This window comes from Aegilops tauschii, chromosome 7 (assembly GCF_002575655.3).
Source record: "Aegilops tauschii subsp. strangulata cultivar AL8/78 chromosome 7, Aet v6.0, whole genome shotgun sequence".
Classification (NCBI taxonomy): domain Eukaryota; kingdom Viridiplantae; phylum Streptophyta; class Magnoliopsida; order Poales; family Poaceae; genus Aegilops; species Aegilops tauschii.
In genome coordinates, this window is record NC_053041.3 from 430,765,890 (window position 1) to 430,837,978 (window position 72,089).

General features: G+C 47.0%; 1 protein-coding gene across 1 annotated transcript; it reads left to right on the plus strand.

Annotated features, from left to right (window-relative positions):
- The first annotated feature begins 43,629 nt into the window (after positions 1-43,629).
- On the plus strand, positions 43,630-45,418 carry LOC141028111 (RING-H2 finger protein ATL39-like). The gene has a single exon (XM_073505992.1). It carries the CDS (start codon positions 43,852-43,854, stop codon positions 44,317-44,319), a length of 468 nt encoding a protein of 155 aa, XP_073362093.1. The 5' UTR covers positions 43,630-43,851; the 3' UTR covers positions 44,320-45,418.
- Positions 45,419-72,089: the final 26,671 nt, after the last annotated feature.

Genomic DNA, 72,089 nt, shown 5'->3' on the forward strand with positions numbered 1-72,089 from the left:
GTCTGCCGGGTTATGACTGTCTGCCGGTTTATGATGATCTGCTGGGTTATGATTGTCTGCCGGGTTATGACTTCCTGCCAGTTTATGATTGTCTGACGGGTTATGATTGTCTACCGGGTTATGACTTAACACCTGCCGGGTTATCATCTGACTTAACACCTGCCGGGTTATCATCTAACTTAACACCTGCTGGGTTATCATCTGACTTAACACCTGTCGGGTTATCATCTGACTTAACACCTGTCGGGTTATCATCTAACTTAACACCTGCCGGTTTACCAAGTCCCAGCCGGGGTATAACTCCGGCCGGGTCGTACCGCGGGGTATATCCCCGACAGTACTCGAGTGCAGTACAACCACAGAGCAGGCGCTCCATGTCACCCTTTGAGAGGCAGATGGTGACGAGCTCGAGGTGCTTCAGTCGTGGTAGAATAAGAGCGGGCGCGTCATTAAGGGGCGGGAAATGGTAGTCCCTGAACTTGGTGACGCGCAGCGTGGGCGCGAGGCGGAGTGCGGACGTTGGCAGCGACCGCATATTCCCATCATCAAAAGTGAGCTCCTCGAGCTGATCTAGGGCGGGGGATCAGAACCAGTCGTCAAGCTTGGCTCGGTCGTTGCCGTTGGAATGCAACTTGCCCATTCTAAGGCCTTTGGTTGGGCCAAGGTGACTGTCGAGGATCTTGGAGAACGCATCCAAGCTTTTGCAAATGCCATGGCAGAGCTCGTGGGTGTTGATGAGGTCGAGAGGGCTGGAGTTCCATAGGGGGCGCCACCGCCGGGAAAGGAGGGTTGTCCGCGCCCCATATTTGATTGGGAGGAGGGAGATGATGACTCTCAACATATCATCGGGGAGGCTGCTGATTAAGTCTAGGTCTGCTGGAGTCGCTTGCGGTTCTAGCTCGCCCCGCCTCCGCTTGTTGGCAACCCCGTACTCCACCTCCGGAGTCTCCTTGTCAGCGGCGCTTTCTGATAGAAATGGGAGTACAGGGAATATTTAGTTAAAACAGGGCAATAGAAAAGTGTATTGGTAACTAGAAGTTATTAGGTAGGAAGATAGTAAGATAAGGGAATAACAATTGGTTGCTTAAATACTACACAATTCATTTGACATTGCTGGGTAAGTCAACATATGCAGATAGTTGAAAAGAAAACTTACTTCGAACAAATTCTGGACGGATGATTTTGTCAGGGAAGTTAGCATATATCTCATGACTAGGCCCTTCTATGTGCAGTGCAATTTTAGTGCCAGCTTTCAGTACATAAAACTTTGCAATTTCATTCCAAAAGTCAGTGCCAAAATAGGAGTCACCGCATTCATCAAGTCTTACAGTAGCAACGATTGTAAATCCATGGTTTGTGCGCAGTATGACATTCGTGGAGCCTTGATGTATGTAAAGGGAAAAATTGTGCACTACATAATTGTTGGGAATCGTAGCATAATTTTAAAATTTTCCTACGCAAACCAAGATGCATCTATGGAGTATACTAGCAACGATGGGAAAGGAGTGCATCTACATACCCTTGTAGATCGCGAGCGGAAGCGTTCCAATGAACGTGGATGACGGAGTCGTACTCGCCGTGATCCAAATCACCGATGACCGATGCCGAACGGACGACACCTCCGCGTTCAACACACGTACGGTGCAGCGACGTCTCCTCCTTCTTGATCCAGCAAGGGGGAAGGAGAAGTTGATGGCGATCCAGCAGCACGACGGCGTGTTGGTGGATGTAGCGGGATGCCGGCAGGGCTTCGCCGAGCTTATACGAGAGAGAGAGGTGTTGCAGGGGAGGAGGGAGGCGCCCAAGGCTGAGATATTGCTGCCCTCCCTCCCCCCTTTATATAGGCCCCCTTGGGAGGGGGGGGGGCGCCGGCGAAACCCATCTAGGGTGGGGCGGCGGCCAAGGGGGGTGCCTTGCCCCCCAAGGCAAGTCGGAAGCCCTCCCACCCTAGGGTTTGCAACCCTAGGCGCATGGGGGGAGGCCCATGGGGGGCGCCCAGCCCACTAGGGGCTGGTTCCCTTCCCACTTCAGCCCACGTGGCCCTCCGGGATAGGTGGCCCCACCCTGTGGACCCCCGGGACCCTTCCGGTGGTCCCGGTACAATACCGGTAACCCCCGAAACTTTCCCGGTGGCCGAAACTTGACTTCCTATATATAATTCTTCACCTTCGGACCATTCCGGAACCTCTCGTGACGTCCGGGATCTCATCCGGGACTCCGAACAACTTTCGGGTTTCCGCATACACATATCTCTACAACCCTAGCGTCACCGAACCTTAAGTGTGTAGACCCTACGGGTTCGGGAGACATGCAGACATGATCGAGATGCCTCTTCGGTCAATAACCAACAGCGGGATCTGGAAACCCATGTTGGCTCCCGCATGTCCACGATGATCTCATCGGATGAACCACGGTGTCGAGGATTCAATCAATCTCGTATGCAATTCCCTTTGTCAATCGGTATGTTACTTGCCCGAGATTCGATCGTCGGTATCCCAATACCTTGTTCAATCTCGTTACCGGCAAGTCTCTTTACTCGTACCGCAATGCATGATCCCGTGACTAACGCCTTAGTCACATAGAGCTCATTATGATGATGCATTACCGAGTGGGCCCAGAGATACCTCTCCGTCACACGGAGTGACAAATCCCAGTCTCGATCCGTGCCAACCCAACAGACACTTTCGGAGATACCCGTAGTGCACCTTTATAGTCACCCAGTTACGTTGTGACGTTTGGCACACCCAAAGCATTCCTACAGTATCCGGGAGTTGCACGATCTCATGGTCTAAGGAAAAGATACTTGACATTGGAAAAGCTCTAGCAAACGAAACTACATGATCTTTTATGCTATGCTTAGGATTGGGTCTTGTCCATCACATCATTCTCCTAATGATGTGATCCCGTTATCAATGACATCCAATGTCCATAGTCAGGAAACAATGACTATCTGTTGATCAACGAGCTAGTCAACTAGAGGCTTACTAGGGACACGTTGTGGTCTATGTATTCACACATGTATTACGATTTCCGGACAATACAATTATAGCATGAAAAATAGACAATTACCATGAACAAAGAAATATAATAATAACCATTTATTATTGCCCCTAGGGCATATTTCCAACAGTCTCCCACTTGCACTAGAGTCAATAATCTAGTTACATTGTGATGAATCGAACACCCATTGCGTCCTGGTGTTGATCATGTTTTGCTCTAGGGAGAGGTTTAGTCAACGGATCTGCTACATTTAGGTCCGTATGTACTTTACAAATATCTATGTCTCCATTTTGAACACTTTCACGAATGGAGTTGAAGCGACGCTTGATATGCCTGGTCTTCCTGTGAAACCTGGGCTCCTTCGCAAGGGCAATGGCTCCAGTGTTGTCACAGAAGAGAGTCATCGGGCCCGACGCATTGGGAATCACCCCTAGGTCGGTAATGAACTCCTTCATCCAGACTGCTTCCTGTGCTGCCTCCGAGGCTGCCATGTACTCCGCTTCACATGTAGATCCCGCCACGACGCTTTGCTTGCAACTGCACCAGCTTACTGCTCCTCCATTCAAAATCTACACGTATCCGGTCTGTGACTTCGAGTCATCCAGATCTGTGTCGAAGCTAGCGTCGACGTAACCCTTTACGACGAGCTCTTCGTCACCTCCATAAACGAGAAACATATCCTTAGTCCTCTTCAGGTACTTCAGGATATTCTTGACCGCTGTCCAGTGTTCCATGCCGGGATTACTTTGGTACCTTTCTACCAAACTTACGGCAAGGTTTACATCAGGTCTGGTACATAGCATGGCATACATAATAGACCCTATGGCCGAGGCATAGGGGATGACACTCATCTTTTCTCTATCTTCTGCCGTGGTTGGGCATTGAGCCGTGCTCAATTGCACACCTTGCAATACAGGCAAGAACCCCTTCTTGGACTGATCCATATTGAACTTCTTCAATATCTTGTCAAGGTATGTACTCTGTGAAAGACCAATGAGGCGTCTTGATCTATCTCTATAGATCTTGATGCCTAATATATAAGCAGCTTCTCCAAGGTCCTTCATTGAAAAACACTTATTCAAATAGGCCTTTATACTTTCCAAGAATTCTATATCATTTCCCATCAATAATATGTCATCCACATATAATATGAGAAATGCTACAGAGCTCCCACTCACTTTCTTGTAAACACAGGCTTCTCCATAAGTCTGTGTAAACCCAAACGCTTTGATCATCTCATCAAAGCGAATGTTCCAACTCCGAGATGCTTGCACCAGCCCATAGATTGAGCGCTGGAGCTTGCATACTTTGTTAGCATTCTTAGGATCGACAAAACCTTCCGGCTGCATCATATACAACTCTTCCTTAAGGAAGCCGTTAAGGAATGCCGTTTTGACGTCCATCTGCCATATCTCATAATCATAGTATGCGGCAATTGCTAACATGATTCGGACGGACTTCAGCTTCGCTATGGGTGAGAAAGTCTCATCGTAGTCAACCCCTTGAACTTGTCGATAACCCTTAGCGACAAGTCGAGCCTTATAGATGGTCACATTACCATCCGCGTCTGTCTTCTTCTTAAAGATCCATTTGTTTTCTATGGCTCGCCGATCATCGGGCAAGTCAGTCAAAGTCCATACTTCGTTTTCATACATGGATCCTATCTCGGATTTCATGGCTTCTAGCCATTTGTCGGAATCCGGGCCCGCCATCGCTTCTTCATAGTTCGAAGGTTCACCGTTGTCTAACAATATGATTTCCAGGACAGGGTTGCCGTACCACTCTGGTGCGGAACGTGTCCTTGTGGACCTACGAAGTTCAGTAAGTTGATCCGAAGCTTCATGATCATCATCATTAACTTCCTCCCCAGTCGGTGTAGGCACCACATGAACATTTTCCCGCGCTGCGCTACTTTCCGGTTCGGAAGGGGTGACTATCACCTCATCAAGTTCCACCTTCCTCCCACTCAATTCTTTCGAGAGAAACTCCTTCTCCAGAAAGGACCCGTTCTTGGCAACGAAGATCTTGCCTTCGTATCTGAGGTAGAAGGTATACCCAATGGTTTCCTTAGGGTATCGTATGAAGACGCATTTTTCTGATTTGGGTTCGAGCTTTTCAGGTTGAAGTTTCTTGACATAAGCATCGCATCCCCAAACTTTTAGAAATGACAGCTTAGGTTTCTTCCCAAACCATAATTCATACGGTGTCGTCTCAACGGATTTCGACGGAGCCCTATTTAAAGTGAATGCGGCAGTCTCTAAAGCATAACCCCAAAATGAGAGCGGTAAATCGGTAAGAGACATCATAGATCGCACCATATCCAATAGAGTGCGATTACGACGTTCGGACACACCATTTCTCTGAGGTGTTCCAGGCGGCGTGAGTTGTGAAACTATTCCACATTTCCTTAAGTGTGCACCAAACTCGTGACTTAAATATTCTCCACCACGATCTGATCGTAAGAATTTTATTCTCCTGTCACGTTGATTCTCAACCTCACTCTGAAATTCCTTGAACTTTTCAAAGGTTTCAGACTTGTGTTTCATTAGGTAGACATACCCATATCTACTTAAATCATCAGTGAGAGTGAGAACATAACGATATCCTCCGCGAGCCTCAACACTCATTGGACCGCACACATCGGTATGTATGATTTCCAATAAGTTGGTTGCTCGCTCCATTGTTCCGGAGAACGGAGTCTTGGTCATCTTACCCATGAGGCATGGTTCGCACGTGTCAAATGATTCGTAATCAAGAGACTCCAAAAGTCCATCTGTATGGAGCTTCTTCATGCGCTTGACACCAATGTGACCAAGGCGGCAGTGCCACAAGTATGTGGGACTATCGTTATCAACTTTACATCTTTTGGTATTCACACTATGAACATGTGTAACATCACGTTCGAGATTCATCAAAAATAAACCATTGACCAGCGGGGCATGACCATAAAACATATCTCTCAAATAAATAGAACAACCATTATTCTCGGATTTAAATGAGTAGCCATCTCGAATTAAACGAGATCCAGATACAATGTTCATGCTCAAAGCTGGCACTAAATAACAATTATTGAGGTTTAAAACTAATCCCGTGAGTAGATGCAGAGGTAGCGTGCCGACGGCGATCACATCGACCTTGGAACCATTCCCGACGTGCATCGTCACCTCGTCCTTCGCGAGTCTCCGTTTATTCCGTAGTTCCTGTTTTGAGTTACAAATATGAGCAACCGCACCGGTATCAAATACCCAGGAGCTACTACGAGTACTGGTAAGGTACACATCAATTACATGTATATCACATATACCTTTGGTGTTGCCGGCCTTCTTCTTGTCCGCTAAGTATTTGGGGCAGTTCCACTTCCAGTGACCACTTCCCTTGCAATAAAAGCACTCAGTCTCGGGCTTGGGTCCATTCTTTGACTTCTTCCCAGTAACTGGTTTACCGGGCGCGGCAACTCCCTTGCCGTCCTTCTTGAAGTTCTTCTTACCCTTGCCCTTCTTGAACTTAGTGGTTTTATTCACCATCAACACTTGATGTTCTTTTCTGATCTCTACCTCAGCTGATTTCAGCATTGAATATACCTCAGGAATGGTCTTTTCCATCCCCTGCATATTGAAGTTCATCACAAAGCTCTTGTAGCTTGGTGGAAGCGACTAGAGGATTCTGTCAATGACCGCGTCATCCGGGAGATTGACTCCCAGCTGAGACAAGCGGTTATGCAACCCAGACATTCTGAGTATGTGCTCACTAACAGAACTATTCTCCTCCATTTTACAGCTGAAGAACTTGTCGGAGACATCATATCTCTCGACCCGGGCATGAGCTTGGAAAACCAATTTCAGCTCCTCGAACATCTCATATGCTCCATGTTTCTCAAAACGCTTTTGGAGACCCGGTTCTAGGCTGTAAAGCATGCCGCACTGAACGAGGGAGTAATCATCAGCACGCTGCTGCCAAGCGTTCATAACGTCTTGGTTTTCTGGGATTGGTGCTTCACCTAGCGGTGCTTCTAAGACATAATCTTTCTTGGCTACTATGAGGATGATCCTCAAGTTCCGGACCCAGTCCGTATAGTTGCTGCCATCATCTTTCAGCTTGGTTTTCTCTAGGAACGCGTTGAAATTGAGGACAACGTTGGCCATTTGATCTACAAGACATAGTGTAAAGATTTTAGACTAAGTTCATGATAATTGAGTTCATATAATCGAATTATTTAATGAACTCCCACTCAGATAGACATCCCTCTAGTCATCTAAGTGAAACATGATCCGAGTTTAACTAGGCCGTGTCCGATCATCACGTGAGACGGACTAGTCAAGATCGGTGAACATCTCCATGTTGATCGTATCTTCTATACGACTCATGCTCGACCTTTCGGTCCTCCGTGTTCCGAGGCCATGTCTGTACATGCTAGGCTCGTCAAGTCAACCTAAGTGTATTGCGTGTGTTCCGAGGCCATGTCTGTACATGCTAGGCTCGTCAACACCCGTTGTATTTGAACGTTAGAATCTATCACACCCGATCATCACGTGGTGCTTCGAAGCAACGAACCTTCGCAACGGTGCACAGTTAGGGGGAACACTTTTCTTGAAATTATCATAAGGGATCATCTTACTTACTACCGTCGTTCTAAGCAAATAAGATGCAAAAACATGATAAACATCACATGCAATCAAATAGTGACATGATATGGCCAATATCATTATGCTCCTTTGATCTCCATCTTCGGGGCACCATGATCATCTTCGTCACCGGCATGACACCATGATCTCCATCATCATGATCTCCATCATTGTGTCTTCATGAAGTCGTCACGCCAACGATTACTTCTACTTCTATGGCTAACACGTTTAGCAACAAAGTAAAGTAAATTACATGGCGTTATTCAATGACACGCAGGTCATACAAAATAATAAAGACAACTCCTATGGCTCCTGCCGGTTGTCATACTCATCGACATGCAAGTCGTGATTCCTATTACAAGAATATGATCAATCTCATACATCACATATATCATTCATCACATCTTCTGGCCATATCATATCACATATATCACTTGCTGCAAAAACAAGTTAGACGTCCTCTAATTGTTGTTGCAAGTTTTTACGTGGTTTGTAGGTTTCTAGCAAGAACGTTTCTTACCTACGTATGACCACAACGTGATTTGCCAATTTCTATTTACCCTTCATAAGGACCCTTTTCATCGAATCCGTTCCGACTAAAGTAGGAGAGACAGACACCCGCTAGCCACCTTATGCAACTAGTGCATGTCAGTCGGTGGAACCTGTCTCACGTAAGCGTACGTGTAAGGTCGGTCCGGGCCGCTTCATCCTACAATACCGCCGAAACAAGAAAAGACTAGTAGCGGCAAGAAGAATTGGCAACATCAACGCCCACAACTGCTTTGTGTTCTACTCGTGCATAGTAACTACGCATAGGCCTGGCTCATGATGCCACTGTTGGGAATCGTAGCATAATTTTAAAATTTTCCTACGCTCACCAAGATGCATCTGTGGAGTATACTAGCAACGAGGGGAAAGGAGTGCATCTACATACCCTTGTAGATCGCGAGCGGAAGCGTTCCAATGAACGTGGATGACGGAGGCGTACTCGCCGTGATCCAAATCACCGATGACCGATGCCGAACGGACGGCACCTCCGCGTTCAACACACGTACGGTGCAGCAACGTCTCCTCCTTCTTGATCCAGCAAGGGGGAAGGAGAATTTGATGGAGATCCAGCAGCACGACGGCGTGTTGGTGGATGTAGCGGGATGCCGGCAGGGCTTCGCCGAGCTTATACGAGAGAGAGAGGTGTTGCAGGGGAGGAGGGAGGCGCCCAAGGCTGAGATATTGCTGCCCTCCCTCCCCCCTTTATATAGGCCCCCTTGGGAGGGGGGGGGCGCCGGCGAAACCCATCTAGGGTGGGGCGGCGGCCAAGGGGGGTGCCTTGCCCCCCAAGGCAAGTGGGAAGCACTCCCACCCTAGGGTTTGCAACCCTAGGCGCATGGGGGGAGGCCCATGGGGGGGCGCCCAGCCCACTAGGGGCTGGTTCCCTTCCCACTTCAGCCCACGGGGCCCTCCGGGATAGGTGGCCCCACCCTGTGGACCCCCGGGACCCTTCCGGTGGTCCCGGTACAATACCGGTAACCCCCGAAACTTTCCCGGTGGCCGAAACTTGACTTCCTATATATAATTCTTCACCTCCGGACCATTCCAGAACCTCTCGTGACGTCCGGGATCTCATCCAGGACTCCGAACAACTTTCAGGTTTCCGCATACACATATCTCTACAACCCTAGCGTCACCGAACCTTAAGTGTGTAGACCCTACGGGTTCGGGAGACATGCAGACATGACCGAGATGCCTCTCCGGTCAATAACCAACAGCGGGATCTGGAAACCCATGTTGGCTCCCACATGTTCCACGATGATCTCATCGGATGAACCACGGTGTCGAGGATTCAATCAATCCCGTATGCAATTCCCTTTGTCAATCGGCATGTTACTTGCCCGAGATTCGATCGTCGGTATCCCAATACCTTGTTCAATCTCGTTACCGGCAAGTCTCTTTACTCGTACCGCAATGCATGATCCCGTGACTAACGCCGTAGTCACATAGAGCTCATTATGATGATGCATTACCGAGTGGGCCCAGAGATACCTCTCCGTCACACGGAGTGACAAATCCCAGTCTCGATCCGTGCCAACCCAACAGACACTTTCGGAGATACCCGTAGTGCACCTTTATAGTCACCCAGTTACGTTGTGACGTTTGGCACACCCAAAGCACTCCTACAGTATCCGGGAGTTGCACGATCTCATGGTCTAAGGAAAAGATACTTGACATTGGAAAAGCTCTAGCAAACGAAACTACACGATCTTTTATGCTATGCTTAGGATTGGGTCTTGTCCATCACATCATTCTCCTAATGATGTGATCCCGTTATCAATGACATCCAATGTCCATAGTCAGGAAACCATGACTATCTGTTGATCAACGAGCTAGTCAACTAGAGGCTTACTAGGGACACGTTGTGGTCTATGTATTCACACATGTATTACGATTTCCAGACAATACAATTATAGCATGAAAAATAGACAATTACCATGAACAAAGAAATATAATAATAACCATTTATTATTGCCTCTAGGGCATATTTCCAACAATAATCTTTTGCATAGCGAGGGATGTCCTGCAGAAAATGGTAGGGTTGTTAAAGAAAATATGGTAACATGCAAATATGGTCCCAAATTGAAAGAACTGTACAGCAGTTGAAATCGAAGGACAAAAGTCTATAATTAAACAGATAGGGTAAACATGATGTCATGGAAATATGAGAGTAATCGAAAGAACAATACATCATTAATTTGCCTAATATAGAAAGAAGAGGGGGGAAATCCCCTTTGACGTATATGGTGCATGTGGCACCTTTTATCCAAATGTAGCAATATTTAGAATATGTTCCGGAAAGTAGGCCATGCCAACCGATTTAGGGTGAGATTGAACATACCGCGCGCCCTCAAGTTATCTGGTACGATGAGATGGGATCTCTGGTGGCGGTCGCCAAGTCCTGAAGTATTGGCGCACTGTACATTCTATGAATGAAAGAAAACCCTCAAATCAGCTCGAATAAAAATGAATTCACGGCGATTTCCGCCGGGTGATTAAAGGAGGCAGATGAACTGGGATAAGAGATGAGATAATATCTCGTTAAATTAGTTACCTTGTCGTCCATGAGAAAGAACCCTCAGTACGGCAGATTCCCCAACCGAGCGGAGCTGGGTCGACCGCGAGCAGCGTCGAGAAAGTCGATGGCGATAGGCGGCGGCAAGCGGAAGTGGCGAAATGTGGTGGGCTTTGCCGGCAGCCTGGCGGCGGCGGCAGGCGTCGAGCTAAGTGTTTACCGCCGCGATAGGCGGTGCCATGGCATAGACACGGAGGAGCTTGTGCAGGTGTGAATGAGGAACATACCGGAGGGGCCGAGGGGTGGCGGGCGGGGTGAGGGTTTTTGTGACGTGGGGATGGTGAGGGTTTTCTTTTTTTCTTTTGTGAATTGGGTGGTGAGGGTTTTCTTCCCACAAAGAATTTTGGGGGTGACGGTTTGCTAGAGCGAACCATGTGTGATTGACGCAGCAGGCAAAATGATAGTCATTGCACACAGTTTCAATTTTGGAACCATGTGTGATTGACGTACTACCTCTGTCCTGGTTTATTGGTCCCGCGTTGTAATTTTTACCAAAATTTGGCGAAATATTTAACATACTTAGACATAGATAATAAGCGTACACGTACATAAGCATAGTTCAACCATAAGTACATAGTTCAACTGTCATTAAGCATACTCAAGCGTACATAGTTCGATCCATCCCACATCTCATCTCACATGCGGCCTACACGATCCTGAAGCTTCTCCAGGTACTCGGCGTACGCGCCATGCGCCACCCTGCGAGAATACTTCTGCTTGAAGGAGCCAACGGCCCGTCCTCTTGCATGCGCCAGAACACTTAGATACGCGTCATGAATCTTGTGGTTGCAAAATGGGCATCCATAGCCGTCGTTCCAGGTCCTAATACGCCTGTTATGCATTCCCGCATAAAGCTCCCTCAGGATTCGCCTCTTGTACCTCCTCTGGGCATCTTCATCCTCGCTGTCCACATTGTCAGACAGCACCTATACATATAGTAAAAAAATCGCATCAAATCACTGATTACATGCCGTGAAGTAGGATTAGGAATTTATGGCTATTTATTTATACATGTTCAGATATTATGGTTCGATTTTTAAGCACAGTCGTCTATGTACAGGCCAATCTTGAAGAAAATAATGGCACAAACATATCTAGGTCATTCAAAATCAATTGTCAAGTCCTGGCTAGGAATTATTAGCACGAACACTAACCCTAGTCGGATTACTAGCAGAAATCATTTGCACAGATTAAACAACTAATCACTTATCACCTGTACCATTCAAACAATCAATACACAACACGGATCTAACGAAACTTAGTCAGATTTCATGGATTGGGAGAACATAACCATAGGATTTCTATTCCAAAAAGGGGGAGGCAGGAGTAACCAGAGAAACCCTATGATCTATTTGACACATAAATGGGTATAGGTGACTAACCAGTTGTCCGTAGTCGTCGGAGTCGTCGCCGGAGTGGTCGTCGGAGTCGTCGTCGGAGTGGTCGTCGGAGTCGTCGTCGGAGTGGTCGTCGGAGTCGGTGTGGAACTCCGCCTCCGGCTGTGGAAGCTCGACGCCGTCGACGATGTTAGGGCGCAGCGATAGCTCGCCGGCGGTGACAACAACCTCTTTCTCCATCTCCACGCCGTGCTCCGGTCCATTAGCAGCCCCGGCGTCGCCACTCCCTCCGATGGGGCGCTTTGGCGGCATCCTCATACACTGACGGCTTTAAGGACTGAGAGCGGCGTCGAGGATGCAAGCAGAGAGAGAGGATTGTGTGTGCGTAGCGAGGATGGGGGGTGCGTAGCGAGGGCGCACCATTAATATGGAGTGGTGGGAGTTGTGGGAGAGAGGCGGGCGGTGGTCAAACCGATGGCTCGCCTCCCGGTGAGCCTGCGCACCGGAATGCTGGCATGCCTACCAAAGTTTCACACAGCTACTCGCACGCCTCCCGATGACACTGCGCAGCAAGCACACCTCCGGCAATTCACACACATGCACGCACGCCTCCCCGTCTGCCTGCGCGGCGGACTGCTCGCATGCGTCCCGTCAACTCATGGCTGCTCGCACGCCACACGGGTTGCGCGGCAGCACGTATATTGTTTTCCTATTTGGATGATTAATGCTGCCGCTTTATTGCTTAACCGAAGCATGGCATGTATCCATTGTTGGTCTAACGCTCATGGTTCGAATAAATAATCCGTTTGGGATATTGGTTCCCAATTATTAATAATCACCTGTTTGTAATTAGATAAAGATTACATCAAAACTGGTCTCAAATTTGACAAAAAAAGTACAATGCCACTTTGTATTGGTGTCCATATGACAACACGATAAGTTTCATGAACTTCAAATAAGTTTTGGATGTACTAGAATTTAAAAATCAAGATTCTCAATGTTTGAAATTTGTTGCACGGGGAGTAAACATGCACCCAGTGAGACACATGTGTTTTTGCAATCCATTTAGGTGCACTGTCACGTGTGCATGTAGCTCAAATTTGATTTTTGCACATTATACCCATAGAAAATCAATCAATCAATGTACTAAAACATCTTAATGATCTCTGTGATTTTTTTGAAATTAAAACGTCCCTCCTTTGGTAACATGTACGTTCACCGCGGGATAATTAATTTAACATGCATCGTAGTTGCGGTGGATTCACGGTGTGTGTGTGTGTGGGTGTGTGCGTCTCGGGGTGGCGGGTGGCTCGCAGTACACTACGAGTTGTGAGCCACCGTGTGGGTTGGCCATTTTGTTAGGCAGGCTGGTGCCACATCAGAGTCGTGAAATCGTTATTTAAAACATTACACAACCCTTTCATACATAAATGTTTTGGCCACATGCAGTCGATGGTTGTCCTACACGACACTCGATACTCGCGTGTGACGCTTTCTGTGGGCCCTTTAGATCGTCGTCCATCACTTTGACGAACAGCCGGAGTGAGGTTAATTTGACCAGCAAGGTAGAATCTTTTTTGTTTGTGTTATGGTGGTATATAGTACGCGTCAAAGAGGTGGGAGGGGACTAGCATATATACTATACGTATGCGTCCGTGAACAAGTACACCTCACTCTGTGTCGGGACTTTTTGGTTACCGAGGCACGTGCCACATCAAAATTGTGAAATTGGTTATTCAAACATCACACAACACCTTTTTGGGCCACATGCATATATATATATATATATATCCTAGCTAGGACACTCACGTGTGACGCTTCCATCTGTGGGCCCACGAGGCCATCGTCGATGCATGCATGCATGCATCACGTTGACCTACATCAGAGAGGTTAATTAATTTCACCATCGATGAGGATTCTTTTGGGTTGTTCATATATTACGGCAGGAGCATATAGTATGCGGTGAAGAGGGGGGAAGGGGACCATCATATGTAGTACGCTTGATATGAACCTCGCTCTGTGTGGGTGCATGGTTTACGGTTTTTGAGGCATGTGGCACATCAAAGTTGTGCATTTTGGGTATTCAACATATATATGTTTGGCCCACATGCAAAGCGGTGGTGGTTGTCCTCTCGCACCCACTTAAGCCGTTATCAGCGATATCGATGCTTTCCATCTGTGGGCCCGCTTGGTCCATCACTTCTTTTTGCCTGACAACAAGAGAGGTTAATTTGACTTAGGAGGGGATTATTGTTTTTGCTCTGGGATGACATGCATGATACACTATGAGCACACACGCATGCATGTGTACGCATGAATCCCTCCCATCGAGTCGAAGTGGCTAGTACAACGACACCATCATGAACCGATCTCGCTCTGTGTGGGGAGCTAGTGTACGATTTTTGACACACGCGCCAGATCAATGTTGTGTATTCAAACATGCACGCACGCATCACCTCCATACATATGCATGTAGTGGTTGCCTTCGAATGATACACTCCCTCGCGTGGTTATCGGCGATAAGCCTATATATTCGTGGGCCCGCGTGGACATCCATGATCACCTTGACCAACAACAAGATAGGTTACCATGGCGAATTCTTCATTTGGTTCGTGTTATCGTAGTATAGGTCATGGTGAGATTCAGACCTAATTAAGTTTGAGCGCATATACTATGCACGCATGCATGCATATATGAATCCCCGTCGTTGGCTTGAAGTGTGGTGTAACATACATATGCATCGTCAACCTAACCCTCACTCAGTGTGGGGATTTCTAGTTTGAAATCACGGCGCCACATCAAAGTTGTTCATTGTTACTCAAAAACACACCTGTCCATCCATATGTTTGGGCCACACGCATGCAGTGGTTGTCTTCGGGGACTAGCTACTTGCGTGATTATTGGCGAGCTAGCCCATCTCCGGGGTCGCATGGACGGCCATCACTTTGACCAACAACAAGAGAGAGGTTGTACGACCAAGGTGGATTATTCTTGGTTCGTTTTACGATCCATCTTGGTGAGATATATGCCTCTCTGGCCCGTCGACTGAAAGTGTGTGTGTGTGTGGGGGGGGGGGGGTTGCTACATATCGCACTTTGCTAGGTGAACCTCGGTTGGGGGGGCATGCATTCATAGCTTAATTAGGATTCCCTTCATGGCGACACGAGGGGGGTGGGGGGCTGCTAGCTACTTCGCACTTTGCTAGGTGAACCTCGGTTGGGGGGGGGGAGGGGGGCATGCTCATAGCTTAGGATTCCATTCGTGCCAACACGAGGGGGGGGGGACTGCTAGCTACTTCGCACTTTGCTAGGTGAACCTCGGTTGGGGGGGGGCATGTGCATTCATAGCTTAGGATTCCCTTCATGCCAACACGAGGGAGGGGTGGCTGCTAGCTACTTCGCACTTTGCTAGGGTGAACCTCGGTTGGGGGGGAGGGCATGCATTCATAGCTTAGCTAGGATTCCCTTCGTGCCGACACGAGGGAGGGGGCTGCTAGCTACTTCGCACTTTGCTAGGTGAACCTCGGTTGGGGGGGGGCATGCATTTATAGCATAGGAATCCCTTTGTGCCGACACGAGGGAGGGGGCTGCTAGCAGTACTTCACACTTTGCTAGGTGAACCTCGGTTGGGGGCATGCATTCATAGCTTAGGATTCCCTTCGTGCCGACACGAGGGAGGGGGGCTGCTAGCTACTTCGCACTTTGCTACGGTGAACCTTGGTTGGGGGGCATGCATTCATATATAGCTTAGGATTCCCTTTGTGCCGACACGACGGAGGAGGGGGGCTGCAAGCTACTTCGCACTTTCTAGGTGAACCTCAGTTGAGGGGGAGGGGGCATGCATTCATAGCTTAGGATTCCCTTCGTGCCGACACGAGAGGGTGGGAGCAAGCAATACCGTGCGCTTTGCGAGAGAGGTGCCACATCGAAGTTGCATTTGGTATTTAAAAATCAAACCACCCTTTTGATACATAAATTTGGTCCACATGCAAGTGTGTTCGTGTTCTGATCCTCTCCCGCGTCATTTTCGCAAAATTTATGAACATTAGACAAGTCGGATGACGCAACAGACACGGTTCACTCAAACTAACCGTGTGCCACGCCGGTGCACCTGTCACGCACACATCCGCACAGTACATTGGGCTCCACGAGGCTCCCCCTCTCAAAAATATCTGCCCGCTTCGAGGGTTTTTCTGTTTCATAACACACGGTTGTTATCTCCGGATCGTGTGTGATATTTCTTGTTCCCAATCCCGCCTGCATCGAAAATATCTGCCCGCCTCGAGGGTTTTTCTTTTTCATAACACACAATTGTTATCTCCGGACCGTGTGGGATGCACTATCATCAAAATTTTCAATAGCCCGGCATTTCGCTCCCACGTTTGACTCCCGCGTAGTAAAATTTTCAGTACCTGCGTCATTTCCTCAAACACCCCGCGCCCCCACCCTCCCCCCCCACACACACCAAAACCTCCTCGGGCGTGCGCGCGCACACACACACCCTCCCTCGCTCGAAACTCTAGCAAAGTCCCCGCCGCCGCTGCCGCCGCCGCCGCAAGGCCAAGGCCTCCATTGTCAACATCTGCCGGTTTGCCCGTGCAGCTTACCGAACGATCTCCATACCCAGGCCGCCCTGAGTTTCTTGGATGACGCCTGCCAAACGCCCCCTTTCCCACAGATCCCCATCCCCATCCCCATGCCCCACTCCAGAAGGTCGCAGCCTAAGCCCGGCTACGCTTCCCGTGGAGCTCGAGGAGCGACTGGCCCAAAAGAGGTGTATAGCGGTCTCTTCGCCCGATGTCGCCAAGGAAGGTGACGACCATTACTGGCGGCAGGCACTCAAGCAGCGGGCTAGAGTATGCGGGCCTGTCTCGTCCGCCGGCTACGACATCGAGGTCATCGACAGCGACGCCCTGAGGCAGGCTTTGTCACAGGTTAAGTGGCCCACCCCCAACCCCTCGGGTTCAACCTCCGTCGATCTCATCCATGGCCCCGCTACTGATCACCTCTGGCTCGCTGTCACCAATTTGCCATTCTACATCGCCATCGAGCCCCTTTTGTCATTTCTGAAGGACACGTTCTGCGACGCTGGCTTGGGATCCACAGCTTCCAAGTCAGACCTCATCGACGGCGACCACGAGGAGGGCACCCTCTCCGGCTCTTCCAAGGGGAAAGAGCCCATCTGCTCTTCCAAGGGGAAAGAGCCCGTCTGCGACATTAGGGAGGGCACCCTACAGCCGTGCTCCTCCAAGGGGAAGGAGCCCATCTGCGACAACATGGAGCGCATCCAGGGTCCGTGCTCTTCCCACGGGAACGAGCCCATCTGTGACAAGTGAGGAAACCCATGATTTGTTTATTTCAGTTGTTCACAATGTGATGCTCTATATGTGCAATTATTTACTGTGCAGTACATTTCATCAATCTAGTTTTAAACATACCGATAGGAATGCATATATTTGCTTGCTGTTAAGCCTGCTATAGCTAGCATATGCCTCTTTTAAAGTTTTTTTATTGTTCGGTTGTTTGTAGTTAGCATATGTTCAGTTTCAAATGCTATCTTTGGTTGTTCATACTATGCCTTGTTTATTCCAGTTATTCACAACGTGATGTTCTATATGTGCAAGTCTGAACTGTGCAGTTCAATTTCATCAGTACCAGTTTCAACAATACCACTATGAATGACTACATTTGGTTGCTGCATCTTGTAGTTAACACGCCTTTCCATTTTTATTTAACCATAACCAATGTACTTAGACCAACACAATACCAGTTTGAATGACCATGTTTGCTTGTTGTTAAATGTTAGGCATGTTGCAGTTAGCACACCTTTCCACTTGTTTTGCTTTACTAGCGTGCTTAAACCTGCACACTGAAGCTATCTTTTGGAGATTATTTTGTCTGCCATGTGTAACTTTGGTTGATGTTTAGCCTGTTGTGCTTAACATGCTTCTTGATGTACCTACACAGGACAATTTTGGGAGCGACTGCTGTTTTCCATCGAGGTTAGTTTGATCCCATGGCTTATATCTGCTCACTATTCAGGATATTCGTAGCTGGTACCATATAGGCCGGCGGCTGATAAGGGACTAATCGGTGAATCGGACTTTTAACTGAATATATCTGCAACCCATTTTTCCTTAGGTTAACTAGGGCCATATGTAATATATCTGAGGCTACATAGCAACATGCACTGTACTTAATGTCTAAATATGCAATCCTAGGCTACACAGCAACAAGGAAGAGTGTTACATTAATGTTCTAATGATGTCTAGATATACGTAGAAGAGCAGCAGCAGCAACAACAACAACACAGCCCTGTTTGGATACTCAACTTAGCTAGAGGTTAGAGTTAGTTTCTAGCTCATTACTAACCCTGAACTAACTCCATCCAAAGAGTTGTTTGGATGGCAGGGTTAGATTGACAATAAATGCACTAGGAGAACTAGCTCCAATTAGCACCTCTTGGGTTGGATACTAGTTTTTTTGGGTGGGTTATAGATGCAACTAGCTCAAACTAGCCCTCATGTTTAGATATACTTTAGGGCTATTTGAGCCCGAACTAGCTCAAACTAACTGTAACCCGTGGATACAGCAACAAATAATTTTTAAGAATGAACTAAACTCCTTTCGGCCCATAATATGAGATGTTAATTCATCTAATATGTGAGTATATTGGATGTTATAAGATACTCCCTCCGTTCCTAAATATTTGTCTTTTTAGAGATTTCAAATGGACTACCACATACGGATGTATATAGACATTTTATAAAAGAGTGTTGTACTATGTCATTGTGCAATTGCTGTTTAGCTTCTAATATTAACTTGGTGCTTTTAGGTACATATGTCATTGGTAAAGATCCGCATTTCGACCCTTTCTGCGTATGGGGCAATGAGATATCGATGAACCAGCATCAAGTGAGGAAGCTGATAAAGATTGTTAGTAAAATGGGTCCAAAGATGGCAATTAAACTATTTGTTTACACTTTATCCAAGACAACAGCGAACTGCAGGATGGTAAGTAAGAACTCTGCAGCCTTCTTTTTACTGCCCATAATGAGTTGTGTTAGATGACAATGTCTGAAATCTTATTCCTTTGCAGTGGTTGCCAAAGCAGTTTACTCAAGATTACCTCTCAAACTACATGATTGGTGGGCATGCAAAGGTTAAAGTATTTCTACCAGAACATGATGATTATCTAGATGTTTTCATGATGACCGTGAAGGATGGGCGGTCGGCCATCACAAGGGGTTTGACTAGAGTCGTGCGTGCCTTCTGCATGGAGGAGGGAACAATACGGGCATTCCGCTTCACCTTGTTCAGCAACCAGAATATATTTCACCTCTTTCTTTACCGTCTTTAATAGTACAAGTATACAACTGTGGTTCATCATTCTTATTTGGTTCTTATGTAATTCTTGAACATATGTACCTATGAATCGAATAATGCATTGGTTGTTTGAACCTGATGGATATGAATAAAGCTGTAGCATACATTCAAATTGAAATCCAAATCCGGTACAATTTGGAAAAGCAGCAATTAAATTATGGTGAAATTACGCTCTCCAGATTGTTACGGCACACACGGTTGGTAAAACACATACGTTTGCGATATGCACCATAATCCGAGACAGTTCACAGAGAGGAAACGTGTGCAAGCATGCACACAGTTGCCGTTTGCAAAGCGTGTGCGATGTCAGACAATATCACAAACGGTGCGGGCAAACTAAAGTTTGTGTTAGTTGCCTTATCGTACATGATTCGCAACCATGAACTGTTTCTAATGATGTATGCATCGTAAACGTTGCACCACAGAATAGCGTGTGCGATAGTTGTCATGTACGACGATGTTACGACGGTCCGACGTTTCGTAATCATGTCCGACACTCGTACGACAATTAGCTAATCTTATTAATGGTGAACCGTTTGTGATGGGCCGCACATCATACATGTTCTATAATAGTGAACCATTTGTGATGGGCTGCGCATCGTAAACGTAGCACCACAGAATACCGACTGCGATGGCAATGCGAGCAGAAACGAGTAGGAGTACTGTAGGGCCCTATCCCCGACGATTTCTGGGTCGTGTGGGAAGGACCCCCCCTATCGCCCACACTCACTTGGCGACGGTTCCAAATGCCGTCGCGGAAAGGGGTTTTAAACTGTTTGTTTAGGACCGACGCGCACCAGTGTCTGTTGTTCTGTCTCATCGCAAACAGTTCATAGAGATCAACCGTATGCCCCTCATCGCACACGCAACTATAATCTGAACCATGTTTGATGTATCATTCATCGCAAACGTTTTGCATCATTTCTGACGGTTTTCATACAGCACCGTTTGCGATTATTGCATCGCACACAGTTTCTCGAAGGGTTTCTGATCGTAGTGTCGCAGCATCCTGCAGTAGTGGTGATGCATTGCCTAATGATTAGAGGTGATACTGAATCTCATTGAACCAAGTTGATTCAACCCAAAACGAGCACCATTTACCTGCTGTAGATTTCATAGTTTAGATCTAAGCTGCAATCTAGGCATAGTCCTTATCCAACTTCAGATCTAAGAGAATGTACAGTCTACAAAAAAACATGAACTATGATATTACTGTGATTTGACAAACATGAACTTGGATGAACAATGCATAATATAAAGGGCACTGCATATAAGGAGAATCATTGGATTTGAGCCGAACCTATAGGCTATCTTCACTTTACTCTTGCATGTAATCCTGGATGGGTGGGAGCAGAATCAAGACACCACAAGAAGGGGGCTGGGGGGAGAAAACATGTTACAGGAAGGGGAGACAACGTCGAGGGCTGCACATATCTCCTGGCCAACACGCGTGGAACCATCGATCACATTGGTTATTAGACAACAAAGACTTCGGATTCATCCAATCAAAATCCTTGTCTTGGGACAACATAGCACCCACTATAGGCGATCATGGGGATCCTGGACGGCGTCACCGCGTAGATTTCTGGTGGCGGCGACCATGCAAGGCTGGCGGTGGTGCGTTATGGAATGTGCGCACAGATAAAGGAGAAGAATCGGGAAGACAGCCTTGGAGATTTATTAGTGGAGGGGAGATGGAAGGAACCATCGAATGAAGAGTCAATAAGAGGAAGGGCAGCAATAAGTGCGATGGGGGTAAGAAAATTAGACGACTCGTTTCCTTGAAAAATGAAAAATAGAATGGCCGAGGTGGCAGATATTCTTAGGCTAGTCATAGTGGGACTAACTTAGATAGTAACATAGTACACTCCAAGGCAAATTCACTTATGTGTCAAGTAGTTAATGATGAGAGAGATAATTGTGGTAAAATAATACGTTACCGTAACATAGCGCACCCCGAGGCAAAATGAGTCTACATCTAAAAAATGAAGTCTTACATGATACCACATATTTGTTACTACTCATTATGGAGGTAAAATAGACTAGTAGCATATGCATCTTACTAGTCTAAGTTACCTCTCACTATGACCAGCCTTAGGTGAAAGGCTACATGTTGATTGCTGATATGGATAGATTGCATGTCAAGAGAATACAAGTAGTGGGGGTCCTATTTTGGATATAGTAGATATACATGATTTTCATGTAGATGTTATATGGCTCCAACATTTATTCATATTACTATTATCTATTTAGCTCAGTGTGAAATTCATCATATTTTGTAGATACGTGATGGGGTTGACCCATATGATTAGATTGAAAGTGATAACACATATAAAATCTAATCATGATCCATAACTCATCCCTGTTTGCTAGAGAATAGTAAATGTTAGGCATTGGAAACTGACATTCTAACCCTAGTAGGTGACATTTCTTAGGATTTACATGGATTTTTCTATAAACAAGTGAAATATTGAAATAATTAAAATTAGAGTTTGTATATTGGTTTGTACCCTATACATTGTGTCACACACCAATTCATTCAATTGGAGTGGTGCGCGCCATCTGAGAAACATATCATCCGGCCACATAATGACTTCAAATACCAAACCAACATATATTACATGTACAACAACTAAAGATGTTCAATTATTACAACAGTAGCAATTCAGCTAAAATGGCACATCTCTTGCATTGACACTACACATTATTTAGATGCAAAAGACCTAGATCAAAATAGTAGAACCAAATGGAAGCAGAAGCAAAACAATAGCGGACTCCGAACTCATAGGCATACTCATGGAACACATCGCAGTTGGCAAACTCAACAACATCAGTAGAAGCATAGGGATCTTCTTAGTGGTATGACTAAATCAACAAGTCCGGTGAGTACGTTAAAGTACTCACAAGCAGACAAAACATAGACAAGAAAATGCACAATCAAGTCCAGGAAAATCAACAAGTCAACAATATATCCAACCAAAACTAGGGTAGTCAGTGCAAGAAAAGAAGAGAGTTTCACCAATCAAAACTAGCTTCGTTATGATGGCTCCATTTTGTGTACATTTTAGGCTATTTTTCTTGGTTTTTCCTCCGATTTTACCAGTTTTGGCCATTCCACTAATGATTAATCCTCGAAAATAGAGAAACATCATTTCCTTACATGTTTCACATAGACAAACACTTTTGGAAGAATTGGAGCCATATTCGGACAAGTGGAGAGGAAATGGGTAACTTTCCTGTTGGTAAGATCTTCATCAGGCACAACAATTTTTTTTCCTAGAACATAAGACGCCTCATACTGCACATTTTTGTTCATAGCTAAATAAGCCTACTAAAGTCTTGTACATTAATAATGTTGTTTATCGAAAGTAGGTAATTAGAGCAAGCCATGTTTACATTTGGTTACATGCTGACATGATCCTTTGTAAATTGAGAAATTATTTGTATATGTAGTTATTTTACAAATACTCGACAAATAAAGAACTCTGACGAATAGAACAATGTATTTCTTTATAAAGTCATTTCTTAATTGTTATGTCATAGAAGGGTAATTTTGTTTTCCTTCAAATATTTCATAGTTCATCCCATGCTTTGCAAGAAAACAAGTACTGAAGAAGTTGTTTGTTGCATCATTTCAAAAGGCAACTGTCTCACCACAACTGAAAACAAAACAGGGTTTTCCTTTATATTGTTCTTTTACTAACTGTAAAGGGAAAACATTCATTGGTAGACCAACTTGGAAAGAATTGCCAAAGTCTATAGTTTCGATGTTGGTATGGAGTTGTACTTTGATACTAGCACACATAATAATAAAATCTCAGTGGATTTGGACAATGTTCTAATCTGTGACTGTTCTTAAGCATACACACCAATTTATGTTCACTCTAGATAATATTCTCCCAATTCCTTTGCTAAATTTAACTAATCTTACTTATATATAATTATATATCACTATGATATGTCAGAAGGAACACAAAAGATAGTAAACAACATGGAAGTTACTGATGGAACCTTATGTACGTGGAAAGAGACGTGGTGCATCATCAAGTTTGTAAGCTGTATTGACTAGGTTGTGGACAAATACGCATCTGGACCAAGTTATGCACCACACAAGCCACTGTTGCACACTTTGAATAGGTCCAATGTTAACAAGAAACTCCTAGTAACAATTGTACTTTCTTCACGTTCGTCATATACTCTTTGTTAATTAAACAAACCATCATACTATGTTACAGCTGTGTTCTTATAATAGAAACACCCCAGTAGTGTTGTGCCTGAGTAGATGGATGGATATGGTGATATGAGAAGCATTGTCCATCCACAAACCAATTTATGGGCGACATACTCGACGTCAGAAACAGCTGGACCTGTTGTCGCGAATAGGTGGAAGGATCTACTTTGTGAGTATAAACTAGAGGTTTGGGGACATGATTATCTTTGTGATCCACCATGGAAGTGATGGGGTTTTCCCGTTTATCACAACCATGTGTGAATCTGATAAAGAGTAGTTTATGTGTTGTTGTCCTACTATATTCATGCACCACCTTTCCTTTCCATGATGTGTGCTACTTTTGCTGATTATGTGATGGTGTACCAAATGTGTATAATATGTTTCAACTAATATGTACTGTAAAGACATGTTGTCTATTTGTAGCTGTGCTATAAGACATCATGTCACTATGTTGTAGATGTACACTAGTTATGTGTCCTTAAGTACTTTTTAATGGTTTATTCTTCTGTCATGATATTTTGATGTGCATGGTTGAAGATGTATGAATATAACATGTCACACTATAGTTCCAATCATCCTTTCATGGTATGGTAAGGAAATTACTACTCCCTCTGTAAACTAATATAACAGTGTTTAGATCACTAAAGTAGTGATCTAAACGATCTTATATTAGTTTACAGAGGGAGTACCTTGTTACTAAAATGTCCAAGATGCACAAATATTTTCCATCCAAAATCTATATGTACTAGTAGGAAAGACAAATTTCACTAGAATGTATTCAAACTCTGCCATGACAGAGAAAACCTAATATCACATATTTCAACCGCACAAACCTCTTCTCTTTTGTTAATTTCTTTGCACTAACCCATCCAACATTTTGTGCAACGCGGAAAACATCCCAGAAAATGGTAATGAATTGTGATGGTTAACCGGGTCACCTAAGATCAGACAGAACCCTCACTCAAGATGTCGCGTGGGGCTGCCCCGAGCGGGCATCAACTTATGAAGACCACTGTCAACAAAATGGATCTTAGGCGATGGGTCTTTTCCGTCATGAGGATTTTTGTCACAAGAGATCACACATTATGTAGTGTGCGTACTGGAACATGTAATAACGTTTGCCTCCAATGGTATGCTTCTGGAACTCCTTTAGATCCGAATGGCTTATCCATGCGACTAAACTTTGCACACCGACTAACCTGCGACCTGTGGTGCTGCAGTTTTGGGCCCTAATGTTTATGGGCTTGGGCCTTTGGCTGGGCCGACTATCTCGTCGACCTACCCGGTGGAGATTTCCTCATCAACATCCATGGTGTACTCAATGTTCAAACAATATAATAATACCAACGTGAAGATTACTCGTCTTTTGATACACTCTAAGTGAATTGCATCTGATGCCGGGTCCATATTTCTCTCTTTCCCATGTGCCGCATCACAAACACATATACACATGCATCAGAAATGAAAAGATCTGCGTGAAAGCTTGTACACTGTCATTGGATTCCAAGTCCTCAATGATGGGCTTTGTGTAATTGCGTTGTTGGGTTTTTGCATGCTGCCAAAAAATAACATTGTGAACGGAAATCAAACTCTGGACCAGTATGTGATACAAAGAGGCACTAGCCACTATGCTAGCACAACCTTTGATGCATATTTGGACTAGTTTTTTTAGTTGTACGCTATACAGACAACAAATTCCCTTTGCCATTCCAGATTTGATCTTGGTTGCTAAAAAATAGAGCGAAGGATCCACCTTATCGAGACTTCGTACCTACACAAATGTTGATCCAAACAAAATTGTTGAAACATACCCACGGTAATTGTGATGTAAATCGCATGGTAATTTACTTGACGTAGTCATAACAAATTACATGCAAACACCGAGGTTACTTTGACTAGGGAGAATTTTTTTATTGAACATTCGTTCTTTTATATTTTCATAAGAAGGCAGTGATGAGGATTCATAAGAAATAATCTTAGATCAAGAAAAATAGTGTTCAATCAATTCTTAAAACATGCTTTAGCGTGTACTTGATTTGGGAGGAGTTGAGTAGATTGGGAATGTCCAACGCCTGTCGTCTCCCGAAATTTTGAAGAGTGGCAAGATACACCATCTCACAACATAGTTACTATGCGCTATACTTACCAACATGGTTATTTTGTAGTTATTGGGCTAGATGTACTTTAGTTATCAACATGGTTATTTTGTAGTTATGGGGCAAGATCTATTATAGTTATCAGGCAATATCTACTATAGTTACCAACATGGTTACTATGCAGTTATCGGGCTAGATGTTGAAGGAAATATGCCCTAGAGGCAATAATAAAGTTGTTATTTATATTTCCTTCTATCATGATAAATGTTTATTATTCATGCTAGAATTGTATTAACCGGAAACTTAGTACATGTGTGAATACATAGACAAACAAAGTGTCCCTAGTATGCCTCTACTAGACTAGCTCGTTAATCAAAGATGGTTAAGTTTCCTGACCATAGACATGTGTTGTCATTTGATCAACGGGATCACATCATTAGAGAATGATGTGATGGACAAGTCCCATCCGTTAGCTTAGCATAATGATCATTTAGTTTTATTGCTATTGCTTTCATCATGACTTATACATGTTCCTCTGACTATGAGATTATGCAACTCCCGAATACCGGAGGAACACCTTGTGTGCTATCAAACATCACAACATAACTGGGTGATTATAAAGATGCTCTATAGGTGTCTCCGATGGTGTTTGTTGAGTTGGCATAGATCGAGATTAGGATTTGTCACTCCGTGTATCGGAGAGTTATCTCTGGGCCCTCTCGGTAATGCTCATCACTATAAGCCTTGCAAGCAATGTGAATAATGAGTTAATTGCGGGATGATGCATTAAGGAAAGAGTAAAGAAACTTGCCGGCAACAAGATTGAACTAGCTATGATGATACCGACGATCGAATCTCGGGCAAGTAACATACCGATGACAAAGGGAACAACGTATGTTGTTATGCGGTTTGACCGATAAAGATCTTCATAGAATATGTAGGAACCAATATGAGCATCCAGGTTCCGCTATTGGTTATTGACCGGAGATGTGTCTCGGTCATGTCTACATAGTTCTCGAACCCGTAGGGTCCGCACGCTTAACGTTCGATGACGATTTGTATTATGAGTTATGTGATTTCATGACCGAAGTTTGTTTGGAGTCCCGGATGAGATCACGGACATGACGAGGAGTCTGAAAATGGTCGAGAGGTAAAGATTGATATATTGGAAGGTAGTATTCGGACACCGGAAAGGTTCTGGAGTGTACCGGGTACATACCGGAGTACCGGAGGGGTTACCGGAACCCCCCGGGGAAAGATATGGGCCTTATGGGCCATAGGAGGGAGGCTAACCAGCCCACAAGGGGCTGGCGCGGCCCCAACAAGGGAGGAGGCTGAATTGGTCTTGGGAAGGGGGCGCCACCCCCCTTTCCTTCTCCTACTCCCTCTCCTTCCCCTTTTCCCCCTCCGGTAGAAGGAAAAAAGCGTGGGGCCGAATCCTACTAGGACTGGAGTCCTGGTAGGACTCCCCTCTCCCTGGCGCGCCCCTTATTGGCTGGCCTCCTCCTCCCTTCCTTTATATACGGGGGCAGGGGGATACCCCAAAGACACAACACAAGTTTCTCTTAACCGTGTGCGGTGCCCCCCTCCACAGTTACACACCTCGGTCATATCGTCATAGTGCTTAGGTGAAGCCCTGCGCCCGTAACTTCATCATCCCCGTCGCCACGCCAGCGTGCTGACGGAACTCTCCCTTGGCCTCAACTGGATCAAGAGTTCGAGGGACGTCATCGAGCTGAACGTGTGCTGAACGCGGAGGTGTCGTACGTTCGGTGCTTGGATCGGTTGGATCGCAAAGACGTTCGACTACATCAACCGCGTTACTAAACGCTTCCGCTTTCGGTCTACGAGGGTACGTGGACACACTCTCCTGTCTCGTTGCTATGCATCTCCTAGATAGATCTTGCGTGATCGTAGGATTTTTTTGAAATACTGCATTCCCCAACAGTGGCATCTGAGCTAGATCTATGTGTAGATGTTATATGCACGAGTAGAACACGAAGAGTTGTGGGCGATAATAGTCATACTTCTTACCAGCAATGTCTTACTTTGATTCGGCGGTATTGTTGGATGAAGCGGCCCAGACCAACATTACATGACCACGTTCATGAGACCGGTTCTACCGACGTGCTTCACACACAGGTGGCTGGCGGGTGTCTGTTTCTCCAACTTTAGTTGAATCGAGTTTGACTATGCCCGGTCCTTGTTGAAGGTTAAAATAGCACACTTGATGAAAAATCTTTGTGGTTTTGATGCGTAGGTAAGAATGGTTCTTGCTAGAAGCCCATAGCAGCCACATAAAACTTGCAACAACAAAGTAGAGGACGTCTAACTTGTTTTCATAAGTGATACGTCTCCAACGTATCTATAATTTTTGATTGTTCCATGTTGTTTTATTATCAATCTTGGATATTTTATAATCATTTTATAGTCATTTTTGGTACTAACCTATTGACATAGTGCCAAGTGCCAGTTGCTGTTTTTCCATGTTTTTTACATCGCAGGAAATCAATATCCAACGAAGCCAAATGCCACGAAACTCCATGATGATTTTTTATGGGCCAGAAGAAAGGCAATGGGCCCTGGTTGCACCTGGGGGGTGCCCCGACGGGGGCACAACCCACCAGGGAGCGCCAGGACGCCCAGGCGCGCCCTGGTGGGTTGTGCCCACCTCGGGTGCCCCCCAGACCGCCGCTTTGCTCTATAAATACCACAATATTCTAGAAACCCTAGGACAAGCGTCGAAATATTCATCCAGCCGCCACAGAGTCCAGAACCACCAGATCCAATCTAGACACCACCACGGAGGGGTTCACCACTTCCATTGGTGCCTCTCCGATGATGCGTGAGTAGTCCTTTTTAGACATTTGGGTCCGTAGTTAGTAGCTAGATGGCTTTCTCTCTCTCGCTGAATTCTCAATACAATGGTCTCTTGGAGATCCATATGATCTAACTCTTTTGCAGTGTGTTTGTTGGGATCTGATGAACTTTGAGTTTATGATCAGTCATATCTTTTTATATCCATGAAAGTTGTTTGAGTTTCTTTGATCTCTTATAGCCTCGTATTTCTTCTCTGATATTTGGGTTTTGTTTGGCCAACTTGATCTATTTATCTTGCAATGGGAAGAGGTGCCCGGTAGTGGGTTCGATCTTACGGTGCTTGATACCAGTGACAGAAGGGGAAACGACACATATGTATCATTGCTACTAAGGATAAAAAGACGAGATCTATATCTACCGCCATATAGATAAATGGATCTTGTCTACATCATGTCATCGTTCTTATTGCATTACTCTGTTTTTCCATGAACTTAATACACTAGATGCATGCTGGATAGCGATCGATGTGTGGAGTAATAGTAGTAGATGCAGGCAGGAGTCAGTCTACTAATCTTGGACGTGATGCATGTGTAATGATCATTGCCTGGATATCGTCATAATTATTTGAAGTTCTATCAATTGCCAAACAGTAATTTGTTTATCCACCGCTTGCTATTTTTCTCGAGAGAAGCCACTAGTGAAACCTACGACCCCCGGGTCTTCTTTCTCATATATTTTCCTTGCGATCTACTTTTCCTTTGCATTTTTATTCAGATCTATTAAACCAAAAAATACAAAAATACCTTGCTGCATTTTATCTTTATTTATTTTATTTGGTGTTCGATCTATCAATCTACTACAATTTATATCACGTCTGCTTGCCAATTTCTGGCGCCGTTACCCGAAAGGGATTGACAACCCCTTTAACACGTCGGGTTGCGAGGTGTTGTTATTTGTGTGCAGGTGTTGTTTACGTCGTGTTGCTTGGTTCTCCTACTGGTTCGATACATTGGTTTCATTGAGGGAAATACTCTACCGTCGCTGTGCTACATCATCCCTCCCTCTCCGGGGAAATACCGACGTAGTTCCAGCTACCATCAAGGAGAATTTCTGGCGCCATTGCCGGGGAGGATCTTCAACATAACCAGGTTCCTAATCACAAATCTGATCTCCTCGCAATTTACATTATTTGCCATTGCCTCTCGTTTTCCTCTCCCCCACTTCACAAAATTTGTCATTTTATTCGCCCTCTTTTTCGTTCGCCTTTTTCTCGTCAGATCTCATGTTTGCTTTTGTTGCCATGTTCCTTCTATTTGCTTGCATCTTTGCTTGCTAAAGATCTATTGATATGGATCCTCATCCACTTGCTAATCTTTTCAAAAGATCCAATTATGATGAACCTATTGCTAGTGAATTGAGTTCACTAGATTATCTTTATGAAGTTTTGCTTGTGATTCGTGAATCTGAAAATTGTGATGAAGAAATTTATGAAGTGATTCATGATAGCTCCTTGAATGAAAAGCATGATTGCAATGATTTTTATATAAATTCTATTAATGTCAATTGTGCTAATAATATGCAAAACCCCAAGCTTGGGGATGCTAATTTTGCTATGTCCACTACTTGTTGCAATGATCATGATTGGGGTGATTTTTCTTATAATCTTGAAAATTTATTTAAATCTCGTGCTGAATATGGTTGCAATAATATGAAAGTGGGTTTGGAGAGGTCATGACTTTAGTTGATGTTAATCCCACTATTTTGGAAGAGTGTCGACTTTGCATGCATGTGGATCATGTAGAGAATATGTTATGTGATAGCTATATTGTTGAGTTTCAATATGATCCCACATGGAATTATTATGAGAGAGGGAGATATGGTTGTATAAATTTTCATGTTACTAAATTACCTCTCGTTATGTTGAGATTCTATTGTTTCTTTCTTCTTCCTTGCATATGCTAGTTTTGCTTGCCTTGATAATTTGTTTGCTTATAAAATGCCTATGCATAGGAAGTATGTTAGACTTAAATATGTTTGTCACATGTTTTATGATGCTCTCTTTGTGCTTCAATTCTTGTCTTTTATGTGGGCATCAATAAAATTTATGCCTAGCTAGGGGCTTGAAACGATAGCGCTTGTTGGGAGGCAACCCAATGAATAAAATTTATTTTTGCTTTTTGCTTTCTGTTCTTGAGTGTTAGCACAATTATGCTACTGTTATGATTGTGTTTTTTGTGCTTTAGTTAGTGTTTGTGCCAAGTAGAACCAATAGGATCTTCTTGGGTGATAGTTGTTTGATCTTGCTGAAAAAGACATAAACTTTGTGCTCATGCAAATAATTGTTAAAAATCACCAGAACGTGATAAAATGCCAATTCTTTTTGCAGAAGATCAGTATACAAATTATCCAGGTTGTCCTAGTTTTTCAGAATTTTTGGAGTTCCATAAGTATTTGAACAAATCAGATTGCTACAGACTATTCTGTTTTGACAGATTCTGTTTTTTTGTGTTGTGTGCTTATTTTGATGGCGCTATGGTTTTCTTTGATGAGTTTTTGCCATAGAAAAGTTGGAATACAGTAGATATAACACAAAAACAAAATATTAATTGGTTTGATACAGCACTTATAGTAGTGATATATTTTTCTTACACTAACAGATCTCACGAAGGTCTTTGTTGAGTTTTGTGTGATTGAAGTTTTCAAGTTTTGGGTTATCTTACGATGGATGAAGGAAGGATGTAAGAGCCTAAGCTTGGGGATGCCCCGGCATCCCAAGCTATTATCCAAGAATGAGCAACCAACTAAGCTTGGGGATGGCCCCGAGTGGCATCCCCGCTTTCTTCCAACCACTATCGGTATTTACTCGAGGCTATATTTTTGTTCGTTACATGATATGTGTTTTGCTTGGAGCGCCTTGTATGATATGTGTCTTTGCTTATTTTATTTTTTTGTTTTAAGTCATCAATCCTTGCTGGACACACCTATTTGAGCGAGCCAAAATTATGTCATGACTTGTTAGAATTGCTCTCTATGCTTCACTTAAATCTTTTGTGAGCTAGGACTTGCTCTAGTGCTTCACTTATATCTTTTTGAGCACGGTGTGCTTTGTTATTTTTGAAGAAATGCTCTCTTGATTCACTTAAATTTATTTCAGAGTTAGTAAAATTTTGAAGAAATTCTCTCTTGCTTCACTTAAATTATTTTGAGAGAAAGAAATTTTGTTATGCTCATGATCTTCACTTATATTTGTTTGACCTTATGAAAAGCAACACATAAAAATTAGTCCCAAAGTGATAGATATCCAAGAAGGATAAAGTAAAAGAAAGTGTCATGAAGATCATTGCACAAAATAAACTTGATTCTTAGTAATAGTTTTGAGATATGATGATGTGATATGTGAGTTATGTTGATGAGTAATTGTGCTCTAGTAGGAATATTGGTGTTAAGGTTTGTGATTCCCTATGCATGCACGAAAGTCGATAATCATGCAATGAAAATTATATCCTAATTGTGGTGCATTATTCGGTGTTAATTATGCTTAATGCTTGCTTATGAGATTATTCGTTTTTCTTGGTTGGTCGCTTCCCAATCTTTTGCTAGCCTTCATTTTGCACTAAGTATGACCTCTACTTGTGCATCCAAAATCCTTTGAACCAGTTTTGCCACACGAGTCCACTATATCTACCTATATGCGGTATTCTTTTGCTGTTCTAAGCAAATTTGCATGTGCCATCTCTAATTTCAAAATAAACTTATCTTTTGTGTGTTTGTTTCGCTCGCGGAATGGTAAGGGGTGGCTAATATTTTCCATGCTAGATGTGTTATTCTCAAGATGAGTGTTTATTCACTTGTCATTGCATGAGAGTAAGGCAAAGGTATTAGGGATGCGCAGTCCTGAAATGCAAAAAAGTATTTACTTTATGTTATCAAATAATAAATTCCTTGGAAAGTGTTGGTATGGAGGGCACCCGTAGCTATGGCTAGCCATGGAAAGTGAAAGAATGGTGGAAAAAGGAATAAACTTTATTTTCTGTTTGGGAACCACCTATGGCATATCTAGCATGGAAAGTGTTCGGAACTCTAAGTCGTTTTCGTTGGTGGGATGGATACACCTCCCAAAAAAATTTCTCTAATTTTTCGCTTTGAGCTCTGGCACCTCTACAAATCCCTACTTCCCTCTGCGAAGGGCCTATTCTTTACTTTATGCAATTTTTATTTTGAAATTTGAGTCTCCATCTTCTCTCATAAAAAGCACCAACTAGGAGGCAATGTGATCGTGCTTAAGTATTGGGTGTAGTTAATATTCGAGTGTGTTTCATGAATGGATCAATGTTTGAGCATGATGGGCTAGGGATAACTTATTTTAGCATTGATATTTTGAAAAACATGGTTGCTTGTTGATGTGCTTGAGTATCAAAATTATTATGTCGAAACTAGACTATTGCTTTGAATCACGTAAAAGTCCAAATGTCCATGCTATAAAGAAAAAAATATGATATGACTTGATGAACAACAATTCACATCAAAAATTCTGATTTTATCACTTACCTACTCGAGGACGAGTAGGAGTTAAGCTTGGGGATGCTGATACGTCTCCAACGTATCTATAATTTTTGATTGTTCCATGCTATTTTATTATCAATCTTGGATGTTTTATAGTTATTTTATAGTCTTTTTATATCACTTTTTGATACTAACCTATCGACATAGTGCCAAGTGCCAATTGCTGTTTTTTCCATGTTTTTTACATCGCAGGAAATCAATATTGTCGGGGTAATTGACTATGGGTACCCCGAAGACGGCAAGACAATATTTCAACACATCGGGGCTAGCAAAGCCCCTCAGTCCGACTGCTCAAGCCGCCAGGCGGCCCCCGGTCCGACTGTCCGGGCCGACTCGCCACCCGGCCTGCTCCTCCGGCCGGCTGCTCCAGCTGGCCTGCTGTGTGGAGACGGCCGCTACATCGACCCGACATTGACCCGACACCAACGAGACGGTTGTACCTGAGCACTATTCACGTGTCACTCCAGCCATCATGTATAGTGTCACTTGTCCCTTGGCACTATTTATAAAGTGACCCAGGAGACAAGCTTGACATCCACCGTGCCCACACCCATGCCTACCTAGCTTAGGAAGTAAGCTAGCCAAGCCTATATAAGGCACACATCCATCCATCCACTACTCCACTCACTCACTCATGTATGAGCATGCTCATTCGGCCATTAGAGCCACCGCCAGCCACGCCACACTCCCACATATATACGAGATCAGATGCCTGTGGCACTGATCTCAGATACAGCTTTAGAAGCATTTTGTACGCCCGATGTGCACCCCACATATATACTCAGACATGCAAGAGTAGGGGTATTATCTCTCCGGAGAGCCCCGAACCTGGGTAAACTAGCGCGTGCTACTCGCATACCCGTCCCTGGATATTCTGGCAGCAGTCTTGCCCTCACACGAAGCCACCTTGTGGCATCTGTCGTCTTGCACCCCCCGTTAGAATACCACGACAGTTGGCGCCCACAGTGGGGCCTGCTGCTGCTGGTTGCGTAGTCCGGGCAGGACCATCTTCGCCTCCGCCGCCGTGGCGTCGCGCCGTCTCTCCGATAGCGGTCAGGGGCTCGACATCGACATGCCCCCGGAGTGGCCGCGAGGGGCGGCGCGCCCTCGTCATCGGCCTCGCCCTCTTCTTCACCAACACTGCGACGCCGGTCGCCCATCCGCGCGCGCCGGGCCTCGCTTCGTTCGGTCGTGTCCATCCACGCGCCGCTCGCGTCTGCTCCCCTCCGCGTTGCGCCTTGCTCCGGCCGAAACTCGCGTTCTCTCTTCCACATACCATCTATGCAAGCTAGCTAGATGCAAGTCATACAATGGTCAAACCACATCCCATACAACAGCCAGATACGAGTTCGACACAGTCTGTACATTGATCGGATGATGGCCATACATTATTCAGCTAACACCCAGACAATGCGTTTTCTGCACCACTCTTCGTGCATCTCCGCCCGGCGAGGCCCCTGCCACCCAGAACCGCACTCACCCGTGGCCGACCTTCTCCGCGTCACCGTTGCACCTCCGCGCTGCCCCGCCTCTGAAGCGGTTTCCACTGGTCCGCGCCCGCAGGCCGGCCGCTCCGCGGCGCTCCTCGTCCTCCCATCTGCGTCCCGGCTCGCCCCCCGCGCTCGCCGCGTGCCCGCGTGCACTTCCCTGCCGCGCCCCGGCGCCTCCCCGCCGGCGCTCCGGCCCGCGGCCTCGCCTCCGTGGCTGCTCGGCCCCGACCCCCGCCCGCCGGGCCCTCCGTCGCCACCGCGCTCGGGGTCTTCCCCGTCGCCACTCCGCTCAACCCCGAGCACCGCTGCCGTCCTTCGCGTCCGCAGCGGCTCCCCCGCGCCGTGGCTACGCCTCCACCACCGCGCACCCGGCCTCCAGCCGCGCCGACTCCAGCGCCCGGCCGCCCCCGCGCTCGGCTGCGTCGATTCCAACGCTCGAGGCCGCCTCCGGCTCCCCTCGAGGCCGCCTCGCGCCACCCGGCCGCACCGCACTCGGCTCTGCCTCCCGCCGGGTCCGCCTCGCTGTGCCGCCTGGGCGCCTCCGCTCCGGCTATGGGCTCCCATGCCCCGCACCGGCTGCTCCCCGCCGTCTCGCCCCAGCACCCGGCCTCCCCAGACCGGCTTCGGGTCGCCGCCCGCCCACAGACGGCCAGCGCCTCTGCGTCGCTCGCTGCCTCGTGGCAGCCGGCTTACCCACGCGCGGCCAGGCGGCCCCCTGTCCGACTGTCCGGGCCGACTCGCCACCCGGCCGGCTGCTCCAGCCGGCCTGCTGCGCGGAGTCGGCCGTTGCATCGACCCGATACCGAGGAGACGGCTGTACCTGAGCACTGTTCACGTGTCACCACAACCATCATGTATAGTGTCACTTGTCCCCTGGCACTATTTATGAAGTGACCCAGGGGACAAGCTTGACATCCACCATGCCCACACCCATGCCTACCTAGCTTAGGAAGTAAGCTAGCCAAGCATATATAAGGCACACATCCATCCATCCACTACTCCACTCACTCACGTATCAGCACACATACTCATTCGGCCACTAGAGCCACGGCCAGCCACGCCACACTCCCGCATATATACGAAATCAGATGCCTGTGGCACTGATCTTAGATACAGCTCTAGGAGCACTTTGTACCGCCCGATGTACACCCCACGTATATACTCAGACATGTAGGAGTAGGGGTATTATCTCTCCGGAGAGCCCCGAACCAGGGTAAACTAGCGTGTGCTACTCGTATACCCATCCCTGGATATTCCGGCAGCAGTCTTGCCCTCACACGAAGCCACCTTGTGGCATCCGTCGTCTTGCACCCCCCCCCCCCCCCCCCCCCGGTGAGAATACCACGACAAATATCAAACGAAGTCCAAATGCCACGAAAGTCCACGATGATTTTTTATGGGCCAGAAGAAAGGCAACCTGGTTGCACCTGGGGGGTGCCCCGAGGGGGGCACAACCCACCAGGGTGCGCCAGGAGGCCCGGGCGCGCCCTGGTGGGTTGTGCCCACCTCGGGTGCCCCCCGGACCGCCTCTTTGCTCTATAAATACCACAATATTCCAAAAACCATAGAACAAGTGTCGAATTATTCATCCAGCCACCGCGGAGTCCAGAACCACCAGATCCAATCTAGACACCATCACGGAGGGGTTCACCATTTCCATAGGTGCCTCTCCGATGATGCGTGAGTATTCCTTTGTAGACCTTCGGGTCCGTAGTTAGTAGCTACATGACTTTCTCTCTCTCACTGAATTCTCAATACAATGGTCTCTTGGAGATCCATATGATGTAACTCTTTTGCGGCGTGTTTGTTGGGATCTGATGAACTTTGAGTTTATGATCAGTCATATCTTTTTATATCCATGAAAGTTATTTGAGTTTCTTTGATCTCTTATAGCCTCGTATTTCTTCTCCGATATTTGGGTTTTGTTTGGCCAACTTGATCTATTTATCTTGCAATGGGAAGAGGTGCCCGGTAGTGGGTTTCATCTTACGGTGCTTGATCCCAGTGACAGAAGGAGAAAGGACACGTATGTATCGTTGCTACTAAGGATAAAAAGACGAGATATATATCTACCGCCATATAGATAAACGGATCTTGTCTACATCATGTCATCGTTCTTATTGCATTACTCTGTTTTTCCATGAACTTAATACACTAGATGCATGCTGGATAGCGATCGATGTGTGGAGTAATAGTAGTAGATGCAGGCAGGAGTCGGTCTACTAATCTTGGACGTGATGCATATGTAATGATCATTGCCTGGATATCGTCATAATTATTTTAAGTTCTATCAATTGCCCAACATTAATTTGTTTACCCACTGTTTCCTATTTTTCTCGAGAGAAGCCACTAGTGAAACCTATGGCCCCCGGGTCTTCTTTCTCATATATTTGCCTTGCGATCTACTTTTCCTTTGCATTTTTATTCAGATCTATTAAACCAAAAAATACAAAAATACCTTGCTGCATTTTATCTTTATGGGCGAAGTGACGATGTGTTTTGGAAATGATTCCAAGGTTGATAAGATCACCATCGCACACTCCCTCTAACTTCGAGATTAGTGTTGGACCAAAATAAATGTTATTTGGTGTTTGCGTTGAGCATGAATATGATTGGATCATGTTTATTGCAATACGGTTATTCACTTAAGTCAAAGAATAATCGTTGTTCTGTTTACATGAATAAAACCTTCTATAGTCATACACTTAATATAAATGGTTTTTGAATCTCGATTGTAATCATACATATATTCATAATATTGATGCCAAAAGATACAAAGTTAATAATGATAGTGCAACTTATTTGTGGCACTGCTGTTTAGGTCCTATTGGTGTAAAGCGCATGAAGAAACTCCATGCTGATGGGCTTTTGGAATCACTTGATTATGAATCACTTGATGCTTGCGACCAAGCCTCATGGGAAAGATTACTCAGACTCCGTTCTCCGGAACAATGGAGCAAGCAACTGAGTTGTTGGAAATAATACATACTGATGTATGCAGTCCAATAAGTGTGGAGGCTCGCGGCGAGTATCGTTATTTTCTAACCTTCACAGATGATTTGAGCAGATATGGGTATATCTACTTAATGAAACGCAAGTCTGAAACATTTGAGAAGTTCAAAGAATTTCAGAGTGAAGTGCAAAATCATCGTAACAAGAAAATAAAGTTTCTACGATCTGATCGCGGAGGCAAATATTTGAGTTACGAGTTTGGCCTTCATTTACAACAATGTGGAATAGTTTCACAACTCACGCCACCTGGAACACCACAGTGTAATGGTGTGTCCGAACGTCATAACCGTGCTTTATTTGATATGGTGCGATCTATGATGTCTCTTACCAATTTACCACTATCGTTTTGGGGTTATGCATTAGAGACAGTTGCATTCACGTTAAATATGGCACCATCTAAATCCGTTGAGACGACACCATATGAACTATGGTTTGGCAAGAAACCTAAGTTGTCATTTCTGAAAGTTTGGGGCTGCGATGCTTATGTGAAAAGGCTTCTACCTCATAAGCTCGAACCCAAATCGGAGAAATGTGTCTTCATAGGATACCCAAAGGAGACTGTTGGGTACACCTTCTATCACAGATCTGAAGACAAGATTTTTGTTGCTAAGAATGGATCCTTTCTAGAGAAGGAGTTTCTCTCGAAAGAAGTGAGTGGGAGGAAAGTAGAACTTGATGAGGTAATTGTACCTGCTCCCTTATTGGAAAGTAGTTCATCACAGAAATCAATTCCAGTGATTCCTACACCAATTAGTGAGGAAGCCAATGATGATGATCATGAAGCTTCTGATCAAGTTACTACCGAACCTCGTAGGTCAACCAGAGTAAGATCTGCACCAAAGTGGTACGGTAATCTTGTTCTGGAAGTCATGTTACTTGACCATGACGAACATACAAACTATGAGGAAGCGATGATGAGCCCAGATTCCGCGAAATGGTTTGAGGCCATGAAATCTGAGATAGAATCCATGTATGAGAACAAAGTGTGGACTTTGGTGGACTTGCCCAATGATCGGCAAGTTATTGAGAATAAATGGATCTTCAAGAGGAAGACGGATGCTGATAGTAGTGTTACTATCTACAAAGCTCGACTTGTCGAAAAGGGTTTTTAACAAGTTCAAGGTGTTGACTACAATGAGATTTTCTCACTCGTATCGATGCTTAAAGTCTATCCGAATCATGTTAGTAATTGCCACATTTTATGAAATCTGACAAATGGATGTCAAAACTGCATTCCTTAATAGATTTATTAAAGAAGAGTTGTATATGATACAACCAGAAGGTTTTGCCAATCCTAAAGGTGCTAACAAAATGTGCAAACTCCAGCGATCCATATATAGACTGGTGCAAGCATCTCGGAGTTGGAATATATGAGTTGATCAAAGCATATAGTTTTATACATACTTGCGGTGAAGCCTGTATTTACCAGAAAGTGAGTGGGAGCACTACAGCCTTTCTGATAAGTATATGTGAATGACATGTTGTTGATCGAAAATGATGTAGAATTTTCTGGAAAGCATAAAGGAGTGTTTGAAAGGAGTTTTTCAAAGAAAGACCTCGGTGAAGCTGCTTACCTATTGGGCATCAAGTTCTATAGAGATAGATCAAGATGCTTGATAAGATTTTTTCAATGAGTACATACCTTGACAAGATTTTGAAGTAGTTCAAAATGGAACAGTCAAAGAAGGAGTTCTTGCCTGTATTGCAAGGTGTAAAGTTGAGTAAGACTCAAAACACGACCACGGCAGAAAATAGAAAGAGAATGAAAGTCATTCCCTATGCCTCAGCCATAGGTTCTATAAAGTATGCTATGCTGTGTACCAAACCTATTGTGTACCTTGCCATGAATTTGGCAAGGGGTACGATATTTATCCAGGAGTGGATCACTGGACAGCGGTCAAATTATCCTTAGAAGACTAAGGAGATATTTCTCGGTTATGGAGGTGATAAAGAGTTCGTCGTAAAGAGTTGCGTCGATGCAAGCTTTTACACCGATCCGGATGACTATGAGTTTCAATCTGGATACATATTGAAAGTCGGAGCAATTAGCTAGAATAGCTCCATACATAGCATTGTAGACATAGAAAATTTGCAAAATACATACGGCTCTGAATGTAACAGACCCATTGACTAAGCTTCTCTCACAAGCAAAACATGATCACACCTTAATACTCTTTGGGTGTTAATCACATAGCGATGTGAACTAGATTATTGACTCTAGTAAAACCCTTTGGGTATTAGTCACATGGTGATGTAAACTAATCACATAAAGATGTGAACTATTGGTATTAAATCACATGACGATGTGAACTAGATCATTGACTGTAGTGCAAGTGGGAGACTGAAGGAAATATGCCGTAGAGGCAATAATAAAGTTGTTATATACATTTCCTTATATCATGATAAATGTTTATTATTCATGCTAGAATTGTATTAACCGAAAACTTAGTACGTGTGTGAATACATAGACAAACAGAGTGTCCCTGGTATGCCTCTACTAGACTAGCTCGTTAATCAAAGATGGTTAAGTTTCCTGACCATATACATGTGTTGTCATTTGATCAACGGGATCACATCTTTAGAGAATGATGTGATGGACAAGACCCATCCATTAGCTTAGCATAATGATCATTTAGTTTTATTGCTATTGCTTTCATCGTGACTTATACATGTTCCTCTGACTATGAGATTATGCAACTCCCGAATACTGGAGGTACACCTTGTGTGCTATCAAACGTCACAACGTAACTGGGTGATTATAAAGATGCTCTACAGATGTCTCCGATGGTGTTTGCTGAGTTGGCATAGATCAAGATTAGGATTTGTCACTCCGTGTATCGGAGAGGTATCTCTGGGCCCTCTTGGTAATGCTCATCACTATAAGCCTTTCAAGCAATGTGAATAATGAGTTAGTTGCGAGATGATGCATTACAGAACGAGTAAAGAAACTTGCCGGTAACGAGATTGAACTAAGTATGATGATACCGACAATCGAATCTCAGGCAAGTAACATACCGATGACAAAGGGAACAACGTATATTGTTATGCGGTTTGACCGATAAAGATCTTCGTAGAATATGTAGGAACCAATATGAGCATCCAGGTTCCGCTATTGGTTATTGACCGGAGATGTTTCTCGGTCATGTCTACATAGTTCTCGAACCCGTAGGGTCCGCACGTTTAATGTTCGATGACGATTTGTATTATGAGTTATGTGATTTGATGACCGGAGTTTTTTCGGAGTCCCGGATGAGATCACGGACATGACGAGGAGTCTCAAAATGGTCGAGAGGTAAAGATTGATATATTGGAAGGTAGTATTCGGACACCGGAAGGGTTCTGGAGTATATCGGGTACATACCGGAGTACCGGAGGGGTTACCGGAACCCCCGGGGGAAAGATATAGGCCTTATGGGCCATAGGAGGGAGGCTAACCAGCCCACAAGGGGCTGGTGCGCCCCCCACAAGGGAGGAGGCCGAATTGGACTTGGGAAGGGGGCGCCACCCCCCTTTCCTTCTCCTAATCCCTCTCCGTCCCCTTTTCCCCCTCCGGTAGAAGGAAAAAAGGGTGGGGCCGAATCCTACTTCGACTGGAGTCCTAGTAGGACTCCTCTCTCCCTGGCGCGCCCCTTGTTGGCCGGCCTCCTCCTCCCCTCCTTTATATACGGGGGCAGGGGGGCACCCCAAAGACACAACACAAGTTTCTCTTAACCGTGTGCAGTGCCCCCCTCCACAGTTACACACCTCGGTTATATCGTCATAGTGCTTAGGCGAAGCCCTGCGCCAGTAACTTCATCATCACCGTCGCCACGCCGTCCTGCTGACGGAACTCTCCCTCGGTCTCAACTGGATCAAGAGTTCGAGGGACGTCATCAAGCTGAACGTGTGCTAAACGCGGAGGTGTCGTACGTTCGGTGCTTGGATCAGTTGGATCGCAAAGACATTCGACTACATCAACCACGTTACTAAACGCTTCCGCTTTCGGTCTACGAGGGTACGTGGACACACTCTCTCGTCTCGTTGCTATGCATCTCCTAGATAGATCTTGCGTGATCGTAAGAAATTTTTTGAAATACTGCGTTCCCCAACAGATGTACTGCAGTTATCAACATGGTTAATTTTTGTATGTATCGGGCTACATGTGGTATAATACCCCCCCCCCAGTAGTTTATGCGTAAATAGTATGATAATTTACACACCACAGACATGATAACTCATGCACAAACATCGTGATAACTTTGACCCGGTAGAAAAGGTTGAAGAAATCCCCCGATAGCTTCTGCGTAATTAGCAAGATAATTTACACACCACAAATCTGATAACTCATGCACAAATACCGTGATAACTTTGACCTGGGGGAGGAGGTGTTTAAAAACGTCACTGATAACTTCCGTCAAATAGCATGGTACTGTATGCACCGTATATGTGATAACCTACGCATAAATACCACGGTAACTTTGGTCCGGGGTGGTGGAAGGGGATGAAGTTGTTTGAAAACATACCCCCCTCCTGATAACTTCCATATAAATATCATGATAATATACGCACCGTAAACTTCATAACTCATGTACAAACGCACCGTAAACTTGATAACTCATGTACAAACACCGTGATAACTTTGACGACGGGGGAAGCAGTTGTTTGAAAACATACCCTCAATAACTTTTGCGTAAATAACATGGTAATATACGGACCGCGGGCATGGTAACTCACGCACAAACACCGCGTAACTTTGTCCCGAAAAAATAGTTGTTGAAAATGTACCACGGTAACTCATGTGTAAATAGCATGATAATAGACACACATCAGAGCCGATAACTTACTTAGCCCGGGCCTGATAACTATTTGCACGAAAAAAGTCGTCAAAACATATCAACATGAGATCTAGTTTCGAAGATCTCGTCGTGATAGATATTTTATGTGAAATCGCCTTTTCGATTGGACCGACGATTTGAGCTACAAAACATTTTGAAGTTTCGAACAAGGGGAACTAGGATGACATGAAAAAATTCTTCCAATGCATGCACGCATGTGCACGTGAAGAGAATGTTGGAGAAACTTTTTTAATGCCCCGTAATTTCCGTGTAAACAACATGATGACTTATGCACCATAGGCATGATAACTTATGTAGCACATGTGTGGTAACTTTTTACCAGAAAAAAAGTCATCGAAACATATCAACAGGGGATCTACTTTCGAGGATCTCGCCTCGATGAATCTTTTATGTGAAAACAGTTTTTCAATCGGAGCGACGGTTTGTGCTACAAAACATTTTGAATTTGAAGATTGAAGAGAATATTTGATAATGTCAGTAATTTTGTTCTATATGCATGGTTGCATGATTTCATGAGATTGACTAGTGCAAATACTTTGTTTGGATCTGTTGCTAAATTTCGTACGTCCGAAAGTTAGCACAATCCAATAGAAAAAGGAAATAGAATAAATAAAGAAAATGAGTGGCTTATACAAAAAAAATCCAGCAACTTACAAATATCAAGTGTTTTTGAAAGTGTTGTTCTGCTCCCATGTGCATATGCATCTGAGATGAACAACACATTTGGAAACAAAATAAGGAAACAAAGTCACAAAAATCTTATTTTTTTATGAAAAACATTTTTCATGATTTTACCAAACATGCAAAATTTCAAGATGAAAAAAGATTCATCAAAGTCTAGACAATTTATTTTTTCGAAAAAAGTCAATTCTTTAAAGCAATTTTGGAACATCGGTTTTGTTTTATTGCCACAACCTCACGAATGTTTGTTCACCACGAAATCCGACATCCTAATAAAACATTCAACATTTTTAGTGTATAAAACAGTTCAGATATTTTTGAACATCTTTCCCTATTGGTTCCGATTTTAGTGCAGAAACTCCATGTCCCAGTGTTTTACTTATTATTACTTGCCAGCCATGACGTTACATTCCCACGAACAACCCCAGTTATTATCGAGCATAAACAAGCAAGGAACCGCGCAAGGTCCGTCGCTAACTTTGTCTTCGTCGTACGTGCATTTGGCAATAAATCGGAGCAATTTTACACCCTCGCCCACAGTGCTGGCTTCTTGCTGGTTTCCATTCTCCGACGCAGAATTCTCTCTGTAGTACAGATTGATGTTACACAATGCAGCAAAAACAGCGTGATACCTAGCTTGTTCGCACTTGCGCCAATGGTGCCGCCGCCGCCGCCGCCGCCGTCTGATCAAAGTAGGCTCATCGTCGTCCGCTTGGTCGTCGGCTTCGCGGCCTTTCTGTTCGCAGTGTTCCTCTGCGGCTGCTGCAAGGGATATCGAAACAGTCAGGCTCGGGCCGTGGCCGCTCAACAGAGCCCGCAGCCACGGCTGCTCCGAGATCTACAGCTTCGAGGGGCCTGCGCCACCAAACGGACGGCCCGTCTCCCGGCGTTCACGTACAGCGGGCCGGTGAAGCACAACGTGACGGGCGGAGGGGAGGAGGCGGCGACGTGCTCGGTGTGCCTCGGCGCGTTCCAGCTCGGGGAGACGGTGCGGCTGCTGCCGGCGTGCCTGCACCTGTATCACGTGGAGTGCATCGACCCGTGGCTGGACGCGCACTCGACGTGCCCGCTCTGCCGCTCGGACGCCGACCCGACAGCGGGCGGCCGGCTACTGCCTGTCTAGGCTTGCACGGTAAGCCGGTGAGGGACGTGCGTACAAGCTGCTCTCCGTGCCGAGCTGCCTGAAAACGTAGGCGTCAGCTCAGTTTAGAAATCAGACAGGGCAGCGATGTAAATGAGTTTTGTTTTGTTTATTTATTACTGATGGACACCGTGATGGGGTTTTTTTCTGTATCGTTGTGTCGTTGCCTCGTTGGCCCTAAAAGGATTTCGATCTGGATCTGAATGTCCATTTTGTAGAGTTCATACACAGGTTTGTGTAAATCCATCACTACGAAACAGTCATTCACCTCGCTTTATAAATAAACAACCACCATATTCATATAATAAATTCAAGTACAAGAAAAGTAATCAAAGGTGAGACAACAAGACAAACATGCTCAACTATAAAGAAAAACATGAGTGGGTAGGTGGCGTGGCAAGGATGCGCCTGCCGCCTTGCCTGCCGCAGTCATCAATGTCTATCATGTCGCTTAACCGATCACAGTTCCACTGCCTAAATAGCATGTGACAGTGCTGCAAAAAGACTAGGAATTTGGATATAGAGTCAGTGGCCCATCGCAAGAAGACTCCCTCAATAGCGATCTTGTATGTATGTGTTGTCCAAATGGTCCAGGTCATCGTCATGAACACTAAGGGTGTGTTTGGTTCGGGAACGAAGTGAAATGGAATGTCATGATTCCATTCCACTAGAATGGGTCGGTTCGTCTTTACGTTTGGTAGAAGAAATTCAGAGGAATGGAATGGATACATTTGGGTGTTTGGTTTTTGAGATGGGACGGAATGGATTTATTCATCACACTCCTCAAATGTTGACATCAAATACAAAGAACACACATATACGGAGGTAAAAAATCATGTAGTGGAAGGAAATTCAGGAGGTAAAAAACCAGATGGGGATCTCGCTGGGCGTCCTGGGGAGGATGAGGAGGCGTCCTGGGGAGGATGAGAAGGCGCTGCAGGCGCATGCACGGGGGAGGTGTTGTGACCATGGGCGGGGAGCGAACGCCGGCGTAGGAGGAGATACGCGACGACAGAGACAGGCGATGGTTGCGGAAGCCATGGCCGGCGGCGCAACGGCAGGAGCCTTCACGCGGCGTGGAAGCAAGGGTCGGGAGAGAAAGGGAGAGAGAGGAAAGGAGGCAAGGGCGCGGTGGCGTTGCTCACCATCGTGGACGGGGTCGGTCAGGGGAACCTTGGGAGGAGGGGCTAGCTCGGCAGCGTGATGGGGGGAGGGGATCGGGGTGAGACGAGGGGCAGACCTCTCGTGCGAGTCATTCCGCATGGTACCGCCGATTCAGAGGAATCACTTGGTTCGACATATCGGGGGTATAATCCCTCGTGGGGAACCAATCCATTCTCTCTCGTTCCCAAACCAAACGCTGGAATCGGTGCCAGGTATGGGACCGACCCGTGACGTTCTACTTAATTCCACGAACTGAACACACCCTAACTAAAAGAGGCATCTTCTCTTACCAGTCTGGTTGGCCCCAGTTTCCAGAAACTCGGCCAGGTCCAGGGCCTCACATTCAAGTCACAGAGCCTACGGACAAAACACCAAAGAAAAGGGACAACAGTGCAGACGAAGAAGATGTGGGCCCCAGTCTTAGGGACACCACAAAGAGTGCACATCCATAGTTATGCCCATGTCGGTTGACCACCTCCGTCCCCGATCGGAGAAGATCAAGAAGCCGCCACACGAAGATTTTAATCTTCAAAGGAAGGGGCACTTTCCACAAAAGCCGTGGTCCATGCAGGAGTCGGCGCATGGCATAGAGGGCACTGTATGCCGGGGCAACAGAGAAGATTCCAAACGCGGCCAAGTGCCAATATACGACGTATGAATAGTCTAGGAGCATCGAAGGAAGTGAAGGAAATATGCCCTAGAGGCAATAATAAAGTTGTTATTTTATATTTCCTTATTCATGACAAAGGCTTATTATTCACGCTAAAATTGTACCGATCGGAAACTTAAATACATGTGTGAATACATAAACAAATACCGTGTCCCTAGTAAGCCTCTACTAGACTAGCTCATTGATCAAAGATGGTTAAGGTTTCCTAACCATAGACATGTGTTGTCATTTGATAAAGAGATCACATCATTAGGAGAATTATGTGATGGACAAGACCCATCCGTTAGCTTAGCATATTGATCGTTCAGTTTATTGCTATTGCTTTCTTCATATCAAATACATATTCCTTCGACTATGAGATTATGCAACTCCCGGATACCGGAGGAATACCTTGTGTGCTATCAAACCTCACAACGTAACTGGGTGATCATAAAGATGCTCTACAGGTATCTCCGGAGGTGTTTGTTGAGTTGGCATAGATCGAGATTAGGATTTGTCACTCCGAGTATCGGAGAGGTGTCTCTAGGCCCTCTCGGTAATATACATCATAAGAAGCCTTGCAAGCAAAGTGACTAATGAGTTAGTTGCACGATGATGTATTACAGAACGAGTAAAGAGACTTGCCGGTAACGAGATTAAACTAGGTATGAAGATACCGACGATCGAACCTCGGGCAAGTAACATACCGATGGACAAAGGGAATTACGTATGTTGTCATAACGGTTCGATCGATAAAGATCTTCGTAGAATATGTAGGAGCCAATATGGGCATCCAGGTTCCGCTATTGGTCATTGACCGGAGAGGTCTCTCGGTCATGTCTACATAATTCTCGAACCCATAGGGTCCGCACGCTTAACGTTCGTTGACGATATAGTGTTATATGAGTTATATGATTTGGTGACCGAATGTTGTTCAGAGTCCCGCATGTGATCACGGACATGACGAGGTGTCTCAAAATGGTGGAGAGGTAAAGATTGATATATATATATATATATATATATATATATATATATATATATATATGATGGTATTCGGACAACGGAAGTGTTTCGGAGTGTACCGGGTGATCATCGGAGTACCGGAGGGGGTACCGGACAACCTTGAGAGGTTAGTGGGCCTATTGGGCCATAAGAGGGGAGCACACCAGCCAACAAGGGTCTGGCGCGCCCCCCATGGCAGCCGCCCTAGTGGGGAAAGGAAAGGGGGGATTCAGCCTCCCTCTTCCTTCCTCTCCCCCCTTTCCTCCCCTCCCGACAAATATGGCAGGGGGCTCGGCCAAGGGCAGGAGCCCAAGTAGGATTCAGACCTACTTGGGGAGCCCCTTGGCCTCTCCCCTCTCCCTCCCACCTATATATATATATATATATATATATATATATATATATATATATGGGGGGCGCCTAGCACAACACAACATTGTCTTAGCCGTGTGCGATGCCCCCCTTCACTGTTTACTCCCCCGGTCATATTTCTGTAGTGCTTAGGCGAAACCCCGCGGAGATAGCTTCACCATCATCGTCACCATGCCGTCGTGCTGCCGGAACTCATCCACTACCTCGTCATCTTGCTGGATCAAGAAGGCGGAGGACATCATCGATCTGAACATGTGCTGAACGCGGAGGTGTTGTACGTTCGGTGCTTGATCGGTTGGAATGCGAAGAAGTTCGACTACATCAACCGCGTTGTCAAACGCTTCCGCTTACAGTCTACGAGGGTACGTAGACACACTCTCCCCTCTCGTTGCTATGCATTTCTATGGATAGATCTTGCGTGTGTGTAGATTTTTTTTGTTTTCCATCCAACATTTCCCAACAGTGGCATCTGAGCCAGGTCTATGCGTAGATGATATGCACGAGTAGAACACAAAGAGTTGTGGGTGGTGATAGTCATACTGCTTACCACCAACATTTTGATTCGGCGGTATTGTGGGATGAAGCGGCACGGACCAACCTTACATGTGCACGCACATGAGACCGGTTCCACCGACAGACATGCAACTAGTTTTGCATAAAGGTGGCTGGCGGGTGTCTGTTTCTCCTACTTTAGTTGAATCGAATTTGACTATAGCCTATCCTTGAAGAAGGTTAAAACATCAAACTTGATGAATCACCGTTGTGGTTTTTGCCGTAGCTAAGAACCGTTCTTGCTAGAAGCCCGTAGCAGCCACGTAAAACTTGCAACAACAAAGTAGAGGACGTCTAACTTGTTTTTGCAGGGCATGTTGTGATGTGATATGGTCAAGATATGATGTGATTTATGTTGATGTATGAGATGATCATGTTTTGTAATATCTTCAATCGGCGAGAGCCTTAGGGTTGTCTCTTTATTGTATGAAGTGCAAGCACCATGTAATTGCTTTACTTTATCACTATGCGTTAGATAGTTGTAGAAGCAATAGTTGGCGTGACGACCTCGACGCAACGACGGTACGATGGAGATTAAGGTTTCAAGCCGATGACGATGGAGATCATGACGGTGCTTAGGAGATTGAGATCAAAAGCACAAGATGATGATGGCCATATCATGTCATATATTTTGATTGCATGTGATGTTTATCCTTTATGCATCTTATTTTTCTTAGAACGGTGGTAGCATTATAAGATAATCCCTTCACTAAATTTCAAGATGAAAGTGTTCTCCCCAAGTATGTACCGTTGCCAAAGTTCGTCGTTTCGAAGCACCAAGTGATGATCGAGTGTGATAGACTCTACGTTCGCATACAACAGGTGTAAGACAGTTTTGCACATGCATAATACTTGGGTTAAACTTGACGAGCCTAGCATGTACAGACATGGTCTCGGAACACTCGAGACCGAAAGGTCGAACAAGAATCATATAGTAGATATGATCAACATAGAGATGTTCACCATTGATGACTGCCCCATCTCACGAGACGATCGGACATGGGTTAGTTGATTTGGATCACGTATGACTTACATAACTAGAGGGATGTTTATTTAAGTGGGAATTCATTAGTAATTTGATCAATGGTGAGTGATTGTAGCTACTCCATTGATCATAGTCACCATGTGGAGACCCCGCATAGCAGGATTAGGGGTGTTATCTCCTCGGAGAACCTCGAACCTAGGTAAGACTCGTGTTCGTTCGAGATCTCGCTCACTCCCGCTTCCAGGGCCCGACGACGTACTCCTGTCCCTATCCATGATAAGCCACCCCCTGGCATCTGTCGCTAGAATTGAAGGAAATATGCCCTACAGGCAATAATAAAGTTATTATTTATTTCCTTATATCATGATAAATGTTTATTATTCATGCTAGAATTGTATTAACCGGAAACTTAGTACATGTGTGAATACATAGACAAACATAGTGTCACTAGTATGCCTCTACTTGACTAGCTCGTTAATCAAAGATGGTTGAGTTTCCTAGCCATGGACATGAGTTGTCATTTGATTAACGGATCACATCATTAGGAGAATGATGTGATTGACTTGACCCATTCCGTTAGCTTAGCACTCGATCGTTTAGTATGTTGATATTGCTTTCTTCATGACTTATACATGTTCCTATGACTATGAGATTATGCAACTCCCGTTTACCGGAGGAACACTTTGTGTGCTACCAAACGTCACAACATAACTAGGTGATTATAAAGGTGCTCTAAAGGTGTCTCCGAAGGTACTTGTTGGGTTGGCATATTTTGAGATTAGGATTTGTCACTCCGATTGTCGGAGAGGTATCTCTGGGCCCTCTCGGTAATGCACATCACTTAAGCCTTGCAAGCGTTGCAACTAATGAGTTAGTTGTGGGATGATGTATTACGGAACGAGTAAAGAGACTTGCCGGTAACGAGATTGAACTAGGTATTGAGATACCGACGATCGAATCTCGGGCAAGTAACATACCGATGACAAAGGGAACAACGTATGTTGTTATGCGGTCTGACCGATAAAGATCTTCGTAGAATATGTGGGAGCCAATATGAGCATCCAGGTTCCGCTATTGGTTATTGACCGGAGACGTGTCTCGGTCATGTCTACATAGTTCTCGAACCCGTAGGGTCCGCACGCTTAAAGTTTCGATGACAGTTATATTATGAGTTTATATGTTTTGATGTACCGAAGGTTGTTCGGAGTCCCGGATGTGATCACGGACATGACGAGGAGTCTCGAAATGGTCGAGACATGAAGATTGATATATTGGAAGCCTATATTTGGATATCGGAAGTGTTCCGGGTGAAATCGGGATTTTACCGGAGTACCGGAGGGGTTACCGGAACCCCCCGGGGGTTAATGGGCCATAGTGGGCCTTAGTGGAGAAGAGGAGAGGCGGCCAGGGCAAGGGCCGCGCGCCCCTCCCCCTAGTCCGAATAGGACAAGGAGAGGGGGGCGGCGCCCCCCTTCCTTCTTCTCCTCCACCTCTTTCCCCCTCTTCTCCTAGTCCAACAAGGAAAAGGGAGGGAGTCCTACTCCCGGTGGGAGTAGGACACCTCCTGGCGCGCCCCCTCCTGGCCGGTCGCACCTTCCCCTTGCTCCTTTATATACGGGGTAAGGGGGGCACCCTAGACACAACAATTGATTTGGTCTTTTAGCCGTGTGCGGTGCCCCCCTCCACCATAGTCCACCTCGATAATACTGTAGCGGTGCTTAGGCGAAGCCCTGCGTCGGCAGAACATCATCATCGTCACCACTCCATCGTGCTGACGAAACTCTCCCTCAACACTCGGCTGGATCGGACTTCGAGGGACGTCATCGGGCTGAACGTGTGCTGAACTCGGAGGTGCCGTGCGTTCGGTACTTGATCGGTCGGATCGTGAAGACGTACGACTACATCCACCGCATTGTGCTAACGCTTCTGCTTTCGGTCTACGAGGGTACGTGGACAACACTCTCCCCTCTCGTTGCTATGCATCACCATGATCTTGCGTGTGCGTAGGAATTTTTTTGAAATTACTACGTTCCCCTACAGTGGCATCCGAGCCAGGTTTTATGCGTTGATGTTATATGCACGAGTAGAACACAAGCGAGTTGTGGGCGATATAAGTCATACTGCTTACCAGCATGTCATACTTTGGTTCGGCGGTATTGTTGGATGAAGCGGCCCGGACCGACATTATGCGTACGCTTACGCGAGACTGGTTCTACCGACGTGCTTTGCACAAAGGTGGCTGGCAGGTGTCAGTTTCTCCAACTTTAGTTGAACCGAGTGTGGCTACGCCCGGTCCTTGCGAAGGTTAAAACAACACCAACTTGACAAACTACCATTGTGGTTTTGATGCGTAGGTAAGAACGGTTCTTGCTCAGCCCGTAGCAGCCACGTAAAACTTGCAACAACAAAGTAGAGGACGTCTAACTTGTTTTTGCAGGGCATGTTGTGATGTGATATGGTCAAGACATGATGCTATATTTTGTTGTATGAGATGATCATGTTTTGTTGAAGTTATCGGCAACTGGCAGAAGCCTTATGGTTGTCTCTTTATTGCATAAGATGCAAGTGCCAAATAATTGCTTTACTTTATCGCTATGCGATAGCAATAGTTGCAAGAGCAATAGTTGGCGAGACGACCATGTGATGACACATTGATATAGATCAAGATGATGGAGATCATGGTGTCATGCCGGTGACGATGGAGATCATGACGATGCTTTGGAGATGGAGATCAAAGGCACAAGATGATGATGGCCATATCATGTCACATATTATGATTGCATGTGATGTTTATCTTTTATACATCTTATTTTGCTTAGTTCGGCGGTAGCTTTATAAGATGATCTCTCACTAAATTATCAAGGTATAAGTGTTCTCCCTGAGTATGCACCGTTGCGAAAGTTCTTCGTGCTGAGACACCACGTGATGATCGGGTGTGATAGGCTCTACGTTCAAATACAACGAGTGCAAAACAGTTGCACACGCGGAATACTCAGGTTAAACTTGACGAGCCTAGCATATAACAGATATGGCCTCGGAACACTGAGACCGAAAGGTCCAGCGTGAATCATATAGTAGATATGATCAACATAGTGATGTTCACCATTGAAATTACTCCATCTCACGTGATGATCGAACATGGTTTAGTTGATTTGGATCACGTAATCACTTAGAGGATTAGAGGGACGTCTATCTAAGTGGGAGTTCTTAAGTAATATGATTAATTGAACTTTAATTTATCATGAACTTAGTCCTGGTAGTATTAGCATATCTATGTTGTAGATCAATAGCTCGCGTTGTTGCTTCCCTATGTTTTATGTATGTTCCTTGAGAAAACTAAGTTGAAAGATGATAGATGCGGACTGGGTCCGTGATCTGAGGTTTATCCTCATTGTTGCACAGAAGAATTATGTCCTTGATGCACCGCTAGGTGACAGACCTATTGCAGGAGCAAATGCAGACGTTATGAACGTTTGGCTAGCTCAATATGATGACTACTTGATAGTTTAGTGCACCATGCTTAAAGGCTTAGAATCAAGACTTCAAAGACGTTTTGAACGTCATGGACCATATGAGATGTTCCAGGAGTTGAAGTTAATATTTCAAGCAAATACCCGAGTTGAGAGATATGAAGTCTCCAACAAGTTCTATAGCTAAAAGATGGAGGAGAATAGCTCAAGCAGTGAGCATGTGCTCAGATTGTCTGGGTACTACAATCGCTTGAATCATGGGAGTTAATCTTCCAGATAAAATAGTGATTGACAGAATTCTCTAGTCACCATCACCAAGTTAGTAGAACTTCGTGATGAACTATAGTATGCAAGGGATGACGAAAACAATTCCCAAGCTCTTCGCAATGCTAATATTGGTGAAGGTAGAAATCATGAAAAACATCAAGTGTTGATGGTTGACAAGACCACTAGTTTCAAGAAAAGGGGCAAAGGGAAGAAGGGGAACTTCAAGAAGAACGGCAAGCAAGTTGCTGCTCAAGTGAAGAAGCCCAAGTCTGGTCCTAAGCCTGAGACTAAGTGCTTCTACTGCAAAGGGACTGGTCACTGGAAGCGGAACTGCCCCAAGTATTTGGCGGATAAGAAGGATGGCAAAGTGAACAAAGGTATATTTGATATACAGATTATTGATGTGTATTTTACTACTGTTCGTAGAAACCCCTCGGTATTTGATACTGGTTCAGTTACTAAGAGTAGTAACTCGAAACAGGAGTTGCAGAATGAATAGAGACTAGTTAAGGGTGAAGTGACGATGTGTGTTGGAAGTGGTTCCAAGATTGATATGATCATCATCGCACGCTCCCTACACTTTCGGGATTAGTGTTGAACCTAAATAAGTGTTACTTGGTGTTTGCGTTGAGCATGAATATGATTTGATCATGTTTATTGCAATACGGTTATTCATTTAAGTTAGAGAATAATTGTTGTTCTGTTTACATGAATAAAACCTTATATGGTTACACACCCAATGAAAATGGTTTGTTGGATCTCGATCGTAGTGATACACATATTCATAATATTGAAGCCAAAAGATGCAAAGTTAATAATGATAGTACAACTTATTTGTGGCACTGCCGTTTAGGTCATATTGGTGTAAAGCGCATGAAGAAACTCCATGCTGATGGGATTTTAGAATCACTTGATTACGAATCACTTGATGCTTGCGAACCATGCCTCTTGGGCAAGATGACTAAAACGCCGTTCTCCGGAACAATGGAGCGAGCAACAGATTTGTTGGAAATCATACATACTGATGTATGTGGTCCGATGAATATTGAGGCTCGCGGCAGGTATCATTATTTTCATACCTTCACAGATGATTTGAGCAGATATGGGTATATCTACTTGATGAAACATAAAGTCTGAAACATTTGAAAAGTTCATATAATTTCAGAGTGAAGTAGAAAATCATCGTAACAAGAAAATAAAGTTTCTACGATCTGATCGTGGAGGAGAATATTTGAGTTACGAGTTTGGTCTTCGTTTGAAACAATGCGGAATAGTTTCGCAACTCACGCCACCTGGAACACCACAGTGTAATGGTGTGTCCGGACGTCATAACCGTACTTTATTAGATATGATGCGATCTATGATGTTTCTTACCAATCTACCACTATCGTTTTGGGGTTATGCATTAGAGACAACTGCATTCACGTTAAAAAGGGCACCATCTAAATCCGTTGAGATGACACCTTATGAACTGTGGTTTGGCAAGAAACCAAAGTTGTCGTTTCTTAAAGTTTGGGGTTGCGATGCTTATAAGAAAAAGTTTCATCCTGATAAGCTCAAACCCAAATTGGAGAAATGTGTCTTCATAGGATACCCAAAGGAGACAGTTGGGTACACCTTCTATCACAGATCCGAAGGCAAGACATTCGTTGCTAAGAATGGATCCTTTCTAGAGAAGGAGTTTCTCTCGAAAGAAGTGAGTGGGAGGAAAGTAGAACTTGATGAGGTAACTGTACCTGCTCCCTTATTGGAAAGTAGTTCATCACAGAAATCTGTTCCTGTGACTACTATACCAATTAGTGAGGAAGCTAATGATGATGATCATGTAACTTCAGATCAAGTTACTATCGAACCTTGTAGGTAAACCAGAGTGAGATCCGCACCAGAGTGGTACGGTAATCCTGTTCTGGAGGTCATGTTACTTGACCATGACAAACCTACGAACTATGAGGAAGCGATGATGAGCCCAGATTCCGCGAAATGGCTTGAGGCCATGAAATCTGAGATGAGATCCATGTATGAGAACAAAGTATGGACTTTCATTGACTTGCCCAATGAGCGGCGAGCCATTGAGATTAAATGGATCTTCAAGAGGAAGACGGACGCTGATAGTAGTGTTACTATCTACAAAGCTAGAATTGTCGCAAAAGATTTTTGACAAGTTCAAGATGTTGACTACGATGAGAGTTTCTCACTCGTATCTATGCTTAAGTCTGTCCGAATCATGTTAGCAATTGCCGCATTTTATGAAATCTGGCAAATGTATAACAAAAACTGCAATCCTTAAATGGATTTATTAAAGAAGAGTTGTATATGATGCAACCAAAACGTTTTGTCAATCCTAAAGGTGCTAACAAAATATGCAAGCTCCAGCGATCCATCTATGGACTGGTGTAAGCATCTCGGAGTTGGAATATACGCTTTGATAAGTTGATCAAAGCATATAGTTTTATACAGACTTGCGGTGAAGCCTGTATTTACAAGAAAGTGAGTGGGAGCACTACATCATTTCTGATAAGTATATGTGAATGACATATTGTTGATCGGAAACAATGTAGAATTATTCTGCAAAGCATAAAGGAGTGTTTGAAAGGAGTTTTTCAAAGAAAGACCTCGGTGAAGCTGCTTACATATTGAGCATCAAGATCTATAGAGATAGATCAAGACGCTTGATAAGTTTTTTCAATGAGTACATACCTTGACAAGATTTTGAAGTAGTTCAAAATGGAACAGTCAAAGAAAGAGTTCTTGCCTGTGTTACAAGGTGTGAAATTGATTAAGACTCAAAGCCAGACCACGGCAGAAGATAGAAAGAGAATGAAAGTCATTCCCTATGCCTTGGCCATAGGTTCTATAAAGTATGCCATGCTGTGTACCAGATCTATTGTATACCCTACACTAATTTTGGCAAGGGAGTACAATAGTGATCTAGGAGTAGATCACTGGACAACGGTCAAAATTATCCTTAGTGGAATAAGGATATGTTTCTCGATTATGGAGGTGACAGAAAAAGGGTTCGTCGTAAAGGGTTACGTCAATGCAAATTTTGACACTGATCCAGTTGACTCTAAGTCTCAATCTGGATACATATTGAAAGTGGGAGCAATTAGCTAGAGTAGCTCCGTGCAGAGCATTGTAGACATAGAAATTTGCAAAATACTTACGGATCTGAATGTGACAGACCCGTTGACTAAAATTATCTCACAAGCAAAACATGATCACACCTTAGTACTCTTTGGGTGTTAATCACATAGCGATGTGAACTAGATTATTGACTCTAGTAAACCCTTTGGGTGTTGGTCACATGACGATGTGAACTATGGGTGTTAATCACATGGTGATGTGAACTATTGGTGTTAAATCACATGGTGATGTGAACTAGATTATTGACTCTAGTGCAAGTGGGAGACTGAAGGAAATATGCCCTAGAGGTAATAATAAAGTTATTATTTATTTCCTTATATCATGATAAATGTTTATTATTCATGCTAGAATTGTATTAACCGGAAACTTAGTACATGTGTGAATACATAGACAAACATAGTGTCACTAGTATGCCTCTACTTGACTAGCTCGTTAATAAAAAATGGTTGAGTTTCCTAGCCATGGACATGAGTTGTCATTTGATTAACGGGATCACATCATTAGGAGAATGATGTGATTTGACTTGACCCATTCCGTTAGCTTAACGCTAGATCGTTTAGTATGTTGCTATTGCTTTCTTCATGACTTATACATGTTCCTATGACTATGAGATTATGCAACTCCCGTTTACCGGAGGAACACCTTGTGTGCTACCAAACGTCACAACGTAACTGGGTGATTATAAAGGTGCTCTACAGGTGTCTTCAAAGGTACTTGTTGGGTTGGCGTATTTCGAGATTAGGATTTGTCACTCCGATTGTCGAAGAGGTATCTCTGGGCCCTCTCGGTAATGCACATCACTTAAGCCTTGCAAGCATTGCAACTAATGAGTTAGTTGCGGGATGATGTATTAAGGAACGAGTAAAGAGACTTGCCGGTAACGAGATTGAACTAGGTATTGAGATACCGACGATCGAATCTCGGGCAAGTAACATACCGATGACAAAGGGAACAACGTATGTTGTTATGCGGTCTGACCGATAAAGATCTTCGTAGAATATGTGGGAGCCAATATGAGCATCCAGGTTCTGCTATTGGTTATTGACCGTAGACGTGTCTCGGTCATGTCTACATAGTTCTCGAACCCGTAGGGTCCGCACGCTTAAAGTTTCGATGACAGTTATATTATGAGTTTATATGTTTTGATGTACTGAAGGTTGTTCGGAGTCCCGGATGTGATCACGGACATGACGAGGAGTCTCGAAATGGTCGAGACATGAAGATTGATATATTGGAAGCCTATATTTGGATATTGGAAGTGTTCCGGGTGAAATCGGGATTTTACCGGAGTACCAGAGGGGTTACCGGAACCCCCCGGGGGTTAATGGGCCATAGTGGGCCTTAGTGGAGAAGAGGAGAGGCGGCCAGGGCAAGGTCCGCGCGCCCCTCCCCCCTAGTCCGAATAGGACAAGGAGAGGGGGCGGCGCCCCCCCTTCCTTCTTCTCCTCCACCTCTTTCCCCCTCTTCTCCTAGTCCAACAAGGAAAAGGGAGGGAGTCCTACTCCCGGTGGGAGTAGGACACCTCCTGGCGCGCCCCCTCCTGGCCGGCCGCACCTCCCCCTTGCTCCTTTATATACGGGGGCAGGGGGCACCCTAGACACAACAATTGATTTGATCTTTTAGCCGTGTGCGGTGCCCCCCTTCACCATAGTCCACCTCGATAATACTGTAGAGGTGCTTAGGCGAAGCCCTGCGTCGGTAGAACATCATCATCATCACCACGCCATCGTGCTGACGAAACTCTCCCTCAACACTCGCCTGGATCGGAGTTCGAGGGACATCATCGGGCTGAACGTGTGCTGAACTCGGAGGTGCCGTGCGTTCGGTACTTGATCAGTCGGATCGTGAAGACGTACGACTACATCAACCGCGTTGTGCTAACGCTTCCGCTTTCGGTCTACGAGGGTACGTGGACAACACTCTCCCCTCTCGTTGCTATGCATCACCATGATCTTGCGTGTGCGTAGGATTTTTTTGAAATTACTACGTTCCCCTACAAGAATACCCCAACAGTTGGCGCCCATCGTGGGGCCCTGCGCACCATTGGCCGGAGACATGTTCTGGACGGGAGCCTTTTTCCTCTCCGGCGATCACGTCACGGCCGGCCTGATCAGCCAGCCCGCGCGCGCCCGCCGTCGCTTGCACCAGCGCGCCGCTCGGCACGGGGCAGCTTGCCCCGCAAGCTGCCTCGCCGACCTCCTCGGCAAGGTCAGCCTCTCCGACGAGCCCGCTCCCGATGCGGGAGCAGCCTGCCCCGCAAGTTGCCTCGTAGACCTCCTCGGCAAGCTATGCATCACCGATGAGCCCACCTCCGACCTGGAGTCCGTTGGCTCCATCAACCCCTTCATCGAGCCTGTCGAGACGCTCACCGATTCCGAGGCTGCCTCCACCGATGCCTTTCCTGGCAACGTGGTGGCCATTGACGATCCACTCCCTCCTGTCGACAACTATGCCGGTGCCGCCATCGTCACGGAGGTGATGGTCACCGACCACAGTGGGGACTCTGTTGGAGCAACCCAGGACCCGCTGCGAGCTTCCATACAAGGCTTGGCCACCCCCGTTGCAGCCAATGCAAATGGGGCGACACTGGAGGCCTTCCATGTCACGCTCTTCGACAGCGCCAACAAGATGGTGGCCATGAGGCGCCGCACCGAGGCCTGCCAGCGCGAGATCGACCGCATCGCGGGCGGCACGCCGGCTGCTGGCGAGCCCAGCTGAGCTGGCACGGTTCGGCAACGCGGCCCGGCCATAGTGAGCATACTGGGAGTCGGACGCCCAGTGTACGCTACCCCAGTAGAGAACCTGCGCACCGCCCAGGCGGCGGTAGAAGAACTGGCTAACCTGGAGGGCGACGAGCAGTGCAGCCAGATGGCACGCCTCCAGGAGCTCCTCGACGCTGCCACCACGCAGCAAGACGCGTGCCGTCGCGTGATGGAAGCCGGCAAGCAAGCCGAAAACCCTCCCCCCCCCCCCCCCGCTGAGAGCATGGAGCAACCTCCCGGTCCCCAACAGGCGGTGGTCACGATCAGCAAGACCCGAAGCCGGCTGCTGCCCATAGCAGGCACACCCGCCTTACGGTTGTCCGCAGCCAGCATGACCGTCCCCGAGTGGAGCACCGGCGGGATGAGCGTCAGCCTCCCCCACGCAGGGAAAGGCTGCCCACTCCGCCGCCTGTGGATCATCCGACTCTCAGGGGCCGGCTGGGCCCCCGTGAAGTAGTCGGCGAGAACGACGCGCGCCACCGGATCGAACGGCTTGCTCGGTCCCTGGCCATAGAGGAGGAGGATGCAATCGACCCGGCCTACTTCGGCCCCCGCATTCGCGACGAGCCCTTCCCCAAAGGGTTCTCGCTCCCTCGAGATACTCCCAAATACACCGGCTCCGTGAAGCCGGAGGACTGGCTGGTTGACTACTCCACAGCCGTCAACATCGCAAACGGCAACAAGTGCGTTGCCGTGAAGTATGTTCCGCTCATACTCCAGGCCACGGCCCGGACATGGCTGAATAGCCTCAAGCCATACTGCGTCAACAGTTGGCTGGACTTCGCCGATGTCTTCATCCGCAACTTCACCAGCACCTACAAGCGGCCCCCCAAGCCCTACCAGCTCTCCATGTGCGTTCAGGGGCCGACCGAGTCCACCCGCGACTAGGTGCAAGCCATCGAATACTTCACCGCCTGGTGTAGAGCGGGCACTCTGCTCAAACACAAGCTCCTGTGCGACGAGCCGGCTACACTAGACGAGCTCCTGATCGTGGCGGACAAGTACGCCACCGCCGACTCCTCCATGAGGTCGGAGATCCGGGTTGACGCGTCCGGGAAGGTGCTCCCGCCGGCTCCGCTAACGCCGGCTGGTGACTCCAACCGGCACCAACAGCCGAAGGACAACAAGCGCAAGGCCCAGCAGCCGGCTTCCAACAACCGGCAAGTAGCAACCGTCAAAGATGAGCAGCCGGTGGGGCAACCCGGCCACAAGCGTCAGAAGGGCGGCAAGGCCGCTTGGCTGCCCGCCTTCTCCTTCGAGCAAGCCCTTGATGCTCCGTGCAAGTTCCACAGCGGTGCAAAGCCGTCCAACCACACCACTCAAAAGTGCAAATGGCTCGGCAGAATCGCCAAGGGCGAGGGCCTGCCGCCTCCGCCTCCACAGCAGCTGGCGGCCCGCCCTGTCGGCATGCTCCAGGATGACTTGCCCGAGGACAATGCTACTTATATCGTATTCACCTGTGAAGCCGACGACAAGCACAGCTGGTGCCAGCACCACCGCGAGGTGAATGCTGTCGCCTCAGAGGTCCCCCAATTTATGCATTGGTCCGAGAGGCCCATCAGTTGGAGCCGTGAAGACCACCCGGCCGTGATGCCCTCGCTGGGTGCTTCCGTAATGGTGTTGGACTCCACCTTCTCAACGGAGAGGCGGGCTTGCCGCTTCTCCCGGATCCTGATAGACGGCGGCAGCAGCATCAACATCCTCAACCGCGACACCACGGAAAAGCTGGGCATCAAGGAGAAGCATCTCATGCCCAGACAAACCGTGTTTCATGGCATAGTCCCCGGACTTTCCTGCTCCCCAATCGGCAAGATCAAGATCGACGTCTTGTTCGGTAACAAGCTCCACTTCCACCGCGAATCAATCTGGTTTGAGGTGGTTGATCTGGATAGCCCCTACCACGCGCTCTTGGGACGGCCTGCACAAGCCAAATTCATGGCGGTGCCGCATTACGCCTACCTGAAGATGAAGATGTTGGGTCCCAAGGGCATCATCACCATTGCCCGAGACTACCAGAAGTCGCTCGCGTGCGCCGCTGCAAGCACTCGGCTAGCCGAGTCTCTCGTCATCGCCGAAGAGAAGGGCCTCCTTGCCCGGGCGGATGCCATGGCCAGCGAGCAGCCGGCCATACCATCTGACCCCAAGGACGCGGAGGCCCAGGGCTCCTTCCAGCCGGCTAAGGAAACCAAGAACATCGCCTTGGATTCGGCGCACCCAGAGAGATTTGCTGTCGTGGGGTCTAACCTCGACAGCAAATAGGAAAGCGAGCTTGTCGATTTCCTTCGTGAGAATCAGGACATCTTCGCATGGTCTCCCAAGGACATGCCGGGTGTTCCGATGAATGTCGCCGAGCACAAGCTACATGTGAGATCGGATGCAAAGCCGATCAAGCAACCCCTCCGCCGCCTATCAGAAGAGAAGAGGAGGATCGTTGATGAAGAAATCGCACGGCTTCTGGCAGCCGGCTTCATCGTGGAAGTGTTTTACCCGGACTGGCTTGCCAACCCAGTCCTCGTTTTGAAGAAGAACAACAAGTGGCGCATGTGTATCAACTACACCAGTCTCAATAAAGCCTGCACCAAGGACCCTTTTGCCTTGCCCCGGATAGATCAAGTGATTGACTCCACGGCCGGCTGCGACTAGCTACGCTCTGGGCGGCTGAAGTAACTTGCTTATTCTAAACGGCCAAGTCCTTGACCCAGCCACAGGCCACAGCGCGGCTGTTCGGCTGGCAGGGCGGCAGCCAAAAGAAAACGGCAAAGGAAAAGGCCAAATAGAGAAAAGGCAAAACCAAGACAGAACCCGGCAAGAGCACAAGCATGTGTGAAAATAAGTTATTTACATTCGCAAAACACCCAAGGCCAGCATTCAATAGAGTTTGCAATACACCCCCAGTGGGTGGAACTGCGCGCGATTAACTTGTTCTTCAAGTACAAGACAGAGAAATTTTAAAGATAAAGGGAGGCCTTGGCCAAGGGCGCGGCAGGCGGCGTGCGTAGGTCGGCGATGGTTGAGGCGCCGGCTGGTGGGGCGGCCGGCTGTCGGGTCTCGGCTTGGTCGGCGTCGGCGATGGGTGACATGGTCTCCCGCGGCTCGTTGGCGGAGGCCCGATCAGAATTATGTCCAAGAGAAAATTAAGGATTTAGAAGCCGGCCTCCTGCAGCAGTCGGCAACTAAGCAACAAAAGAGGAAAGGACTTACCTTCGACCATGTCCTTGATCACCTCGTAGCCGTCCGACGGCAGCTTCTCCCTCTCAGCCCAGTCCGAGCGCTCAGTCTCTTACTCGGCCTTAAGGAGCGCCTTGCCGTCCTTCAGCTGCTGAACCTCCGCCTTGTGCTTCTCCGCCTGGTCCGCCAGCTCCTTCGCAAGACGGTCGCGCTCTGCGGCCGCCTGGCTGCGCTCCCGCTCCTTGGCATGGAGCTCAGTCTCGAGCTTGCCCACGTGCGTCCACACCTAAGCGGTGGCCTCTGCCAAAGCAAGAAAGGAACGCCAGCATCAACAAAAACAAGAAGTTGCCGGAAGATCCGGCCCGGCTGCTCAGCAGTCGGCCCGAATCTGGGGGCTACACCCAGTGGGTGCGCTGGCGCGCCCCCACTAAAAGACGACTTATGTACCTTGGCTCTGGTTCAGGTCAGCAGTCCGCTTGGCAGCGCCTAGTTTTGGGAGTTGTAGGCGGCCGCACGCAAGTTGTGGTGGTCCTGCGACGAGAGCAACACTTCAGCATTCGAAAGCGTGCCTTGAACTTCCAACCCACCACAACTTGGAACTCGAGGGCTACACCCAGTGGGCGCGCCAGATTACAAGAATCAAAAGCAAGATCGAGAGCGTACCTGGACAACCGTCTGCATCGCCAACAACTCGTTCTTGGCCTTTAGGAGGGTGGCGCCGTGGGCGTTGAACTGGTCCAGGACGTCCTTCACCGTGACGTTGAGGACGGCTGAGCCGGCTCCCGACATCCAGTCAGACGGAGCAGAACTTGTGTCCTCGGTGTCGGGCGCCGACGAACTCGCAGCCCCAACCTCCATCGGCCTCGGTGCAGATACGGCCCGTGATGGACGCTTGCGAGGGGAGGTGCGTGTCGTCCCACCCCGGCTCACCACCAACTTGGCACTGGATGGCGGCACTTCCGACACCTCGGGCTGGTGGCCTTGCTCGCCAGCATCCGGCATGCACGGAGGCACTTCCACCTCTGGGACGATGGGGTCGGCCCCTCCCTGCTCCAGGGCCGTCTGGTCGGCTCCTGCCCCTCCAGTTGGCGCCCGGTCCTCCACCAACAGCGGCTCCGGCTGTTGCAGGTCGGCGGCCTCCGGAACCACGTTGCGGGTCGACTCATCCGCGGCCTTGGCGTCGACCGCCGCCTGTGCCTTGGCCGCCGTGTCTGTCGTTGCCTTGGTCGCGGCATCGCCCTCCACCTGCGTCGTGCGCGCCGCGTCGGCCTCCTTCTGCGCCGCGGCCTCCCGCTCCTCTCGTGCCTCCCGCGCGTTCCTCTCCGTCGCCTCCTGAAGGGCAGCGGTCGGGTCCACGCGACGGGCGTCCTCAGGGCCGCCTGCTGCCCCAATCACCGAGGCAGACAGGGCCCATGACACGGAAAGGGGAGCCCTGCGCGGCAAGGCAAGCAAAGATGAGAAGACTCACAAGAGAAGAAACGCCAAACCAAGATGAATCAATCAAGACAAGAACAGCTAGAACACTTACGTAGACACCATCGGGTGCTGCTTCGGGGTCCTCCAGATGGCGGCCACCTTCGCGGCCTCTTTCCAATTGGTCGTGGCGAACGTGGACTTGGCCTTCTTGGTCGGCCGGCTTCCGAACAGCCCCACGTCGGCGTGGTGCTTAGATGCGCCGGGTGCACCAGTCGGCGCCCTGCCTACCGGCCGTGTCGACGAGGAGCCGGCTACCGCCTTGTCGGCGCCTTCATGGCGGCGCGGTCCGTCGCCGTATTCGTCATCATTCGGCCAGTCCCGGACGTTGCCACCTCCTCCCGCGCCGCCTCCTGCGGCTCTGCTTGCTCCATCATCGCCTCCTCCGACGGGGTCATCGTCCTCCAACGCGGCCGCCCCCAGCTCGGGGTCGCCCACGTCGCTCACCTCCCGGCCCGCCATCCATTGGTGGCCAGGAGCCAGCCCAGCGGCGTTCGCCTGGCCAGCAAAGGGCCGCGTCGTGTTCGGATGGTCAGGGCGGATGAAGGGAATGGCGTGATCAAATAAAGGGGACCAGACACTCACCGCAGGCGGAGGGCTGGCCCGGCTGTATGGCAGCTTGCCGAAGCTCCAGTCCTCTTCGCTGAGCTGGCTGTTGGAGAAATAGTTCACATGCCGGACCACCTCTTCGATCGGCAGCTCCTTCGTCGACATCCGACAAGGGTCTCGGCGGCCGCTCATGTCGCAGATGGGATGCGGCCAGAGCTAGAGGGGCGACACCCGGCGGTGGACAAAGGCGGCCAACAGATCCGCCGGCTTGAGCCCCTCCGACTCCAACATCTCCTGGAGCCGGTCGAGGGCCTTGGCGATGGCGGCCGGCAGTGGTTTGCCGGGTTGCTGGCCCCAGTTGCTCCGCGTCCCAGGAGGCGGACCAGGCGCGAAGTCCGGCAGGTTGATGTAGTCGTTGGTTGGGTGGACGTTGCAGACGTAGAAATACGATTTTTGCCACAACTTGGCCGACTCGTGCAGAGCGACAGGTGGAAACCGAGTTCCGGAGGGGGTGTGCCGCACGGCGACACAAGCGCCGCATTGGGCCGGCTCGCCCTTGGCTGTGGTGCCGAGCTTGAGGTAAAAGAACCTGCCCCACAGCTCGAGTGTGGGCAGGACACCGAGGTAACCTTCGCACAGCGTGACGAAGGCGGAGAGAAGAACCATCGTATTTGGCATGAGGTGGTGCGGCTGCAGCCGGTAGAACTCGAGGAACTCCCTGAAGAAGGCGCTCGCCGGCAAGCCGAAGCCACGGAGGAAGTGGCTACGGAAGACGACGAACTCGCCGTCCTGCGGCTCCGGCGAGATCTCCCGCTCGTCCGGGAGGCGCGGCCCCAAGCACGCCTCGTTGGGCATCCGCCACGTCTGGCGGAGGAACTCGATGTGCCTGTCGTGGACGTTGGAGCTGTCCCACTTGCCTCGCGCCATGGTTCTTGGTGACTTGGCGGCGGCGCGGCGAGGGCGGGTGATAGCAAGGTTGCGGCGGCGCAGGGAAGTCAGGCGACGACGAGCTGCGGCGGTGCTTCGGCTGCGGAGCGACTCGGTAGCGCAGTAGTAGCAAGGGAGTAGAGGAAGCAGAGGAGGAAGAAGATGGAGAGCAAGGGGGCATGCATGCGTTCTGTCGTGCCCCCTCCCTCCTATTTATACGCCCGCGGTGGTGGAGCCGAAGAGGCAAAACGTGGGGGCCATGGGGATTAACTGCACCCATACCCCGCACGACCCCGTGTATTCCGCACCTTAAAGGCGCGTGATTAATGCGCCCCAGAAGGGCAACCGCCCACCTCGGCCGCAGCAGATCCGCGCGCGCCGAGGCCCTGTAATGGTGGGCCCATGCCTGCGGTGACGTCTCGTCGCGCGCGTGGGCTGGCAGGCCGGCCTGGCCTGCTGGCACCATGTGACGGGCGAGCAACGGTCGGCAGGTGCACCACCCGGGGCCGCCTGCTCCGACCCCCGCCGAGACGTCACATCACGCGCGTGGGCTGGCAGGCCGGCCTGGCCTGACGGCGCCGCGTGGCGAACGAGCAATGGTCGGCAAGCACGACACCAAGTGGCGCCGACTCCGGCTCCTGCTGTGCCCATTCAAACTCACCATGCGGCCGGCCCAGCCTCGACCGGCTCCTGTCAGACGGCAATTCCGAGGCCGAACGAAGCAAAGACGCAAGACCTCTCGGAGTACGAAGCTTCACCAGCTTCGGGGACTACTGTCGGAGGGATTGACCACGGGCAGCCTCATCTACACCCTTAGCATTTCAAGACATCGGGGCTAGCAAAGCCCCTCGCATCTTCCGGGTATGCGGCCGGTTCCTTGGGCCGGTTGGCCCAGGTGGCGGGCTCCAGAAGATGGCAGACTCTTAGAAGGCGGCCTCAGAGGGCCGGCTCCTAGCAGATGGCCCCTCCTCCCCTCGGAGTCTGCACCCATTCATTACGACAAGATGGGGCGTGGCTACAGGGCGCCCCTCCCCCAGATCACGGAGGAACATGGCTACAGTACGAGCTGACCAAGGGGTCACCCACCTGCCCGGCGCGGCACTGTAGCCATGCGGCTCATGACACGGCCAACGCCAGCATGGGCCCTGCTCCCACGACGGGCGGTCGGTACGGCCCGCAAGCGGCGGTCCCTACCTGTCCTTGAGAACCCAGAAGACAGCCTTAGGGGCGGGCCGGCCTCCGGAAGCCGGCCCTTCCTCCTCTCGGAGTCCGCGCGCCATTAATCCGATGAGACGGAGCATGGCTACAGTGAGCGCACACCAGGCGGCGAGATTGTAGCCATGCGTCTCCCGACAAGGCCTCTGTCATTAATGGCGAGGCTATAGCAAAAGGCAATCTGAATCGCCCGTAGGCGGCGGGCCCTACCTATCGGCCGGATTCTCGGCAGCCGGCGGGACCCACCAGGCGGCGGGCCCCAGCAGCCGGCGGAGAACCCGGCGCCCTTGGACACCAACGTCCGGGACCTACATCCGGCGTGTTACCATTGTACCCCTGGGGTAGGCCTATATAAACCCCCCAGGCTCACCCATGCAAAGGGTTCAGCCCCCACAACACACACATAGCTATGAGAAGCAAAGGAGCTAGCCTTTCCTTTCTTCTTCCTCTAGCAATACAACTCAAGGAGCACGATTGTAGCTACTCCATTGATCATAGTCACCATGCGGAGACCCCGCATAGCAGGATTAGAGGTGTTATCTCCTCGGAGAGCCCCGAACCTGGGTAAGACTCGTGTTCGTTCGAGATCTCGCTCACTCCCAATTCTAGGGCCCAACATCCATGATAAGCCACCCCCTGGCATCTGTCGCTAGAATACCCCGACAATTTATCATGAACTTAGTCTTATAGTTTTGCATATCTATGTTGTAGATCAATGGCCCGAGCTACCATTCCCCTGAATTTTAATGCGTTCCTAGAGAAAGCTAAGTTGAAAGATGATGGTAGCAACTACACAGACTGGATCCGTAACTTGAGGATTATCCTCATTGTTGCACAGAAGAATTATGTCCTTGATGCACTGCTAGGTGAGAGGCCTACTGCAGGAGCTGGACCTGATGTTATGAATGTTTGGCAAGCTCGATCTGATGACTACTCGATAGTTCAGTGTGCCATGCTTTACGTCTTAGAACCGGGACTTCAAAGACGTTTTGAACGTCATGGAGCATATGAGATGTTCCATGACTTGGAGTTAATATTTCAAGCAAATGCCCGGGTTGAGAGATATGAAGTCTCCAAAAAGTTATATAGCTGCAAGATGGAGGAGAACAGTTCTGTCAGTGAACACATACTCAAAATGTCTGGGTATTATAATCACTTGACTCAGCTGGGAGTTGATCTTCCAATTGATTGTGTTATTGACAGAGTTTTCAATCACTGCCACCGAGCTACAAAGGCTTCATGATGAACTATAATATGCAAGGGATGAACAAAACAATTCCCGAGCTCTTCGCAATGCTTAAAGCCGCGGAGGTAGAAATCAAGGAGGAGCATCAAGTGTTGATGGTTAACAAGACCACTAGTTTCAAGAAAAAGGGCAAGGGAAAGAAAGGGAACTTCAAGAAGAATGGCAAGCAAGTTACCACTCCCGGGAAGAAGCCCAAAGCTGGACCCAAGCCTGAGACTGAGTGCTTCTACTGCAAAGGAACTGGTCACTGGAAGCGGAACTGCCCCAAATACTTGGCGGATAAGAAGGATGGCAAAGTGAACAAAGGTATATTTGATATACATGTTATTGATGTGTACCTTACTAATGCTCATAGCAGCGCCTGGGTATTTGATACTGGTTTGGTTGCTCATATTTGTAACTCGAAACAGGAGTTGCGGAATAAATGAAGATTGGCTAAGGACGAGGTGACGATGCGCATCAGAAATGGTTCCAAGGTCGATGTGATCACCGTCGGCATACTACCTCTACATCTACCTTCAGGATTAGTTTTAGACCTGAATAATTGTTATTTGGTGCTCGCGTTGAGCATGAACATTATATCTGGATCTTGTTTATTGCGAGACGGTTATTCATTTAAGTCGGAGAATAATGGCTGTTCTATTTATACGAATAATATCTTGTATGGTCATGCACCCTTGAAGAGTGGTCTATTCTTGTTGAATCTCGATTGTAGTGATACACATATTCATAATATTGTTGAATCACTTGATTATGAATCATTTGATACTTGCGAACCATGCCTCATGGGCAATATGACTAAAACTCCATTCGCTGGAACAATGGAGCAAGCTAATGACTTATTGGAAATAATACATACCGATGTATGCGGTCCGATGAGTGTTGAAGCACTCGGCGGGTATCGTTATTTTCTGACCTTCACAGATGATTTGAGTAGGTATGGGTATATCTACTTGATGAAACACAAGACTAAAACATTTGAAAAGTTCAAAGAATTTCAGAGTGAAGTGGATAATCATCGTAACAAGAAAATAAAGTTTCTACGATCTGATCGCGGAGGCGAATATTTGAGTTACGAGTTTGGCCTTCATTTAAAACAATGTAGAATTGTTTCACAACTCACGCCACCTGGAACACCACAACTTAATGGTGTGTTGGAACGTCGTAACCATACTTTATTAGATATGGTGCAATCTATGATGTCTCTTACCGATTTACAATTGTCGTTTTGGGGTTATGCATTAGAGACATCCACATTCAGGTTAAATAGGGCATGATCTAAATCTGTTGAGACGACACCATATGAACTGTGGTTTGGCAAGAAACCTAAGTTGTCGTTTCTTAAAGTTTGGGGTTGCAACACTTATGTCAAAAGGCTTAAGCTTGATAAGCTCGAACCCAAATCGGAGAAGTGTGTCTTCATAGGGTACCCTAAGGAAAACAATTGGGTACACCTTCTACCACATATCTGAAGGCAAGATCTTTGTTGCCAAGAATGGAACCTTTCTAGAGAAGGAGTTTCTCTCGAAAGAAGTGAGTGGAAGGAAAGTATAACTTGATGAGGTAATTGTACCTTCTCTCGAATTGAAAGTAGCTCATCACAGAAAATCGTTCCCGTGATGCCTACACCAACAAGAGAGGAAGCTAATGATGATGATCATGAAATTTCAGATCAAGTTACTACTGAACCTCGTAGGTCAACCAGAGCACGATCCACACCAGAGTGGTACGGTAATCCTGTTCTGGAAGTCATGTTACTAGACCAAGGCGAACATACGAACTATGAAGAAGCTATGATGATCCCAGGTTCCGATAAATGGCTTGAGAACATGAAATCTGAGATAGGATCCATGTATGAGAACAAAGTGTGGACTTTGGTTGACTTGCCCGATGATCGGCAAGCCGTTGAGAATAAATGGATCTTCAAGAATAAGACAAACGCTAATGGTAATGTCACCATCTACAAATCTCGACTTGTTGCGACTGGTTTTCGACAAGTTCAAGGGGTTGACTACGATGAGACCTTCCCACCTGTAGTGATGCTTAAGTCAGTCTGAATCATGTTAGCAATTGTCGCATTTTACAATTATGAAATCTGGCAAATAGACGTCAAAACTGCATTCCTTAATGGATTTCTTAAAGAAGAGTTGTATATGATGCAATCAGAAGGTTTTGTCGATCCTAAAGGTGCTAACAAAGTGTGCAAGCTCCAGCGATCCATCTATGGACTAGTGCAAGCATCTCGGAGTTGGAATATACGTTTTGATGAGGTGATCAAAGCATGTGGTTTTATACAGACTTATGGTGAAGCCTGTATTTACAAGAAAGTGAGTGGGAGCTCTGTAGCATTTCTGATATTATATGTGGATGGTATATTGTTGATCGAAAATGATATAGAATTTCTGGATAGCATAAAAGGATACTTGAAAAAGAATTTTTCAATGAAAGACCTTGGTGAAGCTGCTTATATATTGGGCATCAAGATCTATATGGATAGATCGAGATACTTAATAGGACTTTCACAAAGCACATACCTTGATATAGTTTTGAAGAAGTTCAAAATGGATCAGCCAAAGAAAGGGTTATTGCCTGTGTTACAAGGTGTGAAATTGAGTCAGACTCAAAGCCCGACCACTATAGAAGATAGAGAGAAAATTAAAGTCATTCCCTATGCCTTAACCATAGGTTCTATCATGTATGCTATGCTGTGTACTAGACCTGATGTGTGCATACGAATCTGAATGTGACAGACCCGTTGACTAAGCCTCTTTCGCGAGCAAAACATGATCAGCACCAAGACTCCATGAGTGTTAGATTCATCACAATGTAATCTAGATTATTGACTCTTGTGCAAGTGGGAGACTGAAGGAAATATGCCCTAGAGGAAATATTGAAGTTGTTATTTTATATTTCCTTATTCATGATAAAGGTTTATTATTCATGCTAGAATTGTATTGATCGGGAACTTAAATACATGTGTGAATACATAAACAAATACCGTGTCCCTAGTAAGCCTCTACTAGACTAGCTCGTTGATCAAAGATGGTTAAGGTTTCCTAACCATAGACATGTGTTGTCATTTGATAACGGGATCACATCATTAGGAGAATGATGTGATGGACAAGACCCATCCCTTAGCTTAGCACATTGATCGTTCAGTTTATTGCTATTGCTTTCTTCATGTCAAATACATATTCCTTCGACTATGATATTATGCAACTCCCGGATACCGGAGGAATACCTTGTGTGCTATCAAACGTCACAACATAACTGGCTGATCCTAAAGATGCTCTATAGGTATCTCTGAAGGTGTTTGTTGAGTTGGCATAAATCGAGATTAGGATTTGTCACTCCGAGTATCGGAGAGGTATCTCCGGGCCCTCTCGGTAATACACATCATAAGAAGGCTTGCCAGCAAAGTGACTAATTAGTTAGTTGCACGATGATGTATTACGGAACGAGTAAAGAGACTTTCCGGTAACAGGATTAAACTAGGTATGAAGATATCGACGATCGAATCTCGGGCAAGTAACATACCGATGGACAAAGGGAATTACGTATGTTGTCATAACGGTTCGACCGATAAAGATCTTCGTAGAATATGTAGGAGCTAATATGGGCATTCGGGTTCCGCTATTGGTTATTGACCGGGGAGGTGTCTCGGTCATGTCTACATAGTTCTCGAACCCGCAGGGTCCGCACGCTTAACGTTCGTTGATGATATAGTGTTATATGAGTTATATGATTTGGTGACCAAATGTTGTTCGGAGTCCCGGATGTGATCACGGACATGACGAAGAGTCTTGAAATGGTCGAGAGGTAAAGATTGATATATAGGACGATGGTATTTGGACACCAGAAGTGTTTCGGAGTGTACCGGGTGATCATCGGAGTACCGGAGGGGGTACCGGACAACCCCGGGAGGTTATTGGGCCTATTGGGCCATAAGAGGGGAGCACACCAGCCCACAAGGGGCTGGCGCGCCCCCATGGCAGCCGCCCTAGTGGGGAAAGGAAAGGGGGGATTCGGCCTCCTCCTTCCTTCCTCTCCCCCTTTCCTTCCCCCTCCGACAAATATGGCAGGGGGCGCGACCAAGGGCAGGATCCAAAGTAGGATTCGGACCTACTTGGGGCGCCCCTTGGCCTCTTCCCTCTCCCTCCCACCTTTATATATGTGTGGGGAGGCGCCTAGCACAACACAACATTGTCTTAGCCTTGTGCGGTGCCCCCCTCCACCGTTTACTCTCCTGGTCATATTTCCATAGTGCTTAGGCGAAGCCCTACGGATATAGCTTCACCATCACCGTCACCACGCCGTCGTGCTGCCGGAACTCATCCACTACCTTGCCGTCTTGCTGGATCTAGAAGGCGGAGGACGTCATCGAGCTGAACGTATGCTGAACGCGGAGGTGCCGTACGTTCGGTGCTTGATCGGTTGGAACGCGAAGAAGTTCGACTACATCAACCGCGTTGTCAAACGCTTCCGTTTACGGTCTACGAGGGTACGTAGACACACTCTCCCCTCCCGTTGCTATGCATGTCCATGGATAGATCTTGCGTGTGCATAATTTTTTTTTGTTTTCCATACAACGTTTCCCAATAGGGCCTCCCGAAGGTTGTCCCAAGTACGGTTTCCTTGGGCCCAAATGACTCGTCGGAACGAGACATTCCAACTCCCATTGTGGCCGGTCGAGGCAACCAACATCATCAGATCCGAGCAGATAGCAAACATGTTCGGAAACTCGGCACAAACTAAAGATCTGCCCAGCCAAGGATCAAGTCAGAAAAGGGTCCCATCTCCATTGCCT

Excerpts from the sequence above, each read along its gene's own strand:
- LOC141028111 (XM_073505992.1), top strand. The coding sequence starts at position 43,852 with ATGGTGCCGCCGCCGCCGCCGCCGCCGTCTGATCAAAGTAGGCTCATC.